We start from the raw sequence: 72,089 nt of genomic DNA, 5'->3' as shown, positions 1-72,089 counted from the left end.
AGTACGACATAAGAAATATATGCATAGATGCTTTAAAATTCTTTCTTTTCGTTTATCTATACCTATTGCTCTTTTGTCAAACTATTGTTAAAAATAAAACGTATATATAAATAAGAAATAGGTTTTTTTTTAAAAAATACCTGTCTGAATTTTTATGACATTACAGCAATCTTGCTTTAGAGTTTTTGTTTCCAAAAGCTAAGTAACGATTATTTCAGTCTTTTAAAATTTGCAACTACTTTTTATTTTGGAAACATGAGAATATTTTTTTATTTTAATCATTATAGGAATCTGCGACATAAATATATATATTGCATCATTCAAGACATAAAATTTATCAATTAAGAGTTAATTCATTTCGGTATATCAGGTCATAGTAATTTCAGAAATGCAGTTGACATAAAATCATGCTTTTTATTTGATAATGGAGTATTTATCACATATAAACAGCGTGCGAGTTAAACTGAGTTAGAGAAATTTTATTTGTAATTCGGGATCATAATTTAAGATGCGCTTGCAGTTTCCTATTACTCATATTCCTCAGACGGCATTTGGCGAAGCTGTGAACAGCGGCGCCTCATCTGCCAGCGCCAAATAACGCCAAATTCCGCGACTGGGCATCTCTGAAATGACTCCTAGACTCAGTAGCACTTTATAAGTTCTCCAGGCTGCAACGCCTTGGGCCGCTATGCTACAGTAACTACCTGAAGTTTAACTATTATACTGTGTGTGTCTGTAATTTAGTCTTATTGTGTTTTAGATACGTGTCGAATGTTAGAGATACTTCGAGTGTCTTTAGCAAATTTAGCTTAGTTCATACTCAATTTGATCTTCTTGCTACCTGATGATCATAGCGAAGAGAAAAATGCACGCGTCTGCTCAACATGTTTATACACGCTTTGATCGTGAGTTGTTTACTCACGAAACAGTGTAAAGTAATTCAAGAGCATATACTGCGGCGTTTCTTGCTAAGAGTTAATAGCTAGTATAACAGTAAACTTATGAATATTAAAAACAACATAGAATTTCTCCTATTATAACCATTAGTAATGCTAGAATACCCATCTAAATTTGTCTTACTATATAAAGGAATTTATATTTTATGATACGCATACAATTGGAATTTATAAGGAATAATTTTTTTCCACAAAAATAAACTTTTAGAAATAAACGTCTTTTAAAAATGTTCGCTTTAGCTATTCAAAGTTTGTTTTTTAGATGAGATAACTATTTATTAGGAGCTTTCAATTAATTATTTCAAGTGCTTTATTAGCAGTTAGTAATAGTTAGATAAAGCTAATTAGCAATTTTTACGCTTCAGAGTGTATATTCGTGATAGAAAATTATAAATAAATTGTTTCACTTGTGAGCTTCGTTTTAAATACAAACTGAAAGGAAAGGTGGCGTTAAAAAGTAAAAGAAACAAATTAACTGTAACTGGAAAGCTAATTTTTTGAAAGGGAAGAATTATTGCAAAGAAAAGATTCTACGATACCAAATTAATATTTGATACATTTAGTATAAATATATTTATCGCAGCATTTTATCTTAGGCTTCGATTTTTAAAGTTTTTGACTTCAAGAAAAAATCACAAATACTGCTTTCTGTGGTAAAACTCTAGCTTAGAATTTGTAAAGCATATTTACACATTAGCAATAGTGACTGACGAAAGCATTCTGTGGTTGACATATTAGCAAAGGCTGTTGTATATCTTGTGTATTCTCTTTTATATATTCTCGTATCGTGGATTTATTTTGGATAAAACATATATATGAAAATACGTGGATTTAAAAAATAACTTGAGATGGTATAACTGATTTCATCTCCGTTTTGATATCCCTCTTTCTGACGTTCAAGCACCAGGTGGTGATGTAAGAATAGAAAATGAATTATTCAAGTGGAACTGTCACTAACATACCCCCTAAAGATATATCTCACAGAAACAAACAAATTGTCAGCGATTCGGCCGGCCAGCATCCAGATGATTTGGTAAGTTTTCTGTAAAATTTATTGATAACTAAATATATATATATATATACATCTATCATGAAATTTTACTGGTTGCTGAAAACTTGTATAAAGTCAGTTTAAAAATTTGGGTTCATAAAACATGTTTCGTATTTAATTCATATGCCATTACAATTGCATGGGGCAATGAATTTATTTAATCACGTAAGTGTACCTTATTGGTGAACAGGAAGATATAGCTCAGATTTTAATTGTTGCTGAGAACTCATATAAAGTCAGTTTGCAGATATTTTATTAGTTGATGAGAATTGGTATAAAGTCAGTTTTCAGACATTTTAATTGTTGCTCGAATTAGTATAAAGTAAGTGTGTGGATATGGGCTTATAAGATGCCTGTCATATGTATATGTCATTAATATTACATGTCGTAATGATTTTACTTAGCCACTCAAAACTACTCAAGTTTGGATGTAACTATTTGAAGACAGGAAGGCATAGTTTGGACATTACTAGTTGCTGAGAATTGATACAAAGTCAATTTGCAAATATTTTACTAGTTATTGAGAAGTAGTATAAAATCAATTTGTAGATATTTTACTAGTTGGTGGAATGGGTATAAAGTCAGTTTACAAATTTGGTTTCATAAAACGTCTTTCATATGTCATTAATATTGCATGTGTATTTTATTTACTACTCAAATGTTGATATAACTTATTGGTAGATAGGAAAGCATAGCTGAGATTTTACTAATTGCTGAGTATTGGTATAAAGTCATTTCCAGATTTGGGTTTATAAAGCGTGTTTCATATGTCATTGACACTGCATGTCGCAATGATTTTATTTAACTATTTCAGTGTTGATTTAACTTATTGGTAGGAGGGAGGGCATAGCTCAAATTTAATGATAAAAATGTAATAGTTTAAAAATGTTTCATTAGTAATTAATCTAGTTGATCCTTTTAAAAAAGACACGGGTCTTATATAGTTAATAAAACGCTTTATGTAACGGTCGTGAAAAAACGTTTCGAACTTAACGTAAACTGTATTTCAAACCATAAACGCTAGAAACGAAAGACACTATTTGTATAATTAATTATAATGTGCTAATATAATATATTGCTTTATATATTAAGTTATTAGCAGTTTAATAATACGCAAATTATTATGGCATAAATTAAAATTTATTTACAAGTGATACTACATGAGTAGTGAATGACTAAATTCAGTATATTTTTGAGTCACAAAGTATATTCTATATACCATTTGCTTTCCCTATTTCTTGAATGAATTACGTACTTGCTAAATGATTCCATCATATTTTTTTATATTTCTCAAATTGTTATTCATTTAAAAAGGCGTTTAATGTTGGATCGAAATATTATGCAATATGTAGCAGAAGATTTCTTTACTTAATCATTCTTGGCTTATTATTCAAACAGATTTAATAAATGATACAAGTATACTAGATTCACTATTTTAAATTATTCATAATTAGGTATCTTCCATGTTCTTCAAAGAAATTAATGAAAAAAAAAAAGACAATGATTGATGAAAAGTCGATATTTCTTAATTCAATATGAATAAGTTTGAGAACGTACAAGAAACGAGGTATAAAGTGGAGCAATGAAGATGACGTGAGGTTGATTTTTTTGTTAGGAATAATCGCAAAACATATTTTTTAATTCAAAGATGAGTTTTACATTACAATTGTTGAGAATCGTACATAACTTCATTTTTCCATGATTTACTATGGAAATGATAAAAGAAATTTTTCGCTCATACAAAATATTAAATCATTTCATTAAAAAGTATTTGTTATAATAATATAGACTGACATGTGAGATAACTTTAAAGTCCTTAAAAGAATGTGTATCGCGATAAGTAGAAATTAGCTTAATAATTAGAAATGAATCTTATATAATTAATCAAAATGGACAAGCATAAGAAGCTCGAAAGAGGGTAATTTTGTTTCCGGTACCATTTCACTCATTGAATTCTGCGACAAATATTAGCACCTGAAAACGAGTGCATGCATGACTGCTAAATCCGAATGAGAACGGATAGCAATGGCACTTCCTTTCGGAAATGCTTAATTTTGGGCTGAATGAGCAACTTGAAACGAAAGTAGGGATTGGTGGACCATTTCCTTGTTTTATATACAGAATATCATGTAAGTGTATAGCAAGCTAATTACATTTAATTGCTACTCTTTATGACGTTCAGACCGTCGCTGCATAATATTCTTGCAATGCTGCACAATCAAGATCAGACTTGTATGCGGGCTTTAGTAATAACGGTTCCTGAATGCTTACAAAATGAACTAGGAGTGATATTTTCGGGATGTACTGGCTAATACACACAAAACCACAAGTTTTCCCAGGTTAAAAATTACACATACTTAAGCAATCCTGATAATATATCATTCCCAATAACATTATTCATCGTTTTGCGAAAAAATAAACATGTACTATTTCATAAGCAAACGTAAATAATAGAAATAGCGTTTAGCATCAATGAAGCATGCGTTATTTAAGCCAAAGACAGGCTTGGTAAATTTAGCTTAATTTATGAATTCACTGTAAGGGTTACTGAGCGTATAATTTCAATTAACAAAAACATTGGATTTACCTATTATTAACGTATTGTACATCAAACTATTAGCATTTTAAGCCGAAACTAAAATTAATTTATTGATAGCTTAATGCAACGAAATGCACGATACAATGCGATGAAATAATTGATTGCTATAATACCTGGTTGCTTTTAATTGGAATTGTTTGAATAAAGTAATAAATAACAAAGATAAACATTTTAGTCTAATTTTTACATAATTAAGAAAGCTGCTGTTAGTTTTAAAATTATAATGCAATTAGGAATGTTTAAATTATTGTAAGTTTATATTTCGGAGTTTGATTGATAAAATTTATAATCGAGAGCTTAAATATTCTTATTATTTTATAATGAAATATAAAATAATAATAAAGTTTAATCAAAGATTAGTAATATTTAAAACGTTTCATTAATCTAAGTAATTCTACGAAATTATGCATAGAGGTCAGCAGTTTTATTAGTTAAAAGTATTTGAAGCATTTTGCTTCAAGATTTTAATCAATGAATATTTGAACAATATTGTATCGACGTTCTAAATTCCTGTCCTTAAGGCTGGCAAGTAAAATGCTACTTTCTTAATATTGTAGGAAACACAGATTTAATAAATACATTATATCAGATGATTTTAATCAAATAAGATTCAATGTCATCTTAACAAAACTTTTGTGCCGATTTAATTAATACAGATTCGATATCCAGCTTAAAAGAGGGTAAAACATGTCTCAAAACTTGTTTTCGTACAATTAACACTAGAGGCTATATGCCGCCCAGTCGGTATAGTGGTCAGGGAAGCTGACTGCGATGCCGAAGGGCCTGGGTTCGAATTCCGGAGAAGGCATGGTTGTAACTGTCCGTCCCTTTCTAGGAAAGGCGATGGTGGCCCACCTAATTAGGTGCCTCCATAATAAAGAGACCACAACATACGGCCTTGTATAGATTCAAGGACTGGGTTACATTTGTAATTGTTCCCAATTTGCCATTAGGAAAAAAAAAAAAAAAAACACTAGAGGATATGTTAAAAAAGTTGACAGTTTATAAATATCTACAACAAATGTATGATATATATAAGGTATTCATAAACTAAATACTTAAATGTTTAGTGTTAATAGAAATAACTAAAATCATCCCGTTATACAATCACTGAACCATCAGATTTTCACCATTAATCTTTAATAATATTTATATTGTAAAAGAATACTTATAACTTTCTCTTTATTTCGGTATTTTTCTTCATAATTAAGTGAGGTTATTTTTAACGTTAAATCACTATTCAGTAATGCTGGAGCTCATGAATCACTAAAACATCTGATTCAAATGTGAAGTTTGATGTACAGATTCCCATTTCTGATGTACCGAAATTAGTTTTCGGAATGAATTTTAGTAATTATTCGTAAATGTTTTAATTCGAAACTAATATTATCAATTTTTGTGTATAAAATTTCTGTTTTAGAGATGATGATTTATAAGTTGTTTACTAAAATTGTTACTACATCAAACAGGTAGATTGATTCTGAAAATGTTAGTCCAGTTTTTGCTTGTAAGTACTACATGTATTGTTTTGAAAGTTTGAAACTAAATTACTTAAATTGTCAGTTACCAGTTTCGAGTCTGCTGTATTGATTATACGTTTGCATTCTGCATGGTACTGAATGGTTTAGCAATTAACACTCTTTCTTTTATTGATATCTTGATAATATTAAAAAAGTGAATCTCTGTAATTATCTCTATAATTTATCAGCAAATAACGCTTATTTTTTCTCAAGTTCTGGCTCGGCTTAAGAAAAAAATAATTACTTTCGCGTCCTGTTTTTTGGAGGGCTCGATAATTTGTTTATCGAAGTTTTCTCTGATTTAAGAACTCAATCATTTTAAAACTCTTCACATTCACAGCTGCTTGTATCCTTGTATTTTGTTATTGATAAACACTTTGTTGTTAAATTGTGAATTAATACTCTTAGAATTCTTCCATTAAAAACAAATTCTGTTTTCATCAAATCTTTTCCTTATATTAGCTACAAAATTACTTGGATTTTTTAATTTGAGCTCCAAGGGATTTTTTTAACTTAAGAATCTTGTTTGCGCTTTAAAAATATCTGCATCAGATTTAGATTCTCAGGAAAGTTATAATGCTCTAAGTCAGTTTAGACTGACAAAAAATAAGTTGGATATTAATAAGAGGTAAGGCAAGGTAAAAGTGTAAACGATGCCGGTGTTTTACCTTGGCTAATACAGTTCCGTTGAATTTTGAAAATTTGAGAGAGCCATATTCAAGATAAAAAACGATTCGGACCCGGCAGCCCCACGGAGCCCAACAAGGGGACGCAGATTCCTGTGTTAGAATTCCTGTGTGTTCCTGTGTTAGACCTTGAAAATGCCTAATTATTGTAAAGGTCGCATAATATCCAGTTATTGTAAAGGCCGTATAATACGCTGCGTAGTTCTCCAGAAAATTCTAGAAAGCTTCCTAAGCTGACCAACGTCAAATATGTGGGTTCCATGCAGTTAAAAAGCGCTCAGCTCAGAGGGTGGAAAAGAAGATTTCAGGGCGATATAAATTAAGTATGCGCATATATTTTCCTGGAATATGCCCTGAGTTTAGAACGTCGTGTATAATTTGAAACAAGGTTTTTTAGCGTCATGCAGTCATGCATTATCAGTAGGAATACATAATTTTCTTAATAGTTTCAAATAAATCCAAAATTTTAGCTAGAGATTAAATGTGAAATTTTGTCTATTAAAATTTTCAAATGAAAACTGGCGAAAAAATGCCTATTCGAAAATAGTTCGTTTAATTTGCAAGATGCTTTCTACCTACCGTTCTACGCATATTTTTCGGACTCTGTCTCCTTTCCGCCCGCGCTTACCGCCCACCTACCTCCTTTATGTGTTCACCAATGGCAGAGCGATAAAGTTCGCTGAAGATTAGTAGTTCGGGCACCGGTGATATTCCATATTCATTAACATCCATTTAATTCAGTTAAAAAAGTCATTTCCAATTCATTTCTTAAATATAATTATTTTATAAATCATTTATTTTTTTACAGCTTTACATTATACTCGTGTTTTTAAATCTTTTCACTTTTGATATTGCTTAACAGATGACGCTGCATGCCAATTTATTTAGGGCGACAAACTGACACAAAATACTAAGATTATTTTTGCTTGCAATAGAAGGAAGTGTTTCTAAAAATAATGCAAGATTGTAGTTGAATTTTGTCTTATTTTAAAGTATTACATTTATAACGTTCAACCATTCTTTTTGTCACAAGCTGCACAATTGCTATTTGCGAAAGTGGATTAAATCACGGTTGGGTTACGCAGTAAAGGAAATATCAGTACGCATTGAAATGGGGAAAAAGAGTCCATAGATGTTGCATATAAATATATTTTTCAACAATAAATCATTCTTCGAGTGGCTAGATAAAACATAATTTATTCCCATTGTATTAAACACTTTGAAGCATTTTAATACAATTCGCATTTAAGGAAAAATAATTAATTTTCAGCTAGAATCTTGTTGTGATGGTTAACTGTCACTAAGAGTATGCATGCAGTTATTGTTTGAAATTTATTTGGGTACTTACATATTGACGCAATTTGGCAATTTTTTTACGTACGGAAAAGTAAAAATTGCTTATTGGGTGGAAATTGGAAGTTTCCGCGCCTTTTGTTTTTAAAAATATTCCCAAACTGTCGATGTTTATCGTAAATTGGTAAGTACTACCAATATATGGAAAGAAAATATAATAAGCAATTTAAAATACAAATTTGAATTACTAAACTAGGACTACGTGATACGTTAAAAAATAAAACACTTACATTCTTCTTCAAATCTTCCTGCAATTTTTTTTACGCTCGTCTTCTCTCGAAGTACACAGTGATCTGATTTCCCTAAAAAAATCAGAGAATTGCGAAGACTCGGCTTCGTACAATCCTAGACAATAGTGGATATCAAAGGAACGCATTTCCGTTGTTCCCTTTAAAAAATTTGCATAAAAATTCTGTATTCATGCAGAAATTTCACCTCAGCTTCTTCCATTGCGGGCAAATTCCAGAAGCTCATAATTTGAAACTATGTTTAAGGCAAAATATATCACGATTTATTTATATCTGCTTGTCCGGAAAATAATGCAGGTTTCTGCAGTTGCTTACCTTTCCTGTACATTTTTAGCAACAAAAATATTTTGAATTACATTGGTTTATGTATCATTTTGAAGCTCTATTGTCGCTCTATATTTCTATAATAATCATTTTGCTCCAAAATTATTAAACAAATATTTACTAGTTTTTGTTTAGATGTCAAAACGGGATTTTCGGCAAATTTACTTTTATGAGTACAACATAGGCCACAACGTGGCACAAACGGCTTTAAATGTCAACGAAGTGTGGGGCGAGGAAAATGTTAATGAATCTACAATTCAACTGTGGTACCAAAAGTTTCGTCGTGGAGAATTTCACCTGGAAGATCAAGAGCATCGTGGACGCTCTTCAGTTGCTGATGACGAGGATTTGAAGACTTTAGTTGAAACAAAACCTGTGCACAACTGTTCGAGAGCGTGCGGAGGAGCTTGGCGTAAGCATGTGGTTACTTGAATCGTACAGGAAAGTCAAAAAAGCTCGATAAGTGGGCGCCACACGAATTGAGCAAAAATAAAAAAAAATCGCCGTTTTGAAGCGTCGTCTGCTCTTCTTCTCCACAAAAAAAAAAAAAAAGACCCTTTTCTTGATCGAATTGTTACGGGCGATGAAAAGTGAATTCTATATATAACAACCGAATACATTCGGTTCAGTGATTAGGCCGCGGTCAGACACCACAACACTTTGCAAAGCCAAATTTGAACCAAAAGAAAATTATGGTGACTGTTTTGTGGTCTGCGGCCGCTCTCATCCATCACAGCTTCCTAAATCTAGGCGAAATGATTACGGCAGATAAGTACTGTCAGCCAGTCAACGAAATGCACCAAAAATTGCAACGCATGTGCCCGGCATTGGTCAACAGAAAGGGGCCAGTTCTTCTCCACGAAAATGCTCGGCCGCATGTCGTGCAACTGATCCTACAGAAATTGGAGGAATTGGAATACGAAACCTTCCCTCCTGCCCCATATTCGCCTGACCTCTCACCGACCGATTACCACTTTTTCAAACATCTGGATAACATATTGCAGAAGAAATGCTTCAAAAACCAAGACGAGGCCCAAAACACCTTTAACAACTTTATTGCATCCAGGACTCCAGAGTTTTATTCTACTGGTATAAATAAACTTGGCAAATCTCTTTGGCAAAAGTGCATTGATTCGGATGGTGCTTATTTTGATTAATAAAATTGTTTTTGAGTTATGATAATTTAAAGATATAGGTTAAAAACCTGCTTTATTTTCCGGACAACCTAATGAAAACTGCAGAACAAAAAAGAATGTATACGAAAATAGCGACGTTGCTTGAGTGAAGGATTTTTACGAACATGGTTGCCGGAAGAATGGTTATACGCATGGTTGCCAGAATTGGCCACAATCTGAGAGTTCGGTGACATCTACTAAGGGGGTGACATTAATACATAAGTACTTTTATCTTTTTATTTCAACTGTTGCAAACATAAAAAAGAAATCTAATATTTCATTTCGAAAAGAAGAAGTTGTAGCAACAAAGATGATTGTTTTAATTGTTCACTTGAACATCATAAGGTAATGTGTATAACTGTAAATTATTTTTATATATTAAAATACTTTGTTAAGATATTTCAACCAACATTTATAAGAAATCCGTTATTAAAAGAAGTAATCACATATTGAATATATTTTTTCTTTTGAAAAATAAATAACATTTTTGTATCCATTAATAAAATTCTTTAGAGGGCTTTACTCAAACGTGATGATTCTGCAATTAACAAAATAGCCTAAAAATAAGAATGCATTAAAGTTTTAACTCCACATAGAAATGAAATTTTTCATCCAGCAAAGATGAGCATCCGCACTGTCAGCTAAGCTGAGGGTTGTTTTTCCTTGAAAACTTACGTGAAGTAATAACTCCTTTTCAGTTTACGCTTGAGTATTTGCGCAATTTCCTTGAAGCGTCGTTTGTTTTAACAACTTATTTGGAGTATGTTTCAAAATTTAATGCAATGAGTAGATTTTAATTTAACTAATGAAAATATTCCAGTTCGTAACATTTTATTTTGCTTGTTAAGTCCAATATATCTGCTGAAAACTTGATGCTTGCTTAAATAATTGATTATTGGGTAAAATGACAACAGAGTATTGTGTATTAGTGAATTATATAACAATGGGTTAAACTATACAAGAGCGAAACAAAGACTGAGTACTATTTTGTTATGGCTGCTGTAAAACCTGCTTCGTAATTTTATACGTATCATACTGAAAATAAAGTTCACCTAATGAAAAGTCCCCATAAAATAAGAAACAGTCCTTGGAAAAAAAAATCTGAAATGTTTCAGATTTTACGGTCGCCCAGAGGGCTTTGTTAAGGTTTTTACGCTCTCACAGAGTTCGTAGTCTACCAACTTACTATTACACTCTCACTCTTGCTTACCCATTTTTTATCTTTTCAGCTTTATTATTAAGCATCATTTTCTTCGAACTTACGGTATATGCGATTCAACATCAAAATTACAAACTGCTAACAGCAGCATAATAGTATACCTTTAGAATTTCCGATGCAGTAGTAAGTGTTGCCATATAATTTTATGAATTTTTTCAGTCTTTTCTCAGTTCATCATATCAATGTTCAGTTTTCTTACTAAGATGGCTTTAAAAAATTTTTGTCTTTTTATTATTAACGTTTGCGTCTTTGTTTATTAAATGTCCCGTTTCTTGGTGTTCACTCTGCATAAAAGTGGATTCAGCAGCAAACTCATGAAATATTTAAAAAAAGTATATCTTTAAAATTGCCTCTCGCGCTGGAATTAAATATGTTTTACTCCGTACAGTATTGCACTTGCTTGCTTTGGAATCGTTGAGTTTTTAATCAAAAATTCGTTAAAGTTTAACAAAATATAAAGTAGACAATAAAACAAATTCCAAACTTGGGCTACTAGAATCCATGTTTGGGTGGAGGACTACGTTATTCAGAATTTGACGGCTCGTCACCGTCGAGGTACCGCTGAACCTCGAAACATACGCACATTCATACAGATTAATTTCTTTAAATATGATGCAAGCCAATAATATTTGGTGGCAACAATTTGAAAAATGAAACGGACACTTGCAGTGAATCGACTGAAAATGTCGTTTGGAGACTAATTGCCCTTTTGGGCTAACCCCCCCTTTGGGCTAATAATAATTTAAAATAGAACTTCAAAAATTAGTTTATGCACTTTTGTGCGTAAATTTTGCAATTAATACACAGTAATAACGAACAGTATTCATAGATATTTTTGAGCAATACGTACAAGAATTTGAAATGCGATTCTGAAGTTACACTTTCAGCTAGAGGTATAATGTTCTTATGTTGAACATAGACAAATAGAATGTATCATGGTAACACACATTTCTGATTCCATATTTTATGTCTGGAAACCGAGAAAGCTAGCAAGAAACACAAATCATTGAGCACTAATGAGAGGAGAAATTTAGTAGATGAGTACAAAAGACATTCTTTCGATTATTTTAATTTAGAAACCGACGAAGATGAAGGTATCCAAATGATTGAAAAACAGTCTAATTTTTTTATCCATAATTATAAACATAATTCAAGCTTTTTCGGAAGGAAAGGTTATCGCCCACAATCATAGTACTTTCAGATTATTTGATCGAAGAATAATGTTTATGCTTTCATTACATTAAGTATTTACCATTGCTTATCAATTTCTTATGCTCACTTGCGATTAGTTTTTCAGTCATTGTTTTTATGGTATAGAAAAAAAAGTTTAATCAGATAGGGCACACGTTGTATTAACTTGAAATGAATCAATGAATCAGTATTGATTGCTTAATGTTAATTTTTTTTTTGCAGATTGTTTTCTAGAAAAATCTGCAAATATATTCTTTAACGTATAAACTAGTTCGGTCTATTTTCCTTTTAACAAACAATATATGTATTCTTATCCTTGATGTAATCTCATAGTATAGGAAGATATCATTGGTATTACTTCAGAATCACGATACTAAAAATTGTTGTTTACACATGCGCGAAAATAAAAGTTTGACATGTGACTGATTTAGAATAAAAATCAAGTTATGCTTAAACTCTTTTGCCTACATAAGACTTCTGGGCGTAATACATATCAAAATATTCCTCTACATCTGTGCATTGGATCCTCTAGATTAGTTCATTTGTGGTATCTCATCGTTTTTGGCTTAATTTCGTATGAGGCAAGGAAAGAAAGCCCGACAAGAAGACGTTTCAGTGCCGAGAGCCTTGCCTACATCCACCCGATCGCAAGGACGTGGACTTTACAACATAGTTGCAGAATTATTCGAAACTACTGATGGTCCGCCGTCATGAAACCCAGTCGCAAGAATCTTAAATTAGAAATCCAGTTCATGAAAGTTTACCCCAAAACCGATGGTACCTGAGTATAGATTAGGTTAACAGAATAAACCACCCAGGAGGAACGCAAACAGTAAGCATCACATATATAGTATTTTTATTTGATTATTACTTAATAATCATTCAACACGCAGTTCAAAGAAACGCACTTCTTTTGCAAGGAAGTTTTTTCCAGCTTTACCATATCCCTTCGTGGTGTGATTGAAAGCACCTCCGACTAGCAATCGGAAGGTCCGGAGTTCGAATATTGTCACACGATTATTGCTTCAATAAATGCCAAACTTTAAGTGAGGAAGAAGGTAAAGAATGTCCTTTCTAAACGGCATGCCTTTGTGATGTAGCTGGAAGCACGTCCGCCTAGCAGTCACAAGATACGAAGTGCGTATTCCGGGAAGGACAGTGCTAATATTACTTCTTCCTTTGAAAAATATGTAACGATTCTGCTCTTTCCCAAGCATTGTGTGCAATTTCGAAATATATTTAAAAAATGAAAATAATTGAAAGCTAACAGTAATACGGATTTATAGTTCTAAAATGGTGCCGTGGATATGTCGTCTTAAGAATGCCAGGATCTCTGTGTGCTAAGAATCGCATGAAAAAAAAATCAGTTACCTGACTTCTTAGCAAGATCCTTAGTCGCAATAACGAAATAGATATTTTCTAGAAAATGATAATTTCCCTAATAACATATCTAATAGACATCCGTATCAAACTACAATAGTAAAATATTATCTTTAACATTCTTATTCAGGTTTAGCTAAACATATCTTTCTATGAGGTTATATAGATACGGGAAGTATCCCAAAATTGTACACTCTCTCCGTTTCTGTTCAGAATCTCAATGACACTAGAAGTATATTTATAGGAGGCTATTTTTTTCACTAGATTATTTCTTACTATTTTTCTTCTTTCTTGGAAATAGTATAAACAATACGTAATAATAACGTTTCAGGGACACCTAAAATTTATATCGAGGAATTTGCCTACCTTTAAACACCTCGAAGGCGATCTATTGTTCACAGTTAACGTGCAGTCTCACGTCTAGCAAAATAAGATTTGAAGATTTGATCATACTTTGGAAGATTGCAAGTAAAGAAAGGAATAAATCAAGTAGCAGTACTCTACCACCTTTACGTCTTTTTCGCAAATTTGAGGTGTTAGAATTTGCTCTGAAGTTTTCAGATTGCAGTATTTTTTGGCTTCCGGCTTTGTAAAATTTTTTATAGAAAATAAAAGCCAAGTGTCAGTAACTTTTGGTTGTTTCTAAAACATACGTATGTACTACATCAAAATGCAATGTTTTACCAAATTTAATATAACTAATTTTTAGCTGTTCTTAAAACACCTAGCAGAAATACAACGTTTTACATAATGTCATACGAATTAATGTATGGGACAAACAAATAAACAAGAAATACGAAATATATAAAGACATAATGTTGCCTAAATATTGCTTTGAGCAAACGATATATAGCAGAATTAAATCAGAGCAAGAATTTTTATTTTCTTACTGAAAAGGAGTTACAATCTATACTTAAATTTTTAATTTTTGAATAATTATGACTACCCTCTATCCTAAGTTATGATGTCATGAAATCTACCTGAATGGAAAAGGTGAAATTACCTGAAAAAAGATTTCTTCGTTTCATTTTCTTTATTTTCATTTGGAGAAACTTACGTTAATTTAGTTTTTTTTAGCCCAAAGGGGAAATTTTTTCAGAACGGCTATTAATTTGTTTTGGCATTTTGCGTCGTCCACTATGAAACCGCGTTTCACTTTTCAAATTGTTGCCGCCAAATATTAGAGCCCTTCATTTTACTTAAAAAATTTAAATAATGAGGAAGTTGCGCACATGTATGTATGTTTCTAGAATTATGAAAAAAGAATGGTACCTAGAGACATCAAATTTTGAATAGTGTGGTCCTCCACTCGAATATGATCATCCGGAAGACCGAATTCTGAATTTGGAATTTGTTTTAATATCTATTTCTTCTTCTTTTTTTTTTTTTTTTTTTCGGGGGGGGTAAAAACTTTAACGAATTTTTGGTTAACAAACTCAATGATTTAAAAGCGAGCAATAGCCACACAACACAAAAAAAAAAAATATTTATTCCCAGCGCGCGAGACTGTGTATCGGAAATTCTAAAGATGTTTTCTTTTAAATATTTTATGATATAGCTGTTGCACTGAATTTTATAGTTTAAGTGCAAAGAACATAATATTGAATAAGTAATACACAAGACGTTAAAAAAACGCCACTTTCGGCGTAATATAAAATATAAAAATTTCCAGATTTTATTTTTATTTTTATTTTTGCATCATATTCCCAAGTGTATATGATGTCTCTTTTCTATGCTGAATTGCATAAAATAAATAGCATTTATTATAAGCTAAAGTAAATAAATTTATTACAGTCGAATCTCCTTCCACGTTTTTTACTTTCAGCAGAAAGGAAATTCTGAGGAGAAAATTATTTTGTAAAAACTGCTTAATGCAGCTTTTAAGAAAAGACAGGACAGTGAATGAAGCACAAAAATGATTAAAAAATACAGAAAAAACTCATTATATTTGAGTATTTTTACACATTTGAAAATGCAATCTTACTCTTATTTTCCTGTCCCTGTTTCGGAACGCTTTGGGTACACCAAGGGAATACGGACAGTTCTACATCTCCCGTTAAGTTGGGTCGATTCCCGAAATTTAAGTTTTTGCATGTCTCGAAAGCTCGACTTAGGATATTATTATACGTATTATTGTTTTAACGTAAGTATTTTGACACAAAATCGGACTTTTCCGGAAATGATATGAAGATTATTTTCCGTATTTCGATTCTACGATACAAATTAGGCCAAAGTGCCAAGTTTTGTAAAAAACGCACAAACTGTTTAACTCTCAAAACTTTAGCTCCTCAGTGCTAATTGAATTTCGTATATATTTATTAATATCTCTTTTTTTATTAAACTTACTCGATTTCTTCTTTCACAGTTCGAAGTTTAGATCCAATCCAAATAAAATTCGCAAACTCTTCCTGATTTAGTTTTAAAATTCATACGCTTTATTAAGTCCTATAAATTTTTCGAAAAGTCTTTTCAATTGTAATCTATATTTTTTTTTCATTTTCTTCAAGTACATGTATTTCTAGGCATACCTGTATAAATTAGAGTTTTTTAATTTAAAATTTCTGAAGATATATATGTGAATTTATAGATTAATGCATTTTGAAATTTGGCGTATTTGTTATAAACGATAATAAAATCAAATTTGCTTTACAGACTCTGTTAAAGTTATTTGAAAGAATGAAAGATGCATCCGTTTTGCCGCTCATGCACGATAGAAAAAAGGGAAATGAAAATAAACTAACATAAATTAAGAATTCTGCCAAGTGATTCTTGGAACAAATTGTAAATTAGCGCCAAATATATTTTTGAGTTTTTCATGACTTTGTCATCGAATGTTAAAAAATTTAATATTTAGAAGAATTGAAATATCGAAAAATTAGAAGAACGTTCGCTACAGAAATCAGAAAAGTCCTATTTTGAATCAAAACACCTATGTTAGAACAATGCTATATATAAATCTAATATATATCCTAAGTCGCGGTTTCAAGACAAGAAAACCACATGTTAAATTCTGTCAATCGGCCCAGCGTAACGTAATGTACAGAGCCGTCTTTTTTTTCTTTTCTTTTGTAAAGAGTGTACTTTATAAATTTCTGGTAAATAATTTTTCATTTTGTATCCTTACTTTTATCCGTTCTTCTAAGAATCACATTTTATCTTTGTTAAGAGCAGAATGTTCAACAATCTTTTAATGTGTTTTTGTATTACATTAATACATTAAGTTTATATCTAGAAAAGAAACATATATTTTGAAGTCCAAAAAGAATGTTAGAGGAGAAAGTGAAAAATGCAAGCAATATTTTTTATTTAAAAAAATAGAGATCAACCAGGTAGTTATTATTCTAAAACACTTGAAAATTCTTTGTCATGGTATGACCAATTCGTGAAAGATTTTAATTGGCTCGTATGTGCGTTACATGAGGGAATATAAATATAAAAATGAAACTAAGGCATTTCGCCTTGGGGAATTAACCGACTAGGGAACTAGACTTTTGCAGTATTATTTTTCGTCCACTAGTACCCGTAAAAATATTTCATTGAATGTTCACTTATGATTTCCCTTCGTAAATTTTTTTCTGAATAAAGAAATATTTTTTTTTCGAACAAAAACGGGAAATCGTTATTCTCTTGATAAATGGACTTATTTTCTTAGAATAAAAGTGCAAAAATTTTGTTAGAATATCAACAGTTAACATTGTGTTTTTTTACCAGAGTCGTGCCTACATACTTTTCGCATGAGGCAAGGAATCCTATTTACAGTGAATTGCATATTTTTAATGAGATATCTCATTAATTCAAATAAATTTGCACATTAATGGAAAAATAATGACCCGTGATATTGTTTTCGCTGAATCCATTAATGGCAGCCTTTTCATTACAAGTGTTCACTTTCTAAAAGTAGACTGATGTAACATGAATGCACCAATCACTTTTTCACTACGCAAAAAATTCTGTTTTTTTTTTAATATGTGGTGTAGCGGCAATCATTAGGTTTTAGGACATCGCAAAGCACTCGAGGGCTATTTGCCTAAAGGGAGGGATGCCTTCGTGAAGAGCTTTCTTTGGAAACTGGCTTATACACATGGAGTTTATTTAGAGTGTAAGTGATAATTTCATTGTTTAATATCGTTGAAACTTTTTCAGTGGAAATATAAAAAAGATTACACTTTCCAAGTGCATGAACTTTGCTGAAATAAAGTATAACAAATAGAAAATAATAAAAAGCGAAATTTCCTGAGTTACAGTGTAGTAAAAGGCTTAAATTTAGAGAATTATCGTTTTTTTATATCAGCATAGGCTATGGTTCTAATTAGATTCGACGTTTTGAGTTGTATAGCATTTAGTTCAAAAAACACTTGCAGTTTGAAAATACAAATTATTAACAGATATCTTATTCAGACTAAGACATAATCTCCAAAGCAATAATTCCTATAAGCTACGATCGAGAATAATATGTTGTATCACAATGAAGTTCGGTGAATATGTCCAGATACTAAACATTATTACCTAAATCAGAAAAACAGTTTTATATTCTTCCCAAGTAATACCGTCGTTTGAAACGCACCTTTTACAACAGAAGGATTTTATAATCCACGTCTTGAATTCCTCAAGGAGTAATTTTAAACAATAGACTAATCATAATTGATTTAAAACAGCTTTTAAGCACCAAACAGAAAACAGTTTACGTAGATAAGATTAACATTTGTAAAAGATTTATGACTTTTGTAGTTTTTAATTTCAGTGTTTAAAACTCTTTTTGAAATTTTAATGGTAAATGCTTTGAGAGATCAGCCTCCATTTAAAATTTTCGACTGCAGTTTAATATCGTTGTTATGAATTAAACTTAAATCATACAGAATTAGTTTGAATGTGTACAGGCTTAAATTGAACAAACATCAAATAATAATGCACATATAAAATTGACTTTTCAAATAAATAAAGCTTGTTACCAAGTTTCTTTCACTTTTACAAAACTTGTGTGAATGCAGGTATTTTTTATCAAATTGGAAATAATTCGAAAATAATTGCTTTTTAATTAAGGATTAAACCAGAATGTGCAAATAACATTTTTTACAAAATTAAAATGGAAGCCCTTGCATAATAACATTACAAGAAAACCACAATATAACAGAAATACTGGTATATAAAACTAGATTGGCTTGATAGTTACAGGTAAGAGATCTGAGCAACTTCTACGGAACACTGGATCGGAGAAGAAAATATCGATTTTTGTGTTACAAACCAAACTTCCGTTCTAAATACTTCAAAGAATGAATCTTGTGCAAAGAGTTTACCGAAAAAGTTCAAATAAAAATCTCGTCATGTTCTTTCAATATTGAAAGTTGTTTTCTTTCTCGTGAAATATCTTTAATTCAACATACGTGGGTAAACATTTAAACAGAGAACATTTGGAATCCATCAGCTCCACGAATCTGGCAACCTTCTTCAACTTCAGATTTTCGGATTTTCAATAGAGTCTGACAAACAAATAGTACATTTATGGAACGATTGCAGTAAGAGAAAATACACGATTTCAACTGAATTTTAAAGCAAAACATGCCGAATGTTGAAAAGAAAGCTTAAAGTGTCTCTCTATTTCTGAAGGAAAAGGAAACAATTCGAAGATTTTTATTTCGATAGAAATGGCATACGAAACGCATTGGTTCTAAATCATCCAAGAATCGCTGCTAAATTCCAAACCAAACAGCTGGTCTTGTTTGTTCAATTTGTCCATTAAGGAAATGTTTGGAAAGCTCTTTTACATTCTATTTCGGTAGCAACTATTTGTTACCTGAATCCAAAGCTTCCGTGACTGGTAAGACATCTACGACAGTGTTACAAAAGGTTCATATTTCAGAATCAAAGTGTTTATCAGAGAAACGTGCAGTTCAGAAAATGTTTGCTTTAAAATTTGATTCCTAATTCCAAAAATAAAGAAAAGACAAGTCAAAATTTAAAAATTAGAAAATGAGATAAGAAATATTAAAGCAACGCATTTCATGGATGTTAGAAGTCTAAAATGTTAATTCAAAAAATCGTGTGCTACTGTACCTGGGTTAATGCTTGGCTTAAAAATAATGTTTTATTTTGAGCCGAGCATTTAATTTTGAAATTAAAAAACAGACACAAATTGTAAAGGCTGTTAGAAGTTTCTGTACGCTCGCACGGAGTTTGTATATTTTATGGTACTCATTGGGAACCGAAAAAAAAAGCGTAAGATTGAATCATATGATCATATGACTAACATGGTAGCAGTATCTCTGAGAATACCATAGCCATGCGTATGAATGTTATCCACACGTTTAGATGACATCATACCTGTCAATACTGACATCCCTTCTCGTTGCTGCCAAAGCGTCCAAAATGTATCACTGAATTAATTATTTCTTCCTTGGTTGTGGCACTGTTTAAATTAGCCATTTCGTTCTATAGTTTTGTTGAAATAGGCACTAAAGTCCAAACACTTTCGAGTCCTCTGAAAAAGGGTCACCTTAACACACAACAAAGAGCTTTGAATAATGAGAAGGGAGTTGAATAACTTGAAGTTGTGTTCTCTTTGTTCAAATCTCTTAAAGTAATTTTTTTCAGCAATTAAGAAAAGTATCTAAAAGGTTTCAAATTTTAACAGTCGTTCAAAAAGGTATAGCTTTATTATTAAGCATCATTTCCTTCGCACCTACGCTATTTACAATTCAACAACAAATTACAAAAATTTAAAAATCAACATAGCAGTATACGTTTAGAATTCCCGATGCAGCGTTAAGTATTGGCATACATTTTTCTGTTTTGTTTTCACTTATTTCTTAGTTCAAATCAATGTTCAGTTTACGTATTAAGGTGGCTTTAAAAAACCTTTTTGTCTTCTTGTTATTAATGCTTTGTGTGTTTACACTTTTTATCAAATATCACATTCTTAGCTCTTACGCCACATAAAATTCTAATTAACAGCAAATTTTAAAACGGCATATCTTTAGAATTTCCGATAGACAATCCTGTACACTGGGGTTAAAATGTTTTTTCCCGTAAAGTGTTGCCGCTGCTGTCTTTGAAATCTTTGAGTTTGTTAATCAAAAGTTCATTAAAATCTTACAAAATACGATGCATAAAATTCAAAATTCGAGCTTTATGGAGCCCGGTGAAGGACTACGTTATTCAAACTTGGCTCAAGGTACCGTTGTGTCCTTATTATGTGAGAAACGTACACACATTCATACAGATTCTCCATTGTTTAATTTATTTGAAAATAATACAAGGTATATGTGAATAAAATTGTAGGGTTTATATTTATTTTAACTAACATTTATTTTAAGTTTAAACTATCTTTCCTGTCAAGCCTTACTTTCCCCTAGAACTGCCAATGCCAGAGTATGTAAATTTTAGTAGAACGCGCAAGGATTCAAATTATCAGCGGAAGTATTCTGAGTTAAATAGAAAGGAAACGAGTTCGAGGTGTGCTGTTCTTACTTCACGAGCGCGGAGGCAGCCAGAAATTGAAGAACCCCGCGTTTCGGCCTGTGTGCTTGCCTCGGAGAATGGTTAATCGTTCAACGTGATATTCAAAGTTTGCTGAATTAGCAGCGGTATTGTAAAACGCGGTGAGGTTAGTTACTTTCAGAGAGCCTCGTAGTTAGAGTCATGTTATTATTTCTTTTCAGGTTCTTATTTTTATTTTACCGCCGGGTCGGCGTAGCTTGTGAGCGTCAAGAGCACGCAATTGTATTCTTCAGTTGAATAAAAAGGGACTTAAACCCTTAGCAAGACTCTGGCTATTTTCCAGTTTCAACAGTCACCTCTTGGTTGCGTGCAGGTTGGAGGCGCGCAACTTTACAAAATCTTAGGGCATATGTGAACTTAAGAATATGCGAATCTGTTAAGATTGAAAGTGTATGATTTTTCTGCGTATATTAACAGGATATGTTTTTTTTTTAATAAAATTCTATAATTAGTATTGTTAATTAAACAATAATTTTAATTCCTTTTAATCCGTTACAGGCATGTTAAATTTAACTACATCTATTTGTATTTTAATTGCCTATTTTTCACATAAGCATATGCAAGTATCTACCTTTAATAAATTTTATATGCATGCCACAAAATGTTTCATATTCTGGAAATAATTATGTAAATGATTGAGGGAGAGATAAATTTACAAACGCAAAACATGCGAGTTTCGGCTATGTTTTATAGTTATTATAAGAAAGATGAAGGAAATTAGCTCATTCTCTGTTATCGACGTGCTACTATCAGTATTACTACGACATTTTAGCTGAAAAGTAAAGAACAGTTTCTTGTACGTCTACTTTCAGTGTAAATAGTTAATTTATTTCATTAGTAAGAAAGCTACTGGATAAGAATTTAAGACTGTCAACATTTTATCTCTCAATATTCATCATCTACAGTCAAAGTAACTTATTTAATCAGAGAGATGTATTTATATAAGGGACTAATGATTATCTACATAGAGAAGCTATTAAAAGAATATACTGGAATACTCGTCATAATCAATTAGAACTCGTATAAATGTCTATTCCTCTATCTATTGGTCTCCCGAAGGTGCTTTAGGTTAGATCTTACAGTATACGTTGTATCTATGCATGATATTAAATATTACATGCTAGGTGCGCTGGGAATGCCTGCATTCATAAACTTTCTCGGATAATATTTATTTAATATGCGACTCAAAGCAAGAAAAGTAATTGCATAATAACTTTCCATAGCATTCGGCGTGGCCATTTTCATAGTATTATACATGTTTGGCATTAAGAGCTGAACAGTTTCTCTTTTAAATGCTTCTTATGAAATCGTTTTTCCAAAGAAGACAATCACTGCCTATTTATCGCATTCAGAAAATAAAATGCTATATGTCTGTTGTAAAATGCTATCTGCTTTTATACAGGTATTTGTCGAATTCGTTGATTTACTGTATAAGGCATAAGGTACGAAGGCATGCTAAGAAGGCGTATCTCCCGTCTTTTTAGCATGCCTTTGTAGTGTAGTGAACTGCACGCTGGGCGCGTATTCCAGAGGTCTGTGGTTCGATTCCTGGCGAGGGCGTTGCTCTGTTTTCATTACTTTTACTATAAAAATATCCTAATATTTCTGCAACTGTTTATGGTTAAATATTAAAAGAAATATTCATTTTACATGCGTTTGTGCTTTGTTCACTTGCGAAACAAGCTAAAGATCACCTGACGGAGTTTCGACAAGTAAATTACTCTTAGCGGAAACTGAAAAAGGTTTGCCAAAATAAATGTTTAGGGCAAACAAAGATTTTTCATTGGACCTATTGAGACTCGATAAAATCACGTAAGTGTGGTTGTTCAAAACCGAAATTAGCATTCGAGCAGTTATAACCATTCCATATATTCATGTAAATTTAATATCCTCTTGTTCTTGAAGTTTCTGATAATAATAGAGTGATATTTAAAATAATGCTAAATCTAACACATGCATTCACTCCAATTTATAGTTAGTAATTTTTTTCACATATACAAACTTCAGTAAGTTTATATATGTAAGATAAAAAATATGAAATCAAAATTCTAATTTTAATTGGCTATAACCTCTTTTAAGTTGGAGACTTTCTTTCTCTGTCTTAGAAATAGCGCCATAAGTCATTCAAAGTAATCATGCGATCCTATGTAACGCTTAATGCAAATATATCTTGCCCAATCAAACTAATTGTAAACCAAAACTTTTTGACTCACTCCTTTCTTCTTCTGCATTACTTCAACACTCGTCCCTTTTCGTTTGCGCTTTCATCCGGTTAAGACGCTGCTGCAATCATCTATGTTCGCTTCTATTACAATAGTATCAAATGTGGCTCTTAAGATTGTGCTTTAACTACATATAGTATTTTTATTTAAATTGTCACGTAGTTTCAAATGTAGTTCATTTCAAAACTAAAATAATATTGATTAAATTGAAAGTTTTGCTCTGAAATTGTTCAAATATTTTTTTCGTTTGATTTCTAAAGCTAAATGTTCAAAACGTTTAACACGGCTACAAGCTTTAAAGAAATAAGGATCTCAGGATTACTAAATGAAATTTACGACGTTAGAAATATTCTTGATATAAATCCGCTGAAAATGTGGAAATAACTCAGTAGTGCGGTGTACTAGGACAGTTAAATCCAAAACTTCATGCATATTTCATGATACCGCATCAATTCCATGCGTTTTTCTCTTACCATTTAAAAAAGAAACCTATGCTTTCCATATAGCTTGCTGAGATGAGTTAATCCAGAGGAAATGGGGCTTTCGATATTGTTGTTTCTCACTCGCATAATGAATATATTATTTATCGTCTGAAAATATCCTGCACTTTTGCCGGAAATGGAGCTCATTTTAGGTTCAGAAATGGATAAAATCGAAGAAGACGTAAGATCTATGCCTTGAGGTAATCGAAATTCTTATACTACGTATATCCACTTACGGTTTATTTTGTATACCCAATCAGACATATAGAATGTTGAATGGTCAGATAAATTTATCGAAATTTAATTTGTATCTAGTAGTACATACTATAAAATGCTGTAAATAAGAGTTAGCATACTAGAAACAGATATTTTCCACAGAAAGTGAGAATTTAAAGAGCATAGCTAAAATACTTAACATGTTTAGAAGAATATGCTATTACGTTTATTATGCACTAAATTACAAAGGCCGTTTGAACAGTTTTAGATGGTGTTCATTGCATTTTCAGGAATATTGTACCTAAAATTTGTGTGTTTTAAACAGTCTATTTGATAATTCTTATTTTTCACTATCTTTCTACGCCATTATTTCCAAGCCAATAAAACCTTTTGTAACTATCCCTTTTGATTTGGCGGATTTTCATTTGACATTAATTATCTTCATTTGACATTAATAATTGCAACATTCGAAACACTCCGTTCTTCCCTTGGATATCTATTTGTAACAATGTTTTCACTTGAATCCGAGCTTGGAAGATTTTTAACTTTCTTGTTTGCAGTACTACCTATTGTATCTTTAGATATCGAAACACCACGGCTTTCACAGCATTTTTAAATACCTAGATACGAATAATTATCTTCGGAAAGAGCAGAATTCATAGCTTCTTTAAAAACACAATTTTGCATAAAAACTAAACTGTCAATCAACATACGATATTTCTTTCCAAAATATAACTGCAGTATTTTTATACTGCAGTATCCAAGCGGACGACGTTTTTTAAGAGCAAAACAAAATCTTCTAAAAAATATGCAAAAAGCATCTGTACAAGTGTTTTGTATGTGACTTATATTTTAAAGTTTGGAAACTAACATCTTGAATTTTAGTGTATAGTTTTAAGCATTCAGTGCGCGAATATTGAGGTTTAAACTTTATGATTAATATGTCGTTTATTCCAATATGTTTACGTTTTGGGGAAGACATGGAAAATATTAAGCTATTACAGCAAAAAGGCATAGTTTCTTCTGTAAAGACATTAAAATTAAAATTACATGAATTCCATTACTAAACTTACTCCTATTACTAAAATACTTACTTCTATTACTAAAATGCCGATTTTAAATAGTTTTAATATTATGTTAAAATTCATGCATTCAGGAAAAGTATGTGTATCTGTATGTGTTTCCGTAAAATTGTTTAAAATCAATTCCATTTTATTTTTTGGAAACTTAAATTTAATTATCTGGAGGCAATTAATTTCACTTAAAATATATAACTTGTATTCTGAACTACAATAAAAACAGCTACATTTCTTTAAAGTGTATGATTACATATAACAGCAATGAATATATTTATAAATAAAAAGTACTTTCGAATGCCTCTGATACGTAGGAACAAATGCGAAAAAGAACTTCGAAAATAAATTTTTGTGAATATCACTAATTACAGAATAGGTGGCTAAAACTGAAATTTTTTAAACCTCAGAAATTTCAGATTTTTAAGACATGAGAATTTAACATAATTGTGTTTACTATTTATATTTCCTTTTAAAGTCGCTCTTTACTTTAAGTAAAATTTAGTTGTGAGTTCTAATTTATGTTAAACGTATATATGTACTCATTTTATCTTTACTTTTCCTATAAAATTAATGCAATCAACGGAAGATTTTTGTGAAACAAAACAAGCTGCTTGGTATTCAGAAATGCTTCATCCCGCAGTTTTTTAAAACAGAATGTCTAGTAATTACTTTAAAAGTTTCTTTTACATAAAGTTCCTATTTCCGTTCTCCCATTAATTTTCATTAAAACGTGTAAAACGACCTCAAAGAAAAGATAAAAATGTGATGCACATCTTAAAACTTCGGAATTTTAAATGAGGTGTAATTATTTCTTAAGAGTTGAGGTTCAACGCAAATTAAATTTTTAATCAAATAAAGTTGTTTAAATAGCAAATATTAATAGATTTCTGAAATCTTTGAAAATATTAACGCAAAGTGAGAAAAATTAGCGTACTTTAAAAATGCTTAGGTTACTGTTTATTTTAAATATTTAAGTCACATTTCTAATTATCATAAAAATTTGTACTCTCTCGCGACTACACAAAATGGAGAATAAAATAGAGGAACGAAATACTCTGATGTTTAAGAAGCGCCGCCATCGTATTCGAAAGTGTGGTTAGTAATGCCGGTTGCCACATCTTTGGGCCTAAATTTGAATTCCATAGAAAGAATGCATTTTCGCATCTGTCTCTCTCCCTTTTTGCAAATGTAGTATCCCCTGTAGTGCAACCTGGGCTAGAGTCGTGGTAAAAATGCGACTTTTTTCATTTTTGACGAATGCTTAATAAAAATTTTCCGATTTAATGAAAAGTTCGAAAGTTCTAAGTTTGTTAAAGTAAAATGTGCAAGATTTTTTTATCGTATTATAAGGTATTTCTCCTACTTCCCTAGTGTCCTTCGTGGTGTAGTGGTTTTGCACGCTGGGCCGGTATTCTAGAGGTGCGTGGTTCGATTCCCGTCAAAGGCGGTTGCAAATTTTTCATCTCTCTGGCTTCCAAAAAAAAAAAATCCTAATGTCTCTACAATATTAAGACTGTATTCTTCCAACTAGCTGCAAAAAACGCAATTAATTTTTCTACGAAGAGTATGCTTTATACTTTTCCTACTGCTTAAAGAGCGATTTTGATTCAAATTTCAGCAACTGTATGGTTTTTATTTAACAAGAAATGCGTGTTTTTTTCAAATTTGGTTGAAACATCACTCAGACAAACTGCAAAAGAAATTTTGAAACCTTTTATCTATATACATAGCCAAGGGCCCTAATCTATATACATAGCCAAGGGCGGTTATGTTTTAGGTCCAAAAATTCGATAGTCAGTTCCAAGGAATTAGCACACGTTTCGATTACTTTTTGAATGGTGTATGTGGCTTGCGTGTATAGGTGTGTGAAGAGTTTTGCGTCTACGATAATTCTTATATGACATTTCCAAAAATTTGTATATTTCGTATTTAAGCTTTTTACATTCATATAAAGAGATGTTTAGATTTGGGGGTAAAACTGGACAAAAGGAAGCCGTACTTTACTTGAAACCCATAGACAATGCACTAGCGAAACTTTGAGTCAAAAATGACGAACCTAGGAATGTGTATGAACTTGATGGCTCGCTAAATGAAAAAGGGGCACTTACTATTTTTACTTACCGTCAACCTATGTAGTGAATAACTAAGTATTAGTGCTCGAACAAAACATTTTACTATTTCTACAATGCTATATCTATCTTTATGTATTTAACGATTGTTTTGTCCAGGATCACTTTTATATAAAACATCTAGAAAGTTCTACTTCCCGATTTTTAGGTTTCTATATTCATATAAAATGTTGATTAGATTTCGGGTAAAACTGTACAAAGGGAAATGGTACTTTATTTGGAGCCCTGAAGCTCACAGCAGTTTTTAATGAAAAATTGCATAAAAATACAATCCAAAACTTTTTAATTTTATTACTTAAGGTATTTACATCAACATGCATAACATATTAGATTTTGGCTCGATGAATCGGATGTGATACTTTGCATATTACTTATTGCTCTGAACAGATTTTAATGAAAAACATATATTATGATATGATACAAAACTTCTTAGATTTGGCACTTAAAATAGGTATATGATTGAGAAAAACATATGCTGTCACCAAATGGTATCACTATGTATTATTTTTAAAGAAATAATGTAGCCAATGTAAATAATACAGGTGATCTAAAAAGAAATATATGGCAACACTTTACACTCGATTGGGAATTCTGAAGATATGCTGCTTTTAAAACCCTCTGAACGGCAAAGCCGCATATAAATGGCCTAAAATACACTTTGGGATGTCTTTAAGAACATATATATATGTGTGTGTGTGTGTGTAAGACATAAAATATGAAAGAAAACTACTAACTAACGTAATTGGCAATAGCCCATTTAATGTGGCTACACCTGTCTTGGAATCTGTACTGCGTCACTTACGTCATTAATCTCAGCTGCAATGATCTGCAATGCGAAAGTTCTTGTCCATTCACCATTCAAAACTCAAACAAAGAACTTTGACGGAATAGAGTTTCTAGGACGCAATGTAGCCAAATTAAAAGCAGAAATTAAAACGGCTATTATGTTAGTAATTTGTTAGGAAATTTTATTAATTTCTAAAGCATATTCTAAATTGCCTTATAATCAATAAGAATATGTGATTTTATTTGATAATTAATAAATAAGTATTAATTTTAATAAAATTTCATGAATATTTTGTAGAAATATATTGACTTTATATTGATTATAACACGTGATTTTTGCGAAATACTTTCAAAAGACAAAGACTGTAAAATTTATATTGTGATAGTCAAGCAAAAGTTTAAGAGCTGTGAATGTTTTGAATTATTTCATAAAAAAAATTAATAATCCAGATTCAGGACAATTTTTGTAAATTAAAAAAATTAGAGAATTTAAAATTGGACTTTACATTTAATTTAAATGTTGTATATTGATTTGTTCTAATATTTGCAATTTATATTTTTATATGTCATTTTGTACGTTAAGATACGAGAAAGTTCATGAACAAATGATGGGGCAGTGCGAAGCATAAAGTCTATATCCTCGGACAGACCCATTTGCTATCTCATACATAATATATATATTGTAGAAAATGTCTTTTCTTTTGCTAACCTCTAATTATTTTTTGAAAAAGGTGTTTTTATTGCTATGGCTTTTTCTCGTTGAAGGGGGGAGAGAATATGTAAGGCATAAAATATGAAAAAAAATTCTTGCAAATTACTGACTGAATTGGCAACAGCCCTTTGAATCCTGCTTTTAATTTGACTACATTCCCGTTCTGGAATTTATACTGCGCCACGTACATCATTAATTTCATCTGCAATGATCTGCATTGCGAAAGCTCTTGTGTACTCACCATTTAAAACTCAAAAAAAAAAAAAAAAAAAAAAAAAAAAAAAAGGACTTCTACACTATATATGTCCCAACTGCTAGTACGGAATCACATTTCCTTTTATGGAGAAAGTCAGGGAAATTTTTCAATGTAAGGCACCACAGGGAACTCACTTATCTATCTGGGAAGTATCGCTGTGGTGATAGAACCCAGAATAAACATCGTATATTGTAGTATCGGAATCACATTTCCCCCCCTTCCCTCCCTAAGTAGCCATATGTTCGCGTTTTGCAGTTTTTATCTATTGCTTTGATACTTTGTCCCTATACTGGCCTGCAGCAGGTGATAGTGTTCCTACTCTTGCCAGTTATTGAAAGAGTCCCATTAGGGCCTGACCTGGGATGCAACCGTAAAGAATATTCTACATAAGAGATAAGTATTTGACGAGAAGAGAACAGATTGAAGCACTTTGCTTCTAAAATGAAGATGGGGAGGTCTAGAGACTGGTCGGTGTCGATGCTGGTAGTTTAATTCACGCATTTGTAATGACACAATATTAAAATGAATAGTAAACATGGGAATTCTGCTTTTTCATTGGTCAGTCTGATTATACACTGCAGTCAGTACGCAGAAAATGAGCAGCGTAGGACCTACAAAATCTATCTTCCTCGAGAATGTCGTGCTCCAGGATTTCTGCGAAATTTGCTGGATTATTTCTTAAAGTTCGCTGATAAAATCTTACATTAATCCGTGTGGTGAAATCTTCGACTGATTTTATTTTTAGATCCAAGTGCAGGCTTCTGTTTCTTATAAAATACGTCGCAATTCTAAGAGCCTTATTGTGCAGCCCCTGAAGTTTTTGTAGTCTTTCTCGTTGGCAGTAGTCCAGGCGAGACACGTATATGTAGTAATAAGCCTAATAGATGTGATGTAGATTATCTATTGTTTAGAAATGTGATAAACTTTATATAAAATTGGTGGGCACCCGGTATCAATTGAGAACTCGGTATCAATTGAGAGGACATGCGCTAAAAAATTATTCGTTCAGAAAATAAAATGGTGCTGTGCTTCTCAAAGTTCCAGTCATCTAATGCACAGTCTATATTTCAGATACATCTATCGCTATCCCAGTCAGGATTGCAAAATAACTCGTGTCTTTTCTAATCAGTTGTCTTATCCAACAACAAAATTATTAAACACATCCTGAAAATTATATGCATCCTGAAATATGTCCAAGAAATTAATGCAGTCCAGATATATAAAGTGCCAGGGATATTTTGGCTTTAAAATCAAGAAAATACCCCTTTTATCACGGACGTTTTTGGAAAATTTGGCTTAATTCCATTACAGGAACTGGTAAATAATCTTTGCTTAGGTTTGAAGACCATCTTCACGAAGCCAAATATACATTTTTAATGTCAATCATTGATTTCAGAACGGCTACCACCACATCGAAGTAAATCCTGCAGGTCGTGACAGAACAGCTTTTATTGTTTCTTCTGAGCCTAACGCTATCGGAAGATGCTTTTGGGTTGAAGAATGGACAGGCAACCTTCCATCCAATGATCGAGATCTTTAGAAACCTCTTTAAAGAATATTCTTGCCCTTACATACCTAGATGATGTCATCATATTGTCCGAGTCTTTTGTCTAATATTTGAATTATTTAGAAGCCATTTTCAAGAAGTTACACAAATTTGAAGTACATGCTAACTGTAAGATATGTGATTTCTGTGGTAAACGCATAAAGAATTTTAGGGTTTACATAGTCAGTTATGGCATAGTCAGTCAGTTATTACATAGTTAGTTAGGGTAGTTACTCAAAGTCGATCCAGATAAAACAGCTGCTGTTCAGCAAATGCCAGGTCTAAAGAACATAAAGCCTTCCTGGAAGCAATATTTCCTGGACACTTGATAATGAAGCTATATCCCAAACTTATAACCATATGTGTCAGGCATAAACTTCATAGAAATCTTTCTGATATCTCTTACTTCAGTTACTAATAGCCTACCTTTTCTTGATTAATTTGTAACTTTTCAGCTGTCAGTCTCGCACTACTAGGCATTTGCCGGAATCTAATGTATTTAGCATTCTGTTATTATGGACATTTATCATTGTTATTTTTGGTTAACAGCATCTAGAGTCATCCATCATATCAACTCGCTAAACTTTGAATATTTTATGCTACTCACACATAGTTGATAGTTTCATGCATCTTCTACACACTGGCACTTTCCTACTGTTTCATGGACCTCCTACTGACATTCTTGCCAGTTTCAATAGTTCTGATGTTAAGTTTCGCAAGTGATTTCAAATGTTCACGCGAAGTTTGATACTGATAGGTACCTTCACTGCTTGTTTTGAAACAAAACTGCTCAAGCATAAAAATACTTCGTTCCTAATAAATAACTACAACAGCCTTATGCAGGCTGAATATTCCACAGATATTAGATTAGACATGTTGAGACATGAGTATTTACATGATGTCGATTCAATTTTGCCACGGATTACACTTCGCTGCCACTCTGGGAATAAAATTACACCCCGTTTCATTTCCTCACTTCGTTTCACCTGAAAGATAGTATTAAAAAAGAAATTTAACCTATGGTCATGCAGCTAAATAAACTCCTTAAAATTTATTCTCTAAATTAATTCCAGCAGTTATTAAAATAATGCTTGAAATATTAATGCAAAATAAACATCACATCATTCGCAAGCAATAAATGCTTGATTACATCAAATGAATTTCTCGAAATCAAATCATCGGTAAGCATACATTATGAACCAAGCATCGAATATGGGATTTAGTAAAACGATATGAGATAAAAAATCGTTAAGCTTTACATTTAAATAGAACTGAAAATCATACATTGTATTTGAAACTAAAAATTAAAATTTTAGTTAGTATAGATAAACTCAACATTCTGTTTAATTTTACTATTCCTGTTTAATCTTTATTTCAACTGTCAAAAAAGTTTCATTATTTTATAGTTGGAAAGTTAAAAAGAGATTGCTTGATGCAAGTAATTGTGCAATCATTCCTGGAATAAAAAATGTCGCCTATTGTATTCAATCAAAGCTAAAATTTGATAATGTTAACACTGTTTATTTTAAAGTCGAGTTTCGAAATGAGTTTAATATCTCAGTTCTTCACTTAAATGGAATGAAACAAATTGTATTAATTTATATAATTGTCCCCCCCCGTGTAAAATAAAGTTTGGCTTGGCATTGTCAGCAACATAAGTTGCGCTGTATTCACATGTACCTTATTAAGAAAATAAAGGTTTCAGTGGCAAATCATGAGAAAAAAATTAAATTTGGAATACGTATTATATATATATAAAGCAAAATAAATTAAAATATATAATACATTTAAAATTTATTTGATATTCATTTCGTGATAAATCATATTGAAAAATCAAAAGCCAGAAGCACAGTGGCAGACTGCATGAAAAAGGGGGAAAATATGCCAAAACCAAAAATGAAATAAGAAATTTATATTTTTCGCAGCATTGTTATGAGGGATTGGTGCAACAGAAGAGGTAAACAAAATTAGCTTGTTTCTGAACCAACAAAAACAAAAATTAAAGTTCTCAGAAAAAGAATGAAAGTCATCTGTGTCCGCTTCTGTTTTACATGATGATTTCGGCTTGATCCACTTAAATTGAAAATTTTTAGATTTTCTGTTTGTTTATCATTTTGATGCTATAAATTAAAAAAAAATCTATGCGGTTTCAGAATTTATATATGCTTTTATCATTTCATGTATTGGATTGCTTATATTTGAATTTTGTTTTAATTCGGTCTGCTCAAATCAATATTTTTACTCTTTTTTAAATTTGTTTATGTTTTTGATGTTATAATTTTGCAATTTTTATACGACTTATTTTGACCTGTAAGAGTTGACCTGATAAAGATTCAAATTTTTTAAATTCAAATTTTTTAATGAAATCTTAAAAATGAGTTTTTTTTAAGTTTCAAATTTTAATTTGTGTCTTTTTTAGTCCAGAAACAGTCTTATTTGTTTACTTGTTTTTATTGCACAAACCCTCTGATGGCGAAACAGCCAAAGATGTAAAATTTGATTTTGGCATGTGATGCCCCCTTTTTTCTTGCAGTTTGCCACTGTGATTTTGGTTTTTGGGTTTGGCATATGATTTATTTCGAGCTGAATCTGGGATGAATTTTAAATATATTACCATCACATGCTACTGATTTCAGTGCGCAAATGAATTAAATTTAGGACTTTTTGACTGTTTTGTCTTTTTAATATTAACTTCTTTCTTGCACCTCGATATATATTCGATATAAAAATTACAATGCAAGGAATGAAGTCTTTCGTTCCGTTAAAATGAGTTCATTGCTTACATTCATTGCTCGTGGAGAAACGAAAGTCTTTATAGAATTAGTTATTCGTCCGAAATTTGACGTATGTTAATCGAACCGCACAGATACAGCTTTCGTAATGTTTCTATATCATTGAACTATATCATTGAAACATTTCGTAATCTTTCTATATCATTCTATATCATTGAAAAATATGAGATCATTGAAAAATCTTGATGCAATATTTTTTCTATAAGCTGCTAACGTTTTCGTAATTTTCAATCATAAAATATTCTACTGGATAAGTCCTCGCACAGTCAAAGATCACGAGACTTTTATTTCTAAGCTAAAATATTTAGCTGAGAAGGCAACTTTGCTTCCATTAGAGATTTTTGAAGAATCGATGAAATCCTCTAGGAATGTATAAATTTTTATTTCAGCTGTAAACCGCTATCTTTTCTGAGCTTGCAAAGAAATCTGAAGTGGAACAAAAACAGCGGAAATAATTTAATATCAGCGCTAAGGGTTTCCAGTTAGATACGCTCTTATCACATAAATTCCACAGTAACATTAAATGAAATAGAATACTCTAAATTTAAGAGTTTTTCCTTTTGTTGAAGCTTGTCTTTACTCCGATATCAGATTTCATTTTATTAGACACCGTAAAAGTGCATTTATCCCGTTAGTTACTATGTGAAGAAACAATCACAGATAAATTTATTCTTCGGCTGTTATTACAGCGCTCGATTGAGAGTTCAGAAATCTTCAAATGAACATCTCTAATAACATTGTTTAAGTGCTAATAATATTAAATACTTAATTACCAACATTTATGTTAACTTTACTAAATATTATTTCCTGAAAGTGATAATTGAGACAAACGACATAGTTCCGATATGAATAAACAGATAAATGGGATGATTAGTATTTTCTCAAGTGCTTTGTGCTGCAAGTGATGATGATAGCACTATACTTCCCAGTTTCATCCGGAATGCGAAAAGAATATCTCGTACAGTACATTATCATCTAGAAGTATATTTCAAGTCGACGGTTTTTTTAAAGAAAATAAAACGTTTCCGACAGGGTGAAAACATATTATTTAAAACAAACAAAATATTTTCGAATAAAAAATTCCTTGCTTAGTTATATAATGTTACATTTATAAAAACTGTATATTATAGTTTTTACAATTAAGTAAAGTTTGATTTATTGTGGATATTATTATACAAAATCTGTCTAAAACGTTTCAAGATAGACTGAATATTAACTGTCTGAATAGCACCATCTGTTTGCAACAAACGGAACTATGTACTAAACCATTTTAATTCTAATTTAAAACTGCCATTTGATGAGTCTGCTAATCGCAATAGAGAGAGTTCAGCTGTTAAGAAGAAAATAATTGTTTTGAGTTTGAATGATTTTTATGTTTGTAATAGAATAGTGTTTGGAATAGAGATATGCGATAAAGTTTTGTTTTAAAAGTGGCAAAGCTGCCATCGAAACGTATCAAATGATGCAGAAAGCTTATAATGAAGAGTGTTTGTCGCATTCTAACGTATTTTTGTGGTCCTGTAGATTTCGAGATGCTAACGATGATGTAAAAACTGACGAAGGGACGGGACATCCTCGCACAAGCCGAATTGTGTCGAATTCGTCCGTACTGCGTTATATCAAGATCGTCGATTAACAATCAAAATGCTTACAGAGCATTTAAACACTTAATAAAGAAACTGTACATATAATAATTGGTGAGGATTTAGGGAAAGCAAATTGTGTGCATGTTTTGCTCCGCATTGATTAACAATAGAATAAAAGGATAATTGAGCGGCAACTTGTTAGGATCTTCTTGGCATTCCAATTCGCGATTCAGAATTTCAAACCTCTGATTGGCATGCTTGCAAAGAGTTGCATGCAAACGCTTGAGTACTCTTGAAAGACACGTTGTTGCTTACAAAGAGTGAACTGATTTCATTCATATTAAAATGCTTTTATACATTTTCTTAACCGGTGTACATAGAATTTATAAATTTTCCTTTGGCCGCAGCCCACTCATCCGACGGGCTTGCTCGCTAGTATAATTTAAACCTAAAATGTCTCGTATTATTAAAAATAATTAATGATTCAATATTTTTTTCTTCTTGGAGATAAATTTAAATAGATTCATTTGATACACTTAAATAGTGCAATTCTAGCACAAAATTTAATATGTATTGTAAATTAAAACGAAATTTAACGTGAGATAAATATTTAACATTTGTTTAAAAGATACAATTTTATAAAAATGTACCAAAATATGAAAAAATGTATCCTTTTTAGAAAAATGTAACAAAACATTACAATTCTATTCCATGCATTACTCTTCTTGTTTACTGAATCAAACTAACCTCTGGAGTTTCGACTTCTTTTTTGTTACTGAAATTTTGTTTCACTGTGCTCTTTTTATATCATTACTTCATGTTCCCATTTGCAGACGCTGTCAGTTTTTCGAAACGTTCTACGCATGTTACTTATTACCTTGATTATTGCGAAACTCTATGGAAATTCCAATCTAATTAAGTTAGCAAGACATATAACTACATTCCTGATTCAAAGTATCAGCGTGTTTATGCTAGAAATAGAAGTTTTCGAGTGCCTTCAGGATGCACTAGACTAAAATTTCCTCTGATTTCAGCTTTCTCAAAGCATCCTTTCTGACTACAACATCGCATTATGAAGGGGGTCCACTTAAGTTCGCAATTTTTACGTTAATTAAACTTAATACTGTTCAGAAGATTTAATGATAAGTTGAATTAAAAGTTTATCTACAATTAATGTATTTAAATTCCTCCTTAAAAAGGCATAGTTTTGTTTGTTTCTATCTTGTTATCAAGTTGCATATTTTTGCAAACACTACTGTTCATGCTTTTCTTGAAGTCAGAAATTGAAGCATTAAAATCTGAGGTAAAGTTTTAAGTGGTTTTATTCCCCTTAAAGATCTTAACTTCGCATAAATTCTATAGCCACAACCTTTCATATCGTATTCTAAATGTGAACCATAATATGTTGACGTGAGCTACTATATTGGTCAGGCAAACTAATTATAAATGTGTAGAATATTTAATCAAATTTTCGCATTAGATTAATATTGAAAACTATTTTTCAGGGGAGAGGAATACCTTTTTTGTAAAATTAAATGAAGATAAATGGCTGATGTTCATATTAAAAAGGAAAAGAAATCTAAACGTTTAACCCAATCTTCTGAAGATACTTAATCTAAAATCAAGTCACGAGAGCTCAGTATGTTTCATGTCAGCTAAGAATGTATCAATTTCATCAAATGTATTGCTCGAATATGGCTGAACCTACTATGTCATCTAAATATATGAATGTTGATTTACCAAGAACAGATCTTAAAATTCTGTGAATGATCCTTTGAAAGGTACCGTGAGCTCCAAAAGCTTTCTAAAGCAAAAGGACTTTCTAAAGAAGGCGTAAACCTTGGATTTAGTAATAAATGCAGTTTCCGTTATGCCCTATTGAAAGATATCAATAATAACGGGTGATAGCTAGATATATGTGATTTTAAACTACATTAAAAGGATAAAGTTCGCATAACAAATTCCCAAAACATTCGTCTTATAGTAATATTGACATAACAGAAACATTAAAATATCAGATTTAATTTGATAATTTTCCAAGGAAAAAAAAACACATTTGGTGTTCTTAAATATATTACTTCTCTATATAACTCCACTTTAAAAATTTACCAAGGGTTTTTACCTGCAATATATAAGGGATTTGAGTTACTATTATCATATATAAAATAAAAAAGATTACTTTTTATTACACTTTCAGTGAATGCAGCTTTACTCAAAACTGTCTGGGATGAAGTTATGAAACTCATATCCTGAACTGATCTTATTCTCTGCATCATATTTTTCAGGTTTTATGACAAATCCATTTTTATAAATTCTCCAGAAGTAAAAATCAATTTTCACAAAATTCACAACATACGTTAATAAAATATATTTCGAGCAGAATCCGGTATCTTTCTTATCAATGGTAGAAAGCAGGTAAGAACTATCGGATTCATTCAGGAAACCACGAACCGGAAACAAGGAAGGTAATCAGGAAGTAATCTTTAACAGGACCCTTCACAGACAGGAACACTTCACACTGATAGTCGCTCATCTCGTCACAAACAGAAACTCCAAATATTTTCAGTTGGAACTAACAAAGGCATTTATGAAACAGTCTCTTAAATATCAGTAGAGTAGAATATCATGTCGTTTTCATTCTGCTCTTTTCTTTCGTTTTCCTTTTTTCCTCCTCATTTTTTCCTCCCCTTTTCTTCCCCATCACACCCTAAATAATGATCTATAGCAGTCTTATACATGTAATACTAAATTACAGTTTATTTCTGTCGGTCCACCTCTGAGGAGCGTATCCCGTGCTTGGTATCATCTTAGTTCTTACAAACAATTAGCATTCTCGTTATTACAAATCTATTTTGTTTATATATGCACTCCCGTTCCCTCTAAATACTTCATACCTTCTTATGCATTATTTCTTCTTCCTCATTACTAAATACTAAACAGTTCACACTAGTTTCCTTCTCTTCTTAACCTCCACTCTTTTTTTTTTTTTTTTTTTTTTTTTTGTTTTAGAACTATTTTTTACCTTATTCAATATTCTTCTGTTTATATCTTTAGCTAATTGTTAATTAAAAACGATTTTTGACATAACCACTCCTCACATTATCTTACATTTGAACAACATCTCACAACCCTTTCTTGGACAGAGCTAGAAAACATGAGAAATTATAACTATGCAATGCGCTCTCCGTTCTTCGCCTCAAGAGAGATACTGACGTATATTTTCACTCTCCTCGAGACCACCAAAAGATTAAAGAAACTAGACGAAACTACTGTTAGGAAACAATGCGCCTCGTAGATATTCTGTCTATATTTTATTTCTTTATTAAATCCAAAGGCAATCCTAAAAGCAAATGAAGCTCATTTATAAAGGGAAAACTTTTTTTCCAACGCTGCTGTTTATACCTTACCCCATCCAACGAACGTTTTTCTATTTATTTCAGTTCCCTAACGTAGTGCGTTCTAGGTATTCCACAACCACACACAGGGTCGCATTTTCTTTTAAATCAGCGTCCTTCCCTTTGCACCGAGTTCCTGTAGGCGATGAAACGATTTGGTTTATTAGAACGACAAAAAATATCTTTCGTAAGCTACAAGGAACTGAAAAAGGGAAAGAACCTTTTATTCTGACCTTTTTATGTATCTATTTTTCATCAATGCCTGCGAAGTTCTTGTCACAGAAAATTACCTATCTTTCTTTTCAAGGAATCGAAAACAAAACTGTTGGTATTACTTAAAGGTTCTCTGAATCATTACTACATAATATAAGCAACAGAAAAGCTCATCCCCAAAAAGCAAAGTTTCTGAAGGATAAATTTTCGTAATTCTAAATTCAAAATTATCTCAATAATATTGTGCCTGTTGACTAGCAGATTTCTGTTCCAGTACTTTGTAAATCAAAACTTACCCCATAATGTTAATGCGCAAATTCAAGATAAAGGTTGAATGGATTAAAATCTCGTTGTTGACTGTAGAAAGTATGTGAATATTGTCAAGCCGAGGAAGTACGTTTGAGCATAGTATTTTGGATAAGTATTAAAATGATAGGCGCCTCAAATTTAATTGTTGAAACGAAAGAAGAATTTTAATCTAGAAAAAAACACATTCTTAGTCAAGATATCAAAACTGACATGATATCAGTAGTTTCTGACATGATACCAATAATTCCTCGGATGATGAGTGAGAGGAACACGAGAGTTTTTTTTGTCCTTAGGGTAAATAGCATGTATTTGAGTACACCTTTTGGAATGATGTAAACAGTAAAATATGTTTTAGATAAGTTGCTTTGAATAATTATTAAAATTATGATAATGAATTCATGTGCATATTGTCCATTGTGAAGAAAACAACTTACAGCTGCTGAGATACAAGAGCGATAATTTAGAATTTATGTTTCAGAGGGTCGGTGCAAGAAAATCAGATACACCTAAGATATTTAGCCGCCTCTATATATTCTTTGTAAACACAGGCAATGAAATTTTATGAAATGTTCTTAAATGTTCAAACACGGTTGCAGATTAATTTCATTTTGTTTGTGAAAACGATCGTCTTAGAAACATGACTATCGGTAATTCAGAACATCCTTAGATAATTAATTTTCCGAGGTACTGGTAGGTTCGGAGACTTTCGTCTTGCGCCGGTCGTGTTACCATGAAAGATATTATGGAATATTTGTTTACAATACTAACATAATATTCAATTAATAATAAACTAAGCAATACTTATTTATACTTTAAAAGTCACCAATATTGAACGCACGGTCTTGTGTATAAGAATGGAAGGAGTCCGTGAATCTTGGCATGTCTTTGTGGTGATTTAATTCACCTATTGTTAAAACCACACTTCAGCTAAAGAAAATATTTAATTACCAGAAATTTCATTGGCTTCTTTCCTGCACAGGTCTTGCCATGACAACAGTTATTTGGGTCTTGCTAAAGAATAAGTTACCGAACTTAGAAATTGAATGAGTGTCCATTTCCCGCACCTGGTGATTTGCGTTTAATATTTTATTAAAAGATATATACGTTATGCAGGCTTATATAGTATTTCAAATAAACACTAATTATTTAAAATTATATATGAGCTTATAGTCTATTCTTTAAAAATGTTTAAGTATAAGCACAGTTGTTAGCATTTAAGTGGAAAATAATTTTCAGTTAAATGCAATATAATTTATTATATTGCTATATAACTGCTATATATTTGTTATATTGTTATATACTAATTTTGTTTTGTCCAGTTACGTGACATTGAAAAATTGAGTTATAACGAGTAAGGAAGAAGCGATCGAAAGAGTTTGAAGGATTTCGCCCACTATATTTATGATTTATTTTCAGTTTTTCATAAAGATTTCATGAACACGTACAGGTCCATACAGAAGACAACAGTTGTTTAGTTTTGAAAACTTTGGGTGATCTATCTTTCGTATAATCGATGTTCATGCAACGATTGTGACACGAGCTCATTCTTAGTTATAACTCCTTTCCTGCTATTTCATCTTTACTATATTCTCCTTTCCTGCTAGGTCTGAAAAGAACCTTGAAAAAGATTGACATCACGAGCAGTAAAAATAAATTTCGGTATTGTTTTGGGTTCGGAAGCTGAGACGAATTCATTGCCATGAAAACACATCTTCAGATATCACCCCCGGGGAAAATAAATGAAATTAAAAAAAAAAAATCTGAAACAATTCAGATTTTATTGATTACCTAAAGGATTTGTTAAGGTTTCTTACCTAATCGCTGAGCTAGCAGTCTACCAGTCTCCTGTTGCACTCACTCCTGCTAATCCACTTTTTTGTAGCTTTAGCTTTATTACTATGCATAATTTCTTTTGCTGTTACGAGATGTACAACTGAAGAGCAAAATTACAAAAAAATGTTAAAGAAGTAGGCGTTTAGAATTTCCGTTGCAGTGTGCTGGAATACATTTCAAAAATGCTTTCAGTTTCTTCACTTCAATTTTTTAATAAGATAGCTTACAATCTTTTTTTATCTTTTCATTATTAGATTTTTTAAATTAACATTCTACATTAACTATCATGTTTTTCGCACTTACGCCACATAAATTTCAAGCGAACAGCAAAATCCACAATATTTAAAAGCAGCATATTCTTAGAATTGCAGTCTCGATATGCAGTTTCGCGCGCTAGAGATAAAAATACTTTATCTTGTGTAGTGTTGCTACTGTTTGCTTTCAGATAGTTGAGTTTGTTAGTAATAAATTCGTTAAAGTTGTACAAAATATCAAATATAAAATTTGAAATTCAAAATTCAGGCCTCCAGGTGCCCATGTTCGAGTGGAGGACGACTTTATTCAAAATTGGATGGCTCTTGGTGCCGTCGTTATTTCATAATGTTAAATACATATATACATATATACAGATTCTTCATTATTTAATTTATTTAAAAATAATACATGACTATAATATTTGGTACCAACAATCTGAAAAGTGGTATAACCATTTATGGTGGATGACGTAAAATAATAATTTGAAACTAATAGCTCATTCGAAACGCTCGTTTAGATTAGGAGCGGAAGACGTTAACTGTATGAAGCATGATTGTATTCCTGAATTCAGCAATTGTACTTTGCAGAGTGGTTGAGATGATCAATGTGGGGCCTTACATCATCATGCCATATTATAAATGCTCCATTAAGTTTTCCTCCTTTTCATTGTTTCATTAACTTTGTCTTATAAGACATAACTTTTTTATCATTGCATTTTCCTCTACGCCAATGAGTACAGTTTTGTAATCAATCAATTTTTATTTTAAATCCGTCATTGTTAAGAACCTCTTCGTTTTATTTTCAGGCATGTATGTTCAAGACAGTTATGGTAGCCAAAAAGCATGTCTGACATTTTCACGCATTTTTTCAAATAAAAAATGTAAAGATTTTTTTACATACTTTGCTTTACATTTTTAGTCCATAGTAAAATGAATAAAATTGAAAAATGATAATGAAATAAAATAATGATAATGAAAAAATGATAACTCATGATAATGAAAAAATCTGAAAGGATTTAGATCTTAAGAATTGCTTAAAAGATCTCTTTTAAAGTTTTAGTTACTTCGAAGCAAAAGAAAGGAGCTATGTTTTCTCCGAACTCGAATTCTGGACTTTCCCATTGCTTACATGTTTTCCAGTTGCACCACGAAGGCATACGGAATGGGGAGAGAAAGGCCTTATATTTTATCCCCCCCAATTAAAGGTTTACTGGAGAGGAGGAGACCAAACCGTTAAATTCTGGTGGGAATCATTCGCCACCTTTTTTAGTTCCAGTGCCACTTTTGAGACATTTTTTAAAGAATTGTAGGAGTCAAGAATGTGATTCCCTCACTAGGAGTGGAACTCCGGACCTTCTGAGCTAACCGGAATTGCTTTCTAATCACACTATGAAAGAACGTGGTAAAGAGAGAGGAAAAAATTATAACTAATCGATACAGATACGAAGCACATGATACCCTTCTTCTAGTCTAGGGTCTCTGATCTTATCTGATGAAAAGTGCGCGTTTACTTCATTTAAATTTCTCTTTTCATGCAATCATCCGTCATTATTAGCTGTGATTGTTGTTCAAACCTACGCTTATTAATAACCAATCTATCACTTTTGAAAAAAAATGCCAAATATCGTTAAATTCGTTTAAAGTTTGCAAACAGGCTTTTTTGAATGTCTTTTCTTCGATGTTCTTGATTTGAAAGATTGTTGTTCAAACCTACGGTTATTATTAACCAATGTATCAATTTTGAAACAAATTGCCAAAAATTATTAAATTCATTCAAAGCTCGCAAGCAGGCTTGATTTGAGAGTCTTTTAGTTGTATTAGCTATATAATATCCCCATCTAGTGGTTGAACGCTTTCTCAAAAGCAAATATTATACCAGGAATATTATTATGTGGTGGAGAAGATATAATCCAATATTATATGGATTTTATCTTATCACCGAGAATGTTGGAACAGGTACACACAGATTGGTATTAAACACTCGAGAATGGAGGGGAAGGGCAGGAGAAGACACTCATGTATAGTCTCTTACTTGGAAATCGAAACCACTCCCTTGGTTCGCATTTGTAAAGAAGCTCAAGAAAATGCTTTTCGTAGTAGTGACTATATAAAGTATTTTTCCCACCTTCCTAGCGTGCCTTCGTTGTGTAGGGGTCAGCAAACTGAGCCGGTATTTCAGAGGTCTGAGGTTCGATCCCCGGCGAAGGCGATTGCTTATTTTTCATCTTGTCTGATTCTTAAAAAAATAACATAATATAGAGACATCTCTATAACTAAAAAAAACGATTTTAAAATTCATCCCAATAACAGAAAATATACTTTAAATACTCCTTATCAGATTTCTTTGTGAATGAAGCAGATGTTATTCCAAAATGGGCCTACCAGTAACCGAACGGTAAAGTCAGTAAACACTGGTAGTTCGGTCTGAGTTTCGAATTCCAGCGAACGGGCTGGCTGCATGGGCATTTTCGTGGTTTTCCCGCATATAAGATGTATACAAGCCAGTTTCCCTTCGATGCCGCCCGGATGGTATAGTGGTTAGGGGAGCTAACTACGATACCGAAGGGGCTGGGTTCGAATCGTAAAGAAGGCATGCTTGTAACTGTCCGTCCCTTTTTAGGAGGTAACGGTGACGGCCTATTAGGTGCCTCCCCATCGAACAGCTTATTTAATTTCTCTTTGAGTTAAAATTTGCTGAACATTTAGTTATTTATTTCCTTTTTAAGTGATTTGTACGTGTATATTAAAGCAAGAAAGCTACGTCTTGTGCGAAAGTTTAATAAAAATGTAAAAATTTCCTTTATCTTTAGTAACTGCACTAAAATAACCAAAGTGCGGTTACTAAAAGCACATTCTAACGCTTTGATATAAAGTAGCGAGGCATAAACTTCGTTTGTAGCAATTTTAATTAAAATTATTCAGATAACATTATTTATAGGTTTATTTTTTTCTTCAGTGCAAGTTTACTGCGTTGATAATCCCGCCGTGTCTAGATTTATTCAACGTACTTTGTTACGCATTGTTTCACCCTTGTGATACTCTTTTGATATCTGGTTCTAAGATAACTGAACTCTAAATTTGCTAATTTAGCGAAAGGTCCCTTTTATTATTTTCAGATAATTTTGCAGCTTTATTTGAAGAATACGCTTCGCTGAAGAGCTAAAATTTAACTGCTTTGTCATTGATTTTGAATTGTAAAGAAAGAACATCAGAAACTTTCCGGTGTTTGAGCTCATTTGAAAGTTCAATTTAGTTAGTACTGGAAGTTTCTGAAATTTCAGCCGCCTGCATTCAGGAATTTCACTCGCAAAATTTTCCTTTAACAGAATATAATTTATTTTCAAGTAAAAGGTAAAAGCTTTAAATTTGGAAAACGTGTTAATGCATAAATGTTAATAATTGTTATTATGTAACTAACCGGGGATTTTTTTAATAATCTCTCGAATAGACTATTAGAAGCATTTATTTCAGTACCATTAAACAAAATGTTTTAACTGAAATGCAAGATAGTTTACAGAAAATATGTATCTTATTATATAAAGAGAAAAATGAAACGAAATTTAATAAATATGCTATAATAAATAATATAAAATACTGATTTTTGACTCCATATTATTGCCCACAAAGTCTGCATTAGAAGGTAAATTCTGTAAAATGCACTGGTTATCAAAAGTTAAGCAGTAAACATAAAACTGATTATAACTAAAAAGGTATTCACACAAATCAGACGAAACTTGGTGATAATATTTATTATACCATTTGTAGTTAAAAACATAAAAAAAAATATTACACTGAGTATTTACATCTTGGGATATCAACGGGAAAAGCACCTAGACCGAAAACGGTTAGTGTCCTTGATTGCCGTATCGAAGGGCCGGGGTTCCAATAGTCGAGAAGGCATGTAAGGAAATTGTCTGTCCCTTCACACGGGACAGCGGTATATTAGAAGCGGATATGATAATATGGAGTCAAAAATCAGTATTTCATATTAATAGCATATTTATTAAATTTCGTTTCATTTTTCTCTTTATATAATAAGATACATATTTCCTGTAAAATATCTTGCATTTCAGTTAAAACATTTTGTTTAATGGTACTGAAATAAATACTTCTAATAGTCCGCTGACCTATTGTGCCTCCATAGTAAAGTGACCACTGCTTCCAGCCTCAGTAGTGGCCAACGCCTACAAACGGTTAGAGTCCTGTCATTGAAAAAATTTGGACACACAAATTAAACACAAAAACAATTTCTCATTAGTGAGAAGGATCACCTCGATCAGGTGTGACAGCGATGTCTCATGCTGTTTATGATGTTGTTAATGGGCTGTATGAGTAGCAAATCCCAATGATCACTCAAAGCAGTTGCAAGCCCATCTAGGTTTTGGGGAGAGGGTTGGAGGCTAACAACTCCTCTGAGTACGTTACATACATTTTCAGTGGAATTAAGGTCGAGAAAGCTTGTTAACTATTCCACTTGGACTAAAGCTTCTAGACTAAGTGTACTTTAAGAATTTGGTTCACGAGACAAACTGTGAGAGAGTGGATGTTATCTGCTTGCGAAATGCGGTATCTCCAATTACGACAGTAAGTAGACAAATAATAAGATTCAGTATATCATCCCTGTTTTTCTGAACACTGAGAGTTCAGTGAGGCTGCAGATACAGTCCTGTTCTCCACCTAAAGGTACTGCTCCCCATAGAAGAGCACTACCTCCTATACAGGTATCCTTTTCTTATGTATTAGACGGAAGACATCAAGTACTTTCTTTTTTGCATACGTAAACACGTCGAGAATCTCTCTGTAAAGTAAAGTGAGACTCATCAGTGAACAGAAGAGATCTCTACTGATTTTTCAGTGCAGTTCTCGACTGAAACTAAGTTCTCAAATGAAACGCAGCTTCTGGTGGCGGAAGGTAACCGCTACGCACAAACCCGGTCTCCTAGCATACAGACCTAGCGTGTAGCCTCCTGAATGCTGTCGAGGTTGATACTGTCCTTTCTGTAGCAAAACTAAGCGCGGATTTCAGATGAGATAGAGCTGACACCCTATTGCTTCTTGCACTAAATCAAAAATGCCGGTAATTTGCAAAATAGATACTTCTTGGACAACTTTCTATAGGTCTTCGAGAGGCTGAACTAGTAATTAGAATTGTATTCCACAGTCGGCTTGCCGCGAAATGGTCAACATTTAGCCATCTTGTAATATCTGGTTGTCATTCACCTGCTTCTAGTCGACCTAGGACTCTCAAACTCAGTTCTGCTATTAAATGTCGCCTCGAATTCAATCTTAGACTTCAGTTATATCGAAACTCTTTAATATTCCTTTGTTCATTGAAAGGCAATTTTCTCCTAAACAGCTGATTTAAGTTGAATGGTACGTAAAGCGACGGCAACAGCACTTTTCTACATAAGGTTATTAGACGCACTTGCTTTGATTTAAAACCGATTTCAAGAATTTCGAACTACTTTTAACAGACGTACTTCAATTTTTCAATTTGTTGCTGAAAGTTTGGAAATCAGTGTAACATGAGATCAGTTAATATTTGCGTGCGAAGTCTCGAGGAATTGCCATATGGTATTGATTCTCTTACTCACACAATTCACAGTTTCCCTTAATTTCGACAGAGATGGGCGAGTCATTCATTTGACAGCCCTTGATGTCCTATTAGTTTCTAAGTTCAGAAAGATCTAACTGATCTAATAAGCAATTTATTTGCTATTGGTGTCGATTTCGGATATAAAAATTAACCTACTACGTATCTAACCTATCAAATTTGTGTTACTTAATACAGTCAAGGCGTCTGAGCTAATGAATGACAGTGGGAAGAGATAAAACATAAAACAGTATTTTACTAATCCATGACAAGAAAAAGTACAGATAAATTGCTGCCACAATATTATCTGTAAAAACTCTTCTTGTCAATCCTGATCAATAATAGACTGCTTCATTGTGTTTACTTACTTGCTATTCTAAGGGTATCTGCTGATGATAGTTGGTTTATTCAAGTATTCATTATCCTGCTGAAAAAGGCTTTTGGCTCACTTTGGAGGTAAAATATGAACATATCATCGACGTGAACACTTTGGAGGTCGACATGAACATATCATCGACGTATTGAAGTGCAACCATCATATCCATCATGCGTACTAGAGAAAAAGACTATTAATGCTGATAATGTTCCAAAATATAACACAAAGATGTTGAGATTTATGAAGCTAACAAATAATATGATTTATAAATAAGTATAATTATAAAAGGGAGATGCAATTTCTGCAGAAAAAAATGCTCGTTCAAGAGACATTTTTGCCTGGAATATATATATATATAAAAGAAACTGTTAAATAAATGATTCAAACCACAAAAATATTTTAGCATTTAAAATTCCGTTTAAAAATATTAAAGATAAATTGAGAGGAAAAGTATCATTTCAGGATTGGCAACAATATTTATTTGCATATGTTGAAGGTGCAAGAGAATCTTCCGTTTCCTGATAACGCACCGATACATTTAATCAATACCCTGCTGTGTAATGTTTTATTGGCAGGTCACTTTAAATATATTATTTATGGTACAGTACTGCAGTTTTGGTAGACCTAAAAGACCTATCTCACTGCATGTGCAAACCATTCCACAGAATCAGCTGCGATCAGATATTTAACACACTATTCACCACCTAATCATCTTATATTTTCTTTAATTGCAACCATTTCCCCGTAGTGATATTTCTGTGCCTCATACTTGTTCATGTAAAATGCAGTAATTTTAGAACATTTTTACTCCTTGTTTCTTTATTTAATAAGTTTATCTTTTACCTTAAAACCGAACCAGAAAGATTTTTAAACAACTTTTGTTTTTATTTTGAACACATACAATCTCTCGTTCACCACAAATGCACAACACAGGCTTATAAAAGTGCGTTAATTAAAAAATTAAATATTACAAGCATAAATAAAACGAACAAAATCAGAGAACAGCAGTGTAGACTTAACAGAAACTAAATGAGTTCACTGGCCATGTCACGCCAAGCGTTTTCAAATCGTTCCGCAAGCATAATCTAGGGCTTTCAAAGGAAGGACATGAAAAAGTTAAATGTTCCACACCTCGAGGTACTTTTTTTAACACTCACATAAATTGATTGGTCTTCGATTGAAACGAAAAAGGTAACATGTAAATATAATGTGACCAGATAAAAAGTGATACTTCAAAATTAATAAAGATGAAAGATTCAGAATGCATTATGTGGTAAATAGAAGGAAAGAATTTTTTGATATCCTTAGCATTACAAGATCCAATATATTCTTCGTTCCACTTACATAAAAACTTCTTACAATAAAAGGACTGCCAAAAACTCTTTAGAATGTTAATATTGATATCAATGAGTAAATTAAAGGCATTTTGAGATAAGAATCGAGCTCTTTCGTTTCTATAGAATTCATGTTAACCACGCATGACTTCCTCAAAGTAAACTAACAGCTAACAGAGTTTCGGTTACTAGTTTGTTGCTGCTGAAATGCTGTTTAAAAGGTCAAGCGAAGAAAGAGAATCAGAACATGCAAGGTACCTTGAGGATGCTGTCCCGATATTCTTAATTCGCTTGACGACAAGATAAATACAGAGAAGTTCTGGTTGAAAAACTGTGCATTTATTTTGAATACTGTGCTTAAAGTAGCAAATCTCAAACTGATCTTCAAAAAGAAATGTTGGACCAATTATATTATCCATTTTCTACTATCTAAAAAGCAAACCATATTTCTTATCCTATGAATAATGCGCATTCATTTTTTGTCTTAATTTCCTTGTAAAGATTACAGTTACAGTGTGTTCTAAACCTGTCAGTTACATTTATAATCACCCAGTAAATTTTTACTGGGAAGAAGCTTCATACGTGTTTTGGAAATTACAAGCTCTGTTATGCATGTGAACTTGTTCATGTGACTTGCAAGCGTTTACTAAAGAAGGCTAAAATATTTCTTTTAAAATAAAGTATCCGAAAACTAGTGAAATTTTATTTTACTTACAGGTAAGGGAAGAAAATCGCTTCTTAATTCCAAAATTGGAAGTGTATGACTTTTTATAACTACGAATAATAAAAACAATACAAATGTGGGAGATACCGAAACAAGTGATGCCAGCTATTTTTGCTCGTCTATTTTTGCATTAACGAGAAAGGTTGTCAGTCATTATTGACTTCCTTGATGGTGATAATTACTATGGGACGTAAAAATGGTCTTCTTAATGGATAATCTTAGGTTCCTCTTTACTGCAATGGTTCTAATGGTTATTCCTCTTTTTTTTATCTTTACCTATCAGAATATACGGAATGTGCTAATTCCAGTGCTTATTGTAAGATGGTTTCGAGATAATTACGAAAGCATAATTACAATAGCATGATTTTGAATTCTGTATAATATGTTTGGCTACATCTAAATCGAAAAGGCTTAATTTTACCCTTAATGATGGTTGCATCAAAATATTTCATTTACACCTATTTAATAGTTTTTATAAAAATTTATATCGCCATGTTATTAATACAGAGAGTTTCTGGCGCTATATAATATGTATTGACCTACAAAATACTTACTAAGAAAGGGCTTAAAAGCAATCAATAATTTTGTAGCCATTTATTTCGAAAGAGACATATGGTATTTTGCAAGTAGCCGAACTTTGGGATGCATTTAAAACTAATGTATCGAAGACGTTTAAATACAATTTTATATATCACGTTTTAACTCCTCTTCTTTTAGAATCATTAGGTTATTTTGAAACAGGAGACGTGAAAAATGCAATGACCAGGAGACTAAACAGGAGACGTGTAATGACCTTGCCGAGACTCGAACCCTTGACCTCTCGAACACGCATCGGTATGCGGAAAGGAGAGAGAAAATACTTTATTTGCTAATTAATTAAGAGACACTAATACCATTGCCTCAGTAGATATTAAATAGAGAAAATCTGATGTTTTATAGAATTAATTAATGGAGAAAAATGTGCAGATTTGTTTAATGGTATATTTTCGTTTGTTCTGCGGAGTATAGGGTGCTTTATTTCATTTTCGTGGCAATTATAATTACTCTGAGATATTAATTACTGTGTGACATAATGTAAAGGAACTGATTTGAAAATGTGAAATAGCACAGAAAAAGGTTGAACTGAAAAATGAAAGAGAATAAACAAAAAAATATACTATGGAAAAACGTTATGTCGTAAAAAATCTGAAACAATTTTAAATCATTTAATTATCATTGAATAATTAACAAATAGCAATAAAATGCTATGAAATATCAGCTTTAAATTTGAATCTGATTTACTGCATTGCACCAATGCCATATGATAAATCTATAACTGGAATAATTTATTATATTTTGCTTTTAGTCCTTCTTATCCTTCTGATATAAGAAGTTTAATTTTTATTTTATAATCATATTTATAATTTCCGGTTAACCGTCTTGGCTCTTATTTTAAAATTTAAATTTAAATTTTATGTGTTGTTACGAATTACGTTTCAGTTATCATTTTTAGCATATATAAGGTAGTCATAAAAAATCTCAGATATATGAAACTCTAGAGCCCTTTACGTTCAACCAATCGAAATGAAATTTCAGATATTAGAATATATGAGCTCGAGGCTATAACGATTTAAAACATTAAAGCTCTCATGGCTACGGTGACAGTGAAGCAATTTGGAAAATTTTCGAATAGCAACCCCCACGTGTTTCCTGGGCAAATTATTCAGTGCACTGAGAAACTATAGATGGCGTAGGAAAGATAAACGTGTGAAAAAAATGCCAGGGTAAAACATTTGCAAAGAAGGGAATTGTAAAGTACCAATGGAGCCACAAGCGAGGAGACGGAAGAAACTTTTATTGGAATAAAGAAGTTTTCAACGTACCCACCTTCGCAAACGAGAACGCCTTGCATGCGGGAGATTATTGAGAGCAATGAATAACTTAACATCTCAGGAGGAATCTGTATAAATTCTCGTTTAAGGGAATCTTTCGATTTTGTTTATATTTTATATCAATTCAATTTCTGACTTCTGAATTTGATATGTACACCTTAGACTTCAGATAACCCCAGAACCAAAAATTCATCGGAGTGAGGTCGGGAGATCGTGGTGGCCACAAAACTGCAAAATTGCGAGGCACGACACTATTTTGAAACGTTGTACGAACTGAAGCTAGTAATTCTAATAAACGTTTTGCCCCTTTTATCTAGTGTTTTCGTCAGACCCTTATAATGGTCTTTGCAAATGATTTATGACCGCAATTTTCAAAATACGAGTATCGTGTTCGTCATACATCCTATTCATGTTATTCAAGGGAATGGGACTATTCGCCGTGTCCGTTTCGCCGTCGGGACGTTTCACTGTCGGGACAATTCGCCGTCAAGACATATTTTTCTTTACATGACTGTATTATATCTTACCTTGTTATACTAATTTAAATTAATAACTCTGTTTAGTTTAATAATTTAATTTAATTTAATAAACATTTTATATAAAATAATATATAAAATGTATAGTTTTATACAAATACAACGTTACACATGAGATATTAATTTTAAGAGAGTAAGGTGCAGACAAGATTCCAAAGAAATTCCGTTTTCTATTCGGATTTCTTAAAAATGTGAATTTCCTGCTTGCATGAGTGATTTCTCTGAACTAGCGGATTAAAATTTCAAGAAATTTTGACGGATCATCTAAATATAGTACTCGCATAATTTTAAAATCTGTAATATAACTTCTGTTATATCAGAAGTTTAGCCCCAGTTCTCTTTGATATACACATAATTTTCCAATTAACTATGTGTAATTTCTTTATATCTCATAAATAATATATTCAAAGTAAAGTATACAAAAGGTAAACAGAATCATTAAAACAAATAAATTTAATACGAGTATAATACGGCAAGATAAAATACAGTCATGTAACGAAAAATATGCCTTGACGGCGAAATGTCCCGACGGCAAAACGACCACAGCGAAACTACCACGGTGAAATGGTGACGGCGAAAATTCCTATACCCGTTATTTAACGCTCTAATCAGTGTGAACAAGGGCAACATCGAAAATTCAGAAATGCTTTTACAGTAACCGTAATTGTGATGTTTTGAATCATAACGATCTCAAGAGATAACAATAACTGAAATTTCATTTAGATTGGTTGAGCCTCCAGGGATTCCTGCATCGGGGAGGATTTTTATGGCATTTATATTATTGCATTTCTTTACACAGTTTCTTATACAGCTGTAATTTATTTTCTTGCATTACAATTTTAATTTGGTTTTCATCGTCTTTTACTAATCAAAGACTATGTTTCTAATTAAAATATTACATTAATGTGGGTTGGCATCGTTCATTTATAATCGGATGACGCTGCAAGCTGTGAGAGTAAATCTTTCACTTTTTCGATGACGAAGACAGTGGATTCCGCCATTAAGACGATGACGCGATTCAAAGATATTTGCTTATGAAATACGATTCCTTCTCTTCGTTTGTAAATAATCTCACCTATTTCCTTCTACGTATGTAATTACTTTGTAGTTTGTAGCAACTATTAATGTTTCATTAAATATTCAAGTTATTTGTAAATTGGACTAGTTTATTAGCCCCTAGACAGCCACATCGGAAGTAAGTTTACGAACATCATATTCCTAGACAGTAAGTACCGATTCTACATTAATTAAGTTTTATCTCGCCTAAATCTTTATCTCAAATGCTTGAAATATTCATCATAGTTTGGTAAGGGATAATTTAGTATAAAAAATATTCAGACTGTAGTTGAAATTGTTTTTTAGCACCTCTTTAAAAGGCAAGATTCTAATTTTAATACATTAAACTAGATTTACAGTATCTTTTAAATATAATCATTATGATTACTCACTGTATTTGGAATGCTCTTCCTAGTCACATTCTCTTTAAATTAGCTAATTCAAATACTGTAAATGGCGTTTTCTTGAAAGATATTCCAAATTTCATGCACATATTTTCCCCTTTCTTCTTCGTTTTAATTAATTAATTGCTTTCGTCCTTGATAAGTTTTTCCTCCAGTGTTTGATAGTTTTTATTGGCTTTGTATTTACTCGTGCATTTTCTCCCATGAATTTAAATCTACAAATAAGGAATGTTTTTCATATTATTAATCTTAGAATCTAAATTGAGCAAATGACCTTCTTTGTAAGATTTCACTCTCAATTCTAGAAAATTTTAAAACTAGTGGTCTTTGCATATGCATTTCGAGGCCATTCGTTTCATCTTTCGAAATCCTAAAAATCTTTCGAAATCAGGTTTCTATCTCATGGAGATAAAAAGCGAAATGAAATGGACACAGAATATAAAAAAACTAATAAGCCAACTAAAGAATGTCTGTAAATACCTTTTTTTATTCTAACCAATTATTTTTAGTTTGACTTTTCTTTCTCTCATGATTTCAGTTTCCTGCCAGAATGCAAATTTTAATAATTCAGTATGCAAAATCTAAGTGTGTTCAGAAGCAGTATTTAAGCTGCGTTTCAAGATTTCGTGAAGAGTAGTAACGGAGTTAGTTTCGAGTTTATGCTGCTTGTTTTCAAATAGGTCTCTATTTCGTGTTAGCCAGCCTCTTCAGATTATATTGATATTCTAGGCTCGATCTTTCTATGTGCAGCCGATTTAGCGGTTTAGATAAACAAACAGCCAGTCATTTAGCCATCTTAATTTATTCTGATTTTACATTTTTATTTTCTGTTCCATTTATTTAGCCACAATTGGTAGCGAAATGTTAGCGAATAGAATGCGTACATCTCGTTAAGTTTGTTCAAATAAAATTTATTTTAAACCTTCTTCTGCAGTATTTGTTCTTAAAGACCTAGCCAGTATTCGCTACTCGGTCTTTTCAATACGGTTTACAGTGAATGCTCCTGGAAAGGCACGAAGGCTCTACATGTCTTAAGAAAGACATCTTTATATCCTATGTGGGTATACACTGGTGTGCAAAAATTAAGGACGAGACGGTTTTTTCAATATAACTTTGTACAAAAGCTTTCCAAATCAACACATTTAATACCGTAAAATCCCCAATACGTAAGGACATGAGTAATGTAAGCAACACTTACTAAAAGAGAAATCAGAGGGATAAAAAGAAGCTTTATTGAAAACGTAGCATGGAGCGCAATGCGACTGAAGGCCGAAACATCTCTGTGATGGGTGTCCAGCAAGAAACATCCGGTCTTTAATAGGGGATATGATCTCCCCTGACTGTTAGGCAGGTTTCACAGCGTCTGCCCATGCTGAGAATGAGGGTGTCAATGAGTTGTTGAGGCATTGCTGCCCATTTGTCTTGCAGCGCCAATTGAAGCTCCGGGATCGTTACTGGTGGTAAGGTACGAGCTGCCAAGCGTCTGCCTAGAAAATCCCATACATGCTCGATGGGATTGAGATCCGGAGATATTGCCGGCCAATCCATACGTTCAATATCCTCACTCTCTAAGAGCTGTTCAGCAGCTACTGTGCGATGACATGGTCCATGAAAAGGAACTGCTATGAAAAGGAACCATGAAAAGGAAATCCATGAAAAGGAACTGCGGACCCATAGCGCCTCTAAAAAGACGCACATATGGAAGAGGAATCTCGTTACAATAACGGGTCCCGCTGACTGAACCTGCGTCGAAGATGTGAAGGTCTGTACGACTACCAAGCATGATGCCTCCCCAAACGAGAACACCGCCACCTCCATACCTGTCCCTTTCAATGATGTTCGAGGGATGATTGCGGCTTCCCCGCTCTCTCCAGATGAGTATGCGATGAGAATCGCTACTCAGACTGAATCTGCTCTCATCTGTAAAGAGTACTCGTCCCCATTCATTGTCTCTCCAATTCCGGTGTTCCCGGCACCACAGAGAACACCTTCTCCGATGGGCAGGCGTTAGAGGTACACACCGTACAGGGCGTCGTGCAAACAGACCACCACCGTGCAGTCTCCTGGCCACGGTAAAACGCGATATCGGTCGTCCAGTCGCCTGTGTTGTGTGTCTAGCGATTTCTCCCGCTGTCTGCAGCCTGTTTCTTCTGGCCTGTAAGGCAATATACCGGTCATCTGCGGGTGTGGTTCCTCGTGGACGACCACTACTAAACCCGCGGATAGCTGTTCCTGTAGTTTGAAATTGTCTCCAAAGTCGTGAAACGATGCTGTGAGCAATTCCGAACTCTGCAGCCACACGTGTCACACTGCGGCCTTCCTCCAATTTCCCAATGATTCGACCTCGGGTAAAAGCATCCAAATGTCGTCTAACAGATTGATTATTCGCCATTTCTCGCTGAGGCAGCAACTCGGTGTGATTTTAACTGCTATACGGCGTGCAATCTCTTTGCCAGAAATACTGATCTCACACCGACAACATGCTTTATACTACTCAGACACTCCCCCATTACGTCTACCTGCATATTTGCGCATGTGCTACCGTACATCATCTTACTTAATCTCCTGATTGGTCTTTCTGTCCGCTTTGCCTCTTCGTTCAGCTGATATGCTAATTTTCGACTTCGTCCTTAACTTTTGCACACCAGTGTATGTTCTCCCGAATGCGTATCAGGTTTGACCCATGGTTTTTCTGATTGCGGTCTGCATGTAGCTACTAGTCACAACTTGTATTACTTAACGTGGAAATTAAGTAGACATTGACAGTACATTTTATATAATCTCACTATCTGTGTGTTTTCACTGGGTGGAGGAATTATGAGCAAAGTTGGAGTTTATGCTGTAAGGATTATGCTAATTTTATTAACAGTTAAATTTTAAGTTCCTTTCCTGTCGATTCTTAACTTCAACTTACGACTTCCGACCAAAGCGTAGTTTTAGAATCACGTCTGAATACATAATGAGGAAGAGCGGTATTTAACAGCGTAGTTCTATTTGCTGAGTTAGAGAGAATCAGAGTTTCTGATTAGGGCGCGTCTGCCTTTTGTCTACTCTCTCTCAAACCTGTTATTACGCTCGGCCGTACTCACGCCCTTGATAGCTTCGCAGTCATTTCATGTTTAAAAGGCCAACTGATAGCTTCGGCTATATCTCTTTAGTTTAGACTAGTTTTACTTTACTTCTTAGCCTCTTAAGTTCAAGCTGAAGTATCAGCTTTTATTGTACACTCCAAGACGGAGTTCTGAATAATAAAGGGTTAATTACCCTTCTTTCTTGTTGTTTCTTGTCACACGAACTCAATCGATTATTCGCTTATAAGTTCTTAAGATTCTTCACGTTCAACAGTAACTTAGCGTTTACAAAGTGGGAGAACTCTATAATGTTCAAAACTAATCAATTTTTGTGAAAACGTGATTTGGAACTGAATTAGTGTTGTTTATATTTTGGAGCAATGGTTTGCGATATTAACATAAATTTGACACATGTGTAAAATTAAGCGAAAAATGTGGAACAAAATGTAAAATACAAGTCTACTGAAGTGAATATGTGAAATCTGTAATAGTTTAAAGCTAAATCAAGTCTTATTAACCAATTCAGTTAGCAAGGAAGAATGCCGGAGTTAAGGTAGTCATTAACTATGAAATATATAAATTAAGAAGGAGAATGAATCTATGAAATATATAACTGAGGCGTTATGAATTACATAAAGAAAGCTTTTGGCAGACCAACAGCCCTTAAATGTCTGGAAATTAATGAGTAGGGTGCCTGAATTACGTAAAAGAAAACGTGGATATTGAGCTAACTGTAACAAAAATATTATTCACATGAATATAATGGAGAAGGCGAGGAAAAAGAATATTATAACACAGCAAATTAAATCTGTTAACGAATGTTCAGTTCTATAAATGAAACGGATTTCCTTTAAGTAAGAGAACAATTCTTGTATGGCATTTACCGCAAGAAGTACTCTGAAATGTTATTGGATTATCACAGATTTGAAGGACAGTAAATAAGTAAGTACAGTAAGCTTATTAGCGGTAAATTAAAAAATAAATAAAGCTTATTAATCACAATTATATTCTTAATAACCTGAAAATTCAGGTTAAGAGACCCCTTTATTTTTAATGAGCCTCGCAATAAAATAATCTAAGACTATGCTAGCGAGTATTATCTGTGCTGTAGAAGAGTACAAAGGATAAGAATCTAGGCAGTGTGTACAGTGATGTTAGATAATAGTGAATGTTGAAGGTAGAAACTGTCACTGTCGAAGTAAAGAATAAATTGTCATTTTTGACTTTAGACAGTTTAGTTGCAATTCGAAGAGAGATCAACAATAATTCCAGAACGACATACATTTGGTGTCTTGCATCTGTCTGGTTTATTAAATAAAACTCATCTTAGAAAATCTACGAGGATGAATGTCATCGAAGTTATTTTAACCAGAACCAGAAAAAAGTGCCTCGCATAGAATTAATTTTATTAGAAATTTTAAGTGCTAGGGTCCTCGTTAATAGGGGATTTATAATAAAGATCATCCAATATGCGCGTTAAGGAAAAGAAGCAGAAAAGTGAATAAACACGGAACTTACTGTTTTTTCAATTTTTAACCCAAAAAGGACTTTTGTTCTGAATGGGATATTATTCTACAAACAGTATTTTGAGTTGAATCACTATAGAGGCATATCACCTTTTAAATTTCTACCGCCAAATATTCTATCTGTATCTGTGTAATATAGCTATCTGTATGTATTATATTTTAAGAAATTAAGTGATGAAGAATATGAATGAATGTATCAATATTTCTGGCATAGTAAAAAAACAACGGTACCTTGAGCCATCAAATTTTGAATAACGTAGTACGGAATAAAACGGAATAACGTAGTACGGAATAAAACATTTTTATCTCCAGTACACGAGTCTGTTTATAGGAAATTCTAAAGATAACCTGTTTTTAAATGTTTCGCGATTTTGCTTTTGAATCGAATTTTATGTGGCGTAAGCGTTAAAAACGTGATATTTAATAAATAATGTAAACACACTAAATGTAAATAATAAAAAGACAGAAAAAGCTTAGTAAGAAAACTGAACATTCATATGATAAACTGAGAAAAGACTGAAGAAACCAAGAATAACTCCCTGGGCGAACTTCTTAATTTTTAGCAACCTATTTTCCTCTGTGCAAGAGCGGGAAAAAAGTGCGTCGTTCATACTCTGAAATAATTTTATAAAAGTAATAAAAGTGCTTAAAGAATATTTGGCGTTATTATCGCTCATAACGAATATGCCAAACAAAACGTACCAAAATGTAAATCAGGAAATTAAAAATAAAACGCAAATGATGTGCCGTTATGCTTAGTAAATCTACTTTAAGTTGACGGTAAAAATTTTATAGGTTATAATTCAACATGGTTTTCGAAACATTTATAATAATTATTTGAAAAAATAAATTTAAAAAATAAAAAATCGGTGAATTTTATTTGGAATGAACCTAAATTTCAAAATGTGAAAGGAAGAATCAAATGCGTTTAATAAAAAAGATATATTAATAAATATGCGCCAAATTTAATTAACATGAACGAGCTAAAATTTTGAGAGCTAATTTTGTAAAAACTACTCGTGCCAGTTTTACAAAACTTGGCACTTTGGCATAATTTGAGTCACAGAATCGAAATATAGAAAACCGTGGTACGTTATTTCATGAAAAAGTCCGAAAACTGCTATAAGTTGTTTGATTGTTTTATCGGGATCTAGGGGATAACCTGTAGCCAATATTTAATTCTTTTCTCGCAAAATACTCGAAACTAAAAAAAAAAGACGGAATATAATTTTGGATAAATCTGTAAATTGAACAGTTATTATTCTTTCTTAAATATTCGCTAACTGAACATTTTATTTTGGACGTCTGAAATTTAAATTCATTACTGATATGTTTTCAATAATGATAATAAAAACAAACAATTATAATGTTTGTTTTTTGGAAAACACTTGTTAATAATGAAAATTTAGTTAACTCGAAAAATAAAATTGGAAATTTAAGAAAGGCATTTAGATTACACGGAGATAAGTTTTTAAGTTTTTAATTAGGTATTCTCCTTAATAAATGCAATTAATTAAGTGAAGGGCATTAAAAAAGCCCAGCCTTTATTTACAAGTATTTCCAAGAAATGCCTCATTCTTTTAAATAATTCCGAACAAGTGCTTTGCAAAAAATATCTATCTTTCAAATAATCCAGACATTTTTGCAGAAACATTTCCCAGACGATAGTTTGGTTTTGTTACATTTTTTTGATTCTGATTCCAAGAGTAAAACACACATTATAGTCTTACATACTTTTAAAACTGTTCAATGCGAGTTAGGGTGTAGAAGATATTTAATTAATTTATTATCAAACAAAAAAGATTTTACTATTCTTTAGTCTTCCTAATGTTTAGTTAGATAATTAGTTAAAGTCTTCCTAATGGTTAATACTTATTTGTTCAGCTGTAAGACATTTTACTGCATATATTTATCGTCTCTTGCTAAAAACTATTTGTAAAGCAATTTAGAAAGAAAGGCGAAACTAAGACGCTTACATTCCAATAAATTATCGAAATTTGAAAATCTCTTTACTTAAGTTTTAATTGAAGTAATAATTCAAAAGGAAAGCAAAACAAGATACTGGAGTAAACATACACTCGTTATAAAATTAGCAAAGCAACAGTTCTTGTGTATGGCGTAGACTTAGTCAAGAAATCAGCCGATTTTCAGAGCAAACAGGTACAGGTTCCTCTTCACCAGAGCAAAGAAATCTGCATGGCTAATCCGAAAAACCCTGATGAAGAGGGACGTGTGCCTGTTTGTCCTTGAAATCGATCGAGTTCTTGATTAAATCTGCGCCAAACACAAGTTTGTTGCTCTGGTAATTTTATGTTCACTTTGACGTGTTTCTTTTCTGTCTTGATGTACTCATTACGTGATTTATTTAAGATTTTACTAATTTCTAAAAATTAAAATGAATAACCTATATTTTTTAATAATATATAAAATTCCTTAACGGTGTTCTTTTATGAAAGTATTTATTAATGCAACAAACTTTGTCCTTGATACAAAAGTAGAATCACCGACTTTTGTAGGAAAATTGTTACCGTTAAATATTTGTGTTAACGGTAGGGACGAGTTCAAGTATTCTTACAAATAATACTTTTACGCAAGTAAATAATATATAATAAAATTAGAAAAGGAGCAATAAAAACAGAAGACGGAATAAACATAAAAATATATGCTTATCTATTCAGAATTCTGGGTAGTTAGCGAGATATAGTAATGATATAATTAACAAAAATATAATAAAATACATAGAGTTTCGTAAACCCAAATATAAGTTTCTTTTGTGATATACTACAGTAAGATGCATAAATAGAAACAGAAGCATAAAGAATTTAGGGAAATTATTTTACTTGAATTACTGGAGAAATACATGAAACATTGTCTTCGGAGTAAGCAGAATGGACTAAATCGTCTTCATGTGATATTTGGTATTCTAGTCATGTTGTCTCTTTTAGCTGTTATAAAAACATGTTTTGATAAGTCTAATAATAAATATTAGACTATTACAAGATTTCCAACTCTAAAATTATGCGATGTTTGGTCTGAAATTGATATTAAAACTGCATGAAAGTCTTAAAACAAATCCCACCGTAAAGCTGATTTTTGCTTAATTTTAAATATAACTTCTACCTGGGAAGGGATAATAGGACCTACTTTCTATGCTGTAATAATTTCGTTAATTTATCAAGCAAATATCTTTAGTGAATTCTATGAATTTAAGAACTTCTTTTCACTCGCTGTGGGAAAATCACTATCTTCCGTAATATGACGATGATGACGTTACCATCATTCTCGAGATAAGGGTGAGATAATTACAGTGCTTAGGCTCTTATTACACCCATTCATAATCTTGCGATTAATGATGCTGAAGAGATAACCTCTGCTACTGCCCAGCTGGTAATGGATGATACAGAAATCTAAGCAAAATATGGCCGCTAATATATATAAAGCTTACTATCTTACAGATCCCTTAATCTGTTCTCCGTGCAGGTAAAATTGAAAGCTGCTTTAAATTTACACTATTATTACTCTAAAATACCGAGAGAATTAAACAAAAGCTGCAATTTGCGAATTCATATGCCTGAAAATAAAACACGTATTTAAAATTAGGCCTACTCTGGTACATAAATTGAATAAAGCCAACGATTTCGAACATACATACCGCTTTATCAGGAGCAAATCACTTCGACGGAATGGTAGAAGAAAATTCAACTTTTAGTATGTAGTGAACATTTAATAAAAAACTTCGTTATTTTAATATTTCTTTTGTATGCTATATCTTTCAATGATCCTGCGTTTTCTCAAATGTTTGCGAAGATTTCAAGTTCTTAAGAGAAAGAATTCATTCATGATCAGTGCAAATAAGGAATGCTTCAGCATTCAAAAGTTTAATTAATGGTTATGAATATGCTATAATTTTTCAATGATTTTAGAATTGAGCTGACACCCTTCATTGATTCTAAGGTCCTGGAAAAACATAAAGTGGTTAATGTTTTCTTTAGCAATTGAAAACGTAAGAAATTCAGCATGTGTACTCTATTTCAAAGATAAAAATTGCTTTTCAGTTCTGTTATTTGTGTTGTCGTTTGAAGTTGGAAGATTGTTTATGTAGTAGGTTACCTTAATTCCTTTGTAGCGCTTCTGTTTATTAAAGAAATGGCATTATAGAGAAGTGTAATTCTTAATAACAGGCAGTTCAATATTTTTAACAGAAGCCACAAAGATTATTAGTCCAAAAGGGACGTCAGAACCGAATGGGACATTAAGAACCGTTCCCACTGGGGTTTATCTGAGATAACGGAGTCAGTTCCATGTGTCGACTAGCTCTGTTATGCCTGCAGTACAGATTTTTCAATTTGCTGCTCAATGGGCAAAATCTGGTTTTGAAGATGGGTCGGCTACGTCAGTTGTATTCGTTAGCTCAGATAAATTCCTATGGGAAAGGCCTTCAAGTCTCCAAACAGCATTTTGCATAGAAACTCTAGTGCGTTGTATCACTTTTTAAATTGTTGTCACCAAATATTACAGCTCTTTATTTTATTTAAAGATGTTAAATAATGAAGAAATTGTATGAATGCATGTATGTTTTTCTCAGTGTGAAAAAGAGGTATATAGAGCTATCAAATTTTAAATCACGCAAAACGTTAATAATAAAAAGATGAAGACACCACGCGATTTCCTTACTTCCTTGTATTGCCTGTTAAATTATACACATTTTTCGCTGCAATTTACTTAAATTTATTCCCTCGAATTTAATTGGAGATGTGTTTCTCATTCAATTAATTTAGTTTTCACTACGCAGTAAGGCAAAAATACATAAAATCTCAAAATATCTTCATTAAAAATTCAAAAAAATATAGAAAAACATAAAATATCAAATATAGTTAAAACAATAAAAAAATTACAATTAAAATTAGAGTTTCTATGCGAAAGAAAGCAAATCGGGCTGTTGGCAAGAAGGCAGAGTTTTCTGTTCACAAAACTGAAAGTTTACTTTTGGTCCCACTCGGCAAAAAATACTGAAGGTGCAGAAACTGACTTAATTCACTATTCAGGTAAGTCTAAAATGTAAAAAAAATATGGCTGCTCCGTTAGGCTTAGCCGCACTTAAACAACTTTTAAATTGTTAACAATTCTACAACTATTGCATGCAGATTAACTAAATCATAAACACCTTAACCGGAGCATAAAAACAACATAATTCAATCATTTTTAAAGCAAAAAACTCAAATTTTACCAACACATAAGAATAAAAAATACTGATCTTACCGAGCTGAGTAACAGAGCGGGTATATATATATATATTTAGTCCTGCCGATTATAACCCAAAGAAGAGGTTCACAACTACATGTTATAGTAGCCCTAGATACAAAATTTCGACGTTTCCGTTTTTGAGTTATGCGAGATACATAGATACATACATACGTACAGACGTCACGAAAAAAATCTCTTCTGAATCCATATTAAATCCATTCGTACAACCCGTTATCACAAAAAGTATCTTTTATTCTGTCCTTACGCACAGATGTTACTGAAAACTATTGTTAAATTATGTGAATGCCTATTGATAGCGGTCAAATTGGATATTTTAATTGAAATGCGATACCCGAAATGAAATGCGATCCCTTTACTTAGAACAATGAAAGTAAAAGAAAAAAAAGCTTCGTAAAGCCATCTTAGTAAGAAAGCTGAACACTGATATGATGAACTGAGAAAAGAATGAAAAATGTATGCCAATACTTAACGTTGCAGTGAGAATTCTAAACAAACGTATACGGCTATGCTACTTTAAAGCTTTTGCAATTTTGCTGTTGAATTGTATGTAAGTGAGAATAAAATCATGCTTAATAATAAAGCTAAAACGACTAAAAAAACGGGTTGGTAGGAATGAGTGTAGCAGCAAACCAGTGACTGCCAGCTCAACGAGAATATAAAAAAACCTAAACAAACCGTTTTGGGTCACCATTTAAATCTGAAATCGTTCAGATTTCTTTTTGTAATTTTTTAAAATTTATTTTTTATGTATTTATTTATTTATTTATTTGAGTTTTTTACAGTTATGTTATATCTTAGCCTGAAACAATTTCTAAAATGTAGTCATGATATAAATTTTTTATCTGGATCGTTACTAGAGTGATAGCTATAAAATTTTTACATGTTTGATTACATCACAATTACATAGTGAAATCTCAGATTTCATAAACCCTGCCTTTGAAAAAAAAATTCCCCTAAAATATTTGTTCATAATGAATTGCTAGGTGCAAATATTCTTCAAAAATTGAAACCGCTATTATTGCATTTTTCTTTGTAAAGGAAAGCTATTGCGCAGAATTTATTTCCGTCTAATACTGAGTTTAGGTAGTAAAATCCGAAGAACGTATATTTGGACATGTCGGAATCGAATAACGCTTCTGTTTACACGAAATACTGCACAACATATCTTCAAAGTTGTCTGCATCAGTGTTTTAGATAGGACTGAAACACTTCCTTCAGAATCAAGTTTGCTTTTTCATTCAGTATTTCCAATCATAATTAATTTATAGGATAGTCTGCAACTGCAATATATCATTGGAAATTTCAGAAACAAACTTCTTAAACGCATTCCGAATCATTTTCTTCTTTTCTTTGCTGGGTGAGCTCTGCGAATCGAAAGAGTCTTATTCATAGTTTTCTAATTTTTTTTTAGATTTTGCTTAAAACTTGAATATTAATGTCTTTCATAAACTTTGATTTAATACTTTTTATTTTTATTTCTCATCTATATTTCACAGTCTATGTAATACTTCTGCAAGTCGAAAGACTACATCAGAAACTGAAAGAATTTTCAATTACCCTCTTGAGAGAGAAATGCACATTTGCTTATTTTATAACTATTAAGATTAAGCAGTTTATTTTGTTTGAATTTAAAGGATTATAACAATTAATGATTGCTCAAAAACCGGTATTGTCAGTACGCATTTTATTTCGCTTTTATATCTTTTTAAAGATGATAGAACTACCTCTAAAAAGGCATTTGTAAGGTACTTTTTCCCTCCTTTCTGCATGCCTCCGTGGTACAACGGTAGCACACTCGATGCACATTCGAGAGGTACAGGTTCGAATCTCGGCAAGGGCACTGCTTATTTTGCATGTCTTCTGCTTAAAAAGAGTCCTAATGACTCCACAAAGGCGTCCGAACAGAAAATGGGGTTGATTCTTCACCATCAGGTTTTGCGATTTGTCCTAATCCCCAGTCGTCCTTTAAAAGAGGGAGTATGTAAGATATTTTGTCCCTTCGTTTTGCATGTAAACTGTAGCACACTCGGCTTGTACTCAAAATGTCCAGGGCGTCAACATTGCTCATGTCTCATGTGTCCTGCTTCAAAAAACGAAATCCTAATGACTCTACATAGAAATTTGTCATTTATTGTTATTGGCAATAACAAATGACATTTATGGTTTACACTAATAATGATAAACCCATCCATTGGGCTGAATTAGCATCTCGATGTTTAATTTTCCTCACATAAGTTATTAAATGTAGGCAAGAATAGCACATAATCTTAAAAAATTGTTGACGTTTAAATGTTTTTCTGCTACCCATATAGAGCATTTGAAAATATGGATCAAAGTGCTTCGCATAATATACCATTTTCTTACGCGGATAAAAGAAATTTGCTTCTGGACAACAATTATCTGAAGTAATTTATGGTTGCTTTAGAACTTCATTTCTTAAAAAATGTATTCGAAGAAACAAATTGTATATTGATGAACTAAAAGTATTACTATTTCCTAGGATTTTAAAAGTATTGTTATAGAAGAAATAATTATCTAGTTTAAGTAAATGCACAGTGCTTACAAATAACATTTTATTCATAGGCACAATACTTGCGAATAAGCTGCCATTTTTAAATATGTATTACAGCTTGTCCGTATGAAATTTCAATTTTTTAAAAAATAATTCTTAAATTTGTTCCGCAGTTTTACGAGACTAAAAATTAGATAGAAGCAACGTATTAGCACGTTTCCTTTATTATATTTATGTTCGTCTTTTATGCTGAAAAAAATCGATATTGAGGAAAAAAAATAAATAGAATTACAATAAATTAACATTTTATTTGTTCTTCGTCAATCGTTTTGAATTTATTACTTAAGGCAAAATTTTCAGTTCAACAGATAAGCATTTACTCTGGAATGCAATTAAGTTTTGTCACGTAACAAAACTATTCTTTTTGGATGCAAGTCTGGAATGATAAGACATGCTGTTTTATTGTTTTTTTTTTTTTTTTGAGACGGCAGAAAAACGTCGCACTTTCACAATGCATTCCGCTTTGGAATTTAAGAGAAATAAATGCTTTATAAAGTAGGACAAAGAAAAAAATTTTGTCTAAAGTAGGAAAACAAAATTATTATTGGAAGGTTACGAATTAAGTTCAAATGACATAAACATAACTTAGATTTGCTTGAATACGCTGCTAAGATATATATATCGAATGGCAGGCACCTACTTTTTTTTTACATTTGTCACTTAAGCCAGAAGTGGTGGCCATTTTATTGTGGAGGCACCTAATAGGCGGTCACCGTTGCCTCCTATGAGGGAACAAACAACTTACATCCATGCCTTCTCCGGGATTCGAACCCAGGCCTTTCGGAATCGCAGTCAATTCCACTAGCCCCTATACCGTTTGAGCGTCTGCTGAGATGTATGAGATTTCCCAAAATGCTTTCTATATTTACAGGATATTCATTGAAAATGCTGTAAAACGGCATTGGACTTGAAATAGCTTCAGAAGTGTAATATTTCAACCACATTTCATACAACATTTTAAAAATATTTTACATTCGTAATGTCAGACAGCTTGATGATTTGTATTAGAGTTTTGACAAGATATTGGATTTCAGTACTTGAAATCCTTTACATCAAACCAACAAATTTTACATAAACTGTGAAATGTAAGTGAAAAATAAAAATAAAAGTATTAACTCAAAATTTATCAAAGGCATTAATATGTAAGTTTTAAGCAAAAGCTTAAAACATTAGAAAACTATGAATGGATTTTCAGATCGTTTTTGGAGTAAGTGCTCTTGACAGCATATATAAAATAACTTCTGTGAAAGTTCAGAATGAACCAAAATAAAAAAAATATATAGTTGCCTCGAAATCTCGAAAGGACTTTCTCATCAATAACAATAAATGTTCTGTGCTAATGGAACAAATGACTTGTTTCTCTTGCGATTTTGAGTCTTCTTAACAGATGTTTAAATCTCTTTTGTTTATTTTACGATTTTTAGCCCATCAGATGTTGACCCGCACGATGGCGTCTCTGTGCTTTCTAATATTTTTTCTATAGGTGTAAAGGCAAAATGAATATCAGATTTTAGATGATAAAAGTAGGATTTAAGTAAGAGACACTGAAAATCTCATAGAGAACATTCGATCAGAAGTTAACGTAAATGAACATTAAAGGAATAGATCCATCAGTATTTATTTATTAATTTTGTAAATTTAGGCTACTAAGCTTCAAAGAAGTACCTTTAAAAACTGTTCTGAAAAATAAAATATGCAGCGAAGGAATTTTAATGCACTACCCGATACTGAAAATTCAACACCAAGAAGGAGTGGCCAGAAAGTGATGAAACATTAAGATAAACAAAGAGAGACAGGAATGAACAATAAGCAATATTCTTTTCGAAATGGTATGCATAATACAAAGCGAAAACAGCGTCGGCTTAGTAAGTTATAAGACCATCTTGGACGACGTTACACGAAGCAACAATTCTAGGTACAGAGTTAATGACAGTACGGATTGTGTCTTGAGAATTCGCTGTCCACCATGTGCCAAAGTTCATCTTCTAAACGCGGCAATGGCAGGGTCTGCAAATGGTGTCCAATCACATCCCAAATGTTTTCGATCGGTGAGAGATCAAAAGAGAACGGTGGCCAGGCAAGCATTTGTACACCTCGCAGAGCACGTTGGCTGATGCGAGCAGTGTATGGTTGGGAGTTATTCTGCTGGGGGTATAAAGGGCACTGGGCACTCCCTAAAGGTAAGGGAGTGTCATCCACCGCAGCTCATCATCCACCTTCAGTTCGGCCATCATAGGGACCTCTATATGAACTAGAGGTGACCTTAAATCTCCTGTACACCAAACCATGATGCCCGCGTTGTCGCGTGATCATGGTTACAATTTCTGGAGGTTTTCGTGCCCTCTCTTTTCGATCCCCTGTGATTGCAAGTTCTAAACCTGACTATGGGTTTAGCTATAAGTCGATCTCCATGGTTCCTATGGCGCAGATGCTTTATCAGAATTGAATGTTTTTTAATTTATATTTTATTTTAATTTCATAAATTTTGATCATCTCACCTTGTGTTTGGCGCGTCATAATCATCTTTGGTTTTGCGCCAAAAACTCCACCCACTCACTCACTTTAATTTATATTTGGCATTGCATTTGCGTCCGAGGGGGTGAAAATTAACTACTAAAAAAACGCAAATGCCCTTTTTTTCCCATGTTAATTCCTGGGCAGAAACAAATAACCTAAAAACGAAAAGGGGCGCGAACATATCTGAAATTCTATCAGATATTTTGAAGGAAAACTGTTTCATTTGTTTCCGGTTTTCATTCCCTGGATTTCCTGTTCTGGCAATATAGAACATACAGCTAATTCAGGTAAAGATTTATTATAATTCAGGTAAAGACTTGTGCATTAAGCGCACAGATGAAACTTATGTACTGCTATGTCCTGAGCAAGCATTTTATATATTTATTTCTTTATTATTATTATTTATTATATTTTTATACATTTATTTCTTTATTATTATTACTTATTCTTGTTTTTATACATTTATTATTATTATTATTATTATTATTATTTATTCTATTTTTATACATTTATTTCTTTATTATTATTATTTATTCTATTTTTATACATTTATTTCTTTTTTATTATTATTTATACTATTTTTATACATTTATTTCTCCATTATTATTATTTATTCTGTTTTTATATATTAATTTTTTTATTAAATTACAAAACATGTCCTTTTCGAGTTAATAGGATGAAATAATATAAAAGAATTTTTTTTGTCGTAGGATTACGTTCCTTCATAATGGTCTGATGGGAAGGCAAAACTTAAGACGCTATTTGAAGTGTGTACGAATGTTTATACCTTCGAAACTACAAATGTTACAATTAATCTAAATGTATCATTAGATGAATGAAAGAGCACATAGTTTTTAAAATGCGGGGTAAAATAGGATATAGTTATAGTAACGCGTGAAATATAGCGAAATTTCGGTGAAGTCATAGCTCCATGCACATGCGCAACTGCGTGTATGTAAGCGGCAAGGTCGTCTGGTAGACAGTCCAGTGTGTTCGGTTGGTGTTTGCTGTATTCTATTTTATTTCACCAAACTATTGGGGTTGCGATTTATGGAAATTTAACAAGTGTAGCAGATTGTGTACCAATAGAATTTAAGGTTAAACAGCTTAACAGAATACAGGATTCAGAAGCGGGCGATATTTTTATGATTGATGTAATTGTTATGGACAGTCAAGATATATTTTAACATGCCTATGTATTCATCCAGTTGTTAATTTAAGGAGTTTTGAAGATATTCATGTTTAGATTACTAATGAAATATTCTGTGACTACTTTATACGTGGATGAAGAGTTTACTGTAGATATAGAAGTTCCTATTATTTTGATGGGAGATTACAATGTAGATATCAAACAAAATTAAAATGCATTTGATTTTATGAAACACCATTTTAATCTAGATATGGTACCAAGTAACTATCCAAATACACTTAGGAATTCATTTATAAATTTAACATTTACTATGAATATAAATGCACGCATCGTAAAATATGTATCTAATTTCTCATATCATCGACCAACTTTACATAGGGCCATTTTGAATGAATAAATCTAATAAATAAAGAATAAAGTATTTGTGCATGCAAAATCTTTTGTTTTATGACATCCTTTGTTTTATGACATTTTGTACTATAACATCCTCGTACTTCCGTTAGTAATCCTACGTATTAAAAACCAGCGGCGCTTTAAACTAACAGAGAGAGCCTACCCTCAATTCTTATCATTATTACTATTATTTGGCTTCGCCATTTTGTAAAGCGCATTTTGAAAGTAAGGTTTTAAATTTCTGGGGTACTAATTCTTAAACTAATAGATTTATTATTATATTATATATTATTATATATAAATATATAAAATAATAATAATTGTAATATAATTTATAATATATATATATATACAAATATGTATATATATATATACGTACATATATATATCTATAATTATTTATAAATATATATCTCTCTATATATAAACATATATCTATAAATTTAGATATATCTATAAAATATCTACAAATATATATATATATATATATATATATATATAAAATATCTACAAATATATATATATATATATATATATATATGTAGCATTTTAGAACTTTAAAGTTAAACGTTTAGAGATGAAATTTTTCGATTGCAGTTTTAGTTCTTTTCTGCAATATTTTAGGAATAAATACTCTGAAAAGAAATCTTAATAAACTTGTAAGAGATTTCTTGCGTAAAATAGTTACGCTAAAAATTGTAATATTAGAGGATTTGTTTTTTCATTTATGCTTTTTTGTAATTTTTCAATGATAATTTTTTGTGTGTAATTTAAATGTTATTTTATGTTTTTCTGTCTTTAATTTTGCGTTGTATATCTAGAGATTTAAGGAATATTTTTCATTCCCTTTCAGTACACTGTACATTAAATACATACATTTTCTAAACTAATTATAAAAGGAACATGAAAGTCCTTGTAGGAATGTATTCCAAATAATACATTGTATAATATGGAAATGGAAATGCGCAATGTAATTAGTTCGGAAAATTAATTTGTACTACGGGAATTCATAACGCTGAAGAAGCCGAGTGAAGTAATTAGTTAAAGAAAGTAATTTCGGAACAAATGTTTGCCATTTAAAATAAACTTATTAACTCTTGGTTGTATGTTCTACTATGCAATTTAAGATTAAATGCCAGAGAGCAAAGAGTGCTGTATATGCGAGATCTGATATCACTTGCTTATTCATAAAATCAAAAGAAAATTCATGAAAATTCTGTAAGCTCTGAAATGGCTACCGATGGAAAGGCTGCATAGTCAGCAGAGGAAAATAAAATGGGATATTTTTTGTTTGGATTATGTATAGTATTGTTTCGTGCGTACGGGTTCGTTATGAAATGAATGCACAAGTCCGAGGAAAAATGAACAAAAATTTATTATTATCACAACAAAAATGCTTAAATTTTCTCAAATTATCATGCAGTATTACAATATCTCACAGTAGTTATCTTTTAACTACTCAAATATCCAATAGAACGTAATTCAAAACAGCTAAAGAACGCTAATCCGCGAATTCGCTACAATCAACAAGAGCAGTCTTCTAAACAACAACAAACTAAGCAACTCCTACAAACTGAGATGTTTTCCTCCTTTTATAAGATTTTAAAATCACACGCTAGAATTTTCCAGTACTTTCTCGAAATCAAAAAGAGATATTTATTTATTTAATGCACGCGCTCTTGTATTTTCAATTTTCAGGCTTAGCTTTCTTTTAATATTCGTCACGCGCTGCACTGCGCGAGAAATAAAACCATTTAATTTATAATTGAACTAACATTAGCTTTTTAAATACCAAATTCGTAACACTGCCCCCTTCCCAAGGACTGCACGTCCCGGGCAGTACAATCCCTGGACAGGAAGCTAAACTTACAACTGTGGCATAAATGCATTAATAAGCATTTCATTACAATAATAAACAACATGAACAATAAATGCAATAAAAAAACAAATCAAATGCTATCAAATACAAATCAAATACACATTTAAAAACAAAATGGACCATGGTCTTATACTATTTACAATTATTTACATTATGTACTATGGCCATATTAATAAGCTAACTTGTCGTAAGAGTTCGAAGACTCACGGATCCGAACCACGACGTCATTCGTGTTCAGCACTGTATATGGACCATCCAAAGGTGACTGTAATTTAGGACTCAGTCTTTTTCGTTGAATTGGGTTCCACAACCACACCTTGTCTCCTTTGTTGGATCTCTGTCTAGTAGCTCTTGTGTCGCATCTGGTCTTCATTTTCTCCGTCGCCAAGTGGACTCGCTTTCGTGCAGAACGGTGCATCCCCTCAAACCGGGCCTGGGCATCTTGGATGTGTTCCTCAGGCGATGAAGGCGCATCCGTAGGGCGACTAAACAGGCGGTCACAAGGCAGACGAAGGTCTCGACCGAAGAGCTTCTGGGATGGAGAATAGCTGGTAGTCTTGAGTTTCTTTTCGACCCTAGCATGATTTCGGCGGCTTCCCGAGCTGGGTCTTTCGGACAAGGCGTCGGCATTTCCAAGTGAGGATCTCTTCTGAGGATGGATAGTCATGTCACCAGATGCTGAAAGCAGTTTGTTGTTTTTGAAGTCTAAGGAAAAATTGTATTTCCTTAAAAAGTCCAATCCGAGTATGCATGGATCTGTGATATCCGCCACATAAGCCGTGTGATGGTAGGAGGCACTTCCAAACGTGATGTTTACGT

The sequence above is a fragment of the Stegodyphus dumicola genome, chromosome 12, assembly GCF_044657685.1.
Source record: "Stegodyphus dumicola isolate Sdum_Otavi_A_Nest chromosome 12, ASM4465768v1".
NCBI classification, from domain to species: domain Eukaryota; kingdom Metazoa; phylum Arthropoda; class Arachnida; order Araneae; family Eresidae; genus Stegodyphus; species Stegodyphus dumicola.
This window is presented reverse-complemented; position numbering follows the sequence as displayed.